The sequence below is a fragment of the Coptis chinensis genome, chromosome 2 (genome assembly GCF_015680905.1).
Source record: "Coptis chinensis isolate HL-2020 chromosome 2, ASM1568090v1, whole genome shotgun sequence".
Lineage (NCBI taxonomy): Eukaryota > Viridiplantae > Streptophyta > Magnoliopsida > Ranunculales > Ranunculaceae > Coptis > Coptis chinensis.
Genome location: NC_141457.1, coordinates 103,885,448 through 103,957,092, shown reverse-complemented (window position 1 = coordinate 103,957,092; position 71,645 = coordinate 103,885,448). Strand labels below are relative to the sequence as shown.

The 71,645-nt window shown below is 34.3% G+C and overlaps 6 protein-coding genes and 2 long non-coding RNA genes across 11 annotated transcripts in view; 6 read left to right on the top strand and 2 right to left on the bottom strand.

Moving 5' to 3' along the window:
* HK1 (histidine kinase 1) overlaps positions 1–4,624 on the top strand; it is an 8,046-nt gene extending 3,422 nt beyond the window's left edge. The window contains exons 6-13 of one of the 2 annotated variants that reach the window (XM_086591462.1): positions 200–326; positions 448–537; positions 1,249–1,443; positions 1,530–1,599; positions 2,006–2,048; positions 2,436–2,576; positions 2,979–4,136; positions 4,204–4,624. In XM_086591462.1, coding sequence (XP_086447588.1) covers positions 200–326; positions 448–537; positions 1,249–1,443; positions 1,530–1,599; positions 2,006–2,048; positions 2,436–2,576; positions 2,979–4,136; positions 4,204–4,326 — 1,947 coding nt within the window. In that variant the 3' untranslated portion in view covers positions 4,327–4,624. The remainder of the gene's footprint in view (positions 1–199; positions 327–447; positions 538–1,248; positions 1,444–1,529; positions 1,600–2,005; positions 2,049–2,435; positions 2,577–2,978; positions 4,137–4,203) is intronic. The other variant, XM_086591461.1, reaches the window with a different exon arrangement.
* Positions 4,625–5,313: 689 nt separating this feature from the next.
* Positions 5,314–8,306, top strand: LOC147519945 (proteasome subunit alpha type-7). The gene is made up of 3 exons (XM_086591460.1): positions 5,314–5,567; positions 5,697–6,111; positions 7,921–8,306. Exons 1-3 carry the CDS (start codon positions 5,395–5,397, stop codon positions 8,080–8,082), a joined length of 750 nt encoding a protein of 249 aa, XP_086447586.1. The 5' UTR covers positions 5,314–5,394; the 3' UTR covers positions 8,083–8,306.
* An 8,415-nt stretch (positions 8,307–16,721) lies between these two features.
* Positions 16,722–18,082, bottom strand: LOC147519944 (myb-related protein 308-like). Its single transcript, XM_086591459.1, has 2 exons — positions 17,476–18,082; positions 16,722–17,383 (listed from the first exon to the last, which is right to left on the bottom strand). Exons 1-2 carry the CDS (start codon positions 17,736–17,738, stop codon positions 16,879–16,881), a joined length of 768 nt encoding a protein of 255 aa, XP_086447585.1. The 5' UTR covers positions 17,739–18,082; the 3' UTR covers positions 16,722–16,878.
* Positions 18,083–37,770: 19,688 nt separating this feature from the next.
* LOC147519943 (uncharacterized) lies at positions 37,771–39,620 on the top strand. The gene is made up of 2 exons (XR_015214334.1): positions 37,771–37,992; positions 38,964–39,620. It is a non-coding gene; the product is annotated as an uncharacterized LOC147519943 (long non-coding RNA).
* An 8,532-nt stretch (positions 39,621–48,152) lies between these two features.
* On the top strand, positions 48,153–50,138 carry LOC147519942 (protein POLLENLESS 3-LIKE 2-like). Its single transcript, XM_086591457.1, is given in 5 exon segments — positions 48,153–48,423; positions 48,531–48,743; positions 48,829–48,984; positions 49,075–49,416; positions 49,418–50,138. Coding segments are annotated over 5 exon segments (1,359 nt in total). The 5' UTR covers positions 48,153–48,252; the 3' UTR covers positions 49,895–50,138.
* Positions 50,139–50,488: 350 nt separating this feature from the next.
* On the bottom strand, positions 50,489–54,327 carry APX3 (ascorbate peroxidase 3). Of its 2 annotated transcripts, XR_015212383.1 has the most exons (11): positions 54,205–54,327; positions 53,960–54,083; positions 53,711–53,835; positions 53,563–53,612; positions 52,826–52,891; positions 52,700–52,748; positions 52,092–52,174; positions 51,929–52,008; positions 51,731–51,833; positions 50,692–51,028; positions 50,489–50,634 (listed from the first exon to the last, which is right to left on the bottom strand). XR_015212383.1 is itself a non-coding variant. In XM_086591458.1 (10 exons), exons 2-10 carry the CDS (start codon positions 54,070–54,072, stop codon positions 50,831–50,833), a joined length of 867 nt encoding a protein of 288 aa, XP_086447584.1. In that variant the 5' UTR covers positions 54,073–54,083; positions 54,205–54,327; the 3' UTR covers positions 50,489–50,830. The 2 variants fall into 2 exon arrangements, 1 of the variants encoding a protein (XP_086447584.1); XM_086591458.1 differs by having other exon boundaries at positions 50,489–51,028.
* A 3,162-nt stretch (positions 54,328–57,489) lies between these two features.
* On the top strand, positions 57,490–59,081 carry LOC147519940 (UBP1-associated protein 2B-like). Its single transcript, XM_086591456.1, has one exon. It carries the CDS (start codon positions 57,507–57,509, stop codon positions 58,875–58,877), a length of 1,371 nt encoding a protein of 456 aa, XP_086447582.1. The 5' UTR covers positions 57,490–57,506; the 3' UTR covers positions 58,878–59,081.
* Positions 59,082–62,718: 3,637 nt separating this feature from the next.
* Positions 62,719–67,925, top strand: LOC147519939 (uncharacterized). Of its 2 annotated transcripts, XR_015214333.1 has the most exons (3): positions 62,719–63,939; positions 64,026–64,157; positions 67,523–67,925. It is a non-coding gene; the product is annotated as an uncharacterized LOC147519939 (long non-coding RNA). The 2 variants fall into 2 exon arrangements; XR_015214332.1 differs by lacking the exon at positions 67,523–67,925 and having other exon boundaries at positions 64,026–64,257.
* Positions 67,926–71,645: the final 3,720 nt, after the last annotated feature.

The following is a 71,645-nucleotide window of genomic DNA, read 5'->3' as shown; positions in this document are numbered from 1 at the left end:
TGATTCTAGTCATCTGGCTAACGAATGACAATATAGCTAATTCCTCACTTCTGTGACATGAATGAAAGGGTATATTTAGGATTATCGAGGTTCATCAGATTACGCCATGTCGCTATCTCCTATCTGCCCTTCTTTTCTACAATGTAGGAGTCATATTTGAGCCAATTCAATATATAGGATATTTTTGCAAATGCTGTAGGTTGAATCGGGAAAACTAGTCCTTGAAAAAGCTGAATTTGACTTGGGACGAGAACTTGAAGGACTGGTGGATATGTTTTCTGTGCAGTGCATCAACCACAATGTTGAGATCGTTTTAGATCTTTCTGGTATGTTGCACATACTGTAATTAGAACTGATAAAATTCTTCCAAAGACTAATTACAAAATATTGATCTCTCGGATTATTGGTCTATTCTCATGATAACCTAGTGTCTCTTTTCTTCTGTAGATGATATGCCAAAATTAGTTCTAGGAGACTCTGCTCGAGTGGTTCAAATATTTGCAAACCTCATCAGCAATTCTTTGAAGTTTACCTCGTGTAAGTTAACTTATACTTTTGCTATCTTCTACTGGATATCTTAGTTGCACCAGATCTACTTAATGAGTTAATGAAAGATTAGTGGTCATGTGCAAATGAAAATGTTGTTAATCCATTCGGTTAACAGTTAGTATGAACTACTGCAATATCCCAACATAATATAATGCTTGAGTTGTAATTCATTGAGCTAGTGTGTGACCACTGGCCACCACTCATAACTAGAGAGACATACTAGACTTGCCGAGGGAATTCCTATACACAGTGTCTTTCAAGTCTATATAAGGAGGATGTAGGTCAGTCTCGTAAGCTCACTCAAGGCTCTTGAATCACCCAGAGTTGATGTGTTGTCATATGGCCACTGAGCTCTTAGGCCTTAGCCACTGGTGAACATGCTAAAGTCAATAACACATAGATGGAAGTCTATCTATAGTTAGCGGAGAAGCTATCCATAGTTATCGTAGAGCTGCATTGGTTAAGGTAGTTACCAAGTGAGAGCAAGAGTCTGCCAAGAATAAAATATAAAAGAGGAACAACATATCACAAGTAAGGACATACTAAGCTCCAGTAGTACTCATATTTTGTTTGATCTTCCAAGTAGAATATGTAGTCTTCATTCATTCAAAATTTGCAGTAGTAAAAGTAAGAGCCATTCTATTTGATAAAATCATGAAAAATAACCTTGCAGGCTTTACTTTCTTGATATCTTTACAGCGGGACATATTATTTTGCGTGGATGGTGTGAGAGATTCAATACTACTACTTATTCTGAGAAGTTGCCTCTTGATCAGAAGGATTCTCAATCTTTGCCACGAACGAAGTCAAAGCAACAGGAAAACAATTCCAAGAGAACATTAAAGAAGGAAAACAAAATAATTATTTGGTTTGAAGTTGAAGATACTGGCTGTGGTATGTATGACTACTTTGTCCTCTGAGCTACTTTCTTGACCCCAAGAATTCTGACAAACAATAAGTAATATTTTCTCTGATTGTAGGAATTGATCCAAGCAAATGGGAGGCCGTATTTGAGAGTTTTGAGCAAGCTGACCCCTCTACCACTCGAACGTAAGTACATATAGGTTGAAATTGCATTAACTCCCACATATAATTACTATAACACCCCCCCACCCCACTCAGTCTGCATGGTGCACAAGCTTATCGATCTAGACCTTCCAATTGCTTAATCTTCTCTTGAATAATTTGTTGCCTCACGCAACCAGTTCAATTTTAGAAGTGCTTTCAATCTATCCAATCGAGCCATCAACTTCTGCATTGTCATTGGAGTTACTGCAACTGGTTCAGATAGTTGGGTCTTCTCATTGACATAACTTTGGGCTTAGGCAACACAAGTGTGGCCATCTGTTGGATTGTCTAGGTCGATGAGCGTGTGGGAACTCCATGAATCTCTTTGTGACTATAGATAAGTTATAAAGGCATAAAATAATGGTCATGAGACTCTTCTAATTTTCAGGCACGGTGGTACTGGTCTGGGATTGTGCATTGTGCGCACCTTGGTAAGCGAAATGTTTGAAGTATTTGATTTGATTTTTTATGTATATCAACAGTAGTACATAAATAAATAGGGTGATTCTACCAGGATGAGGGACAGGATAAGAAACTTTCAATGTGATCTGTGAGGGCAATGAGCACTCTTTAGTTCTCCTAATTTAATTTCAGTGAACAAATGATTTTAAGATGCTTTTCTAGGGAAATGCTTCAGCATCTGCCACTTCACCAGATTAGTATTCTCGACATTAGAAATGTACATTTGTTATAAATGTTACATGGATCTCTTTTCATCCATAAAGTCAGATAATTCACATGAAGTTCCCTCTGCCTTGTATACTCATAAATTATTATCTCTAATAATCCACCTTTCTTATTACAAATCGGCTTTCCAGGTTAACAAAATGGGTGGAGAAATCAAAGTTGTGGAGAAGGATGGTCCGGGGACTCTGATGCAACTATCCTTGGTTTTCAATACACCTGGAGATGGTGCTGGACAGAATGAAGAAAAAGAATTCACCAAACATAGCTTGATGGTAGCACTTTCTGCAGATCTTGTACTTCCTCACTATTGAATTAATATTATGAGTCATATCTATTATAGCTAGACGCTTAGGTGGGAACAATCCTGATGATGTATCCTTCGGGGCCAGGTTCTGTTTGAGACAATAACGGCTCTCTGTTTGGTTACCCTTTTTGTCCAGTGATGATATCCTTTGTCCTCGTTTTTTTTTTGAAAATTAACTTATAAGATTCATATCCTCTGACAAGCGATCTGCACTAGCAATTGAGGTTTTCAAGCTTATTCATCTAATTCAGTTTGCTTTGTTTTTGGAAAAATTCAGATTCTTACTTCTTAATTTTACGTATATTCACAATTTTCACAGAACATACCAACTTTGTATCATCAAGTGAATGTTTCTTAAATGAAAATGCAGGTCTTGCTCGCACTTAATGGAAGGATGAGTAGATCTATCATGTCCCAATGGTTGAGAAAAGGTGGTGTCTGTACTCGGGAAGTGTCCGAGTGGAATGAACTGACTCAAATTCTTCAGGACGTCTTTCCTGAAAGCAAAAGTGGCGTTGAAATAGAGACAAATGGAGTTCTGAGAAATGAAGTACTATACTCACAAAATTTAGTGACTTCAAATTTTGTGATTATAGTTGATATAGGACTGCTTGACCTGAGTACAAGTATATGGAAAGAACAGCTCAAGTTCCTTGACAAGTATCATGGGAAGGCAAAGTTTGCATGGGTACTAAACCATGACACCTGCAATGCTGTTAAGATGGAACTCCGAAAAAATGGGCATCTACTGATGGTTAATAAACCACTATACAAAGCAAAATTGGTTCAGATTTTGGATGCTGTTGTAAAAGAAAGAAATCTTGTACTTCAGAGAAAAGGTGTTAACGCTTCAAGAACTTCCACAGTGGAACGTGACTTGCATGAATCTCTAGAAATTGATCCCTTTCATTATGATGCTGTTAGCTCAGATGATTCCGATGCTTCTGATGGAAGAAGTTTACATTTGAATGGTAGTGCAGTTGTTGGAGAAAGAAGGATGAAAAATAGTGCAACACGCTGCAATGGGCTTAACAACGGCTTAGTTGAGCTCAGTCGTACTGTAGGCTTGACTGGAAAGAGTTTGAATCCGGAAAACCAATATAGAAAAACTGCTGTTAATAATGGAAATTTGTTACATCATTCAGATGGAGGAAAGATATCTGCATTATCAGAATCTAGATGTGGAAGTTCGGTAATTAGTCAACATCAAAGGGTCAACAATGATCTTATGGATCCAAACCATATAGATACAAACAGGCTCGTTTCGCGGCAGAAATCTCTTGAAGGCCTGTGTATACTTCTAGCAGAAGATACACCAGTACTACAGAGGGTTGCAACAATAATGCTTGAAAAAATGGGAGCTATGGTTGTGGTTGTAGGAGATGGACAGCAAGCAGTAGAGGCTCTGAAGTGTCCCTTAGATGCAGAGTGTAGAAAACGGGCATTATACCCAGAAGATGGAGAAGTGATGTCACATATGCAAATCCAAGAATTTCCAGCATTCCATCTGATTCTCATGGATTGCCAGGTAAACATTAGAGAATGTTTTTAATTAGTACAGATAGCCTTTTCTTCATTAATATTTGCCGATGCAGCTTCTTAGCCGTTGCTTCTTCTATGGAAAGCGCAGATGCCAAGGATGGATGGGTATGAAGCAACAAAAGCAATCAGGAAACTTGAGGAGGGAACTGGTTTTCACATCCCTATTGTTGCTTTGACGGCACATGCAATGTCATCAGATGAAGCCAAATGCTTGGAGGTGGGGATGGACGCGTATTTAACAAAGCCAATTGACTGCAAACTAATGATGTCCACCATTCTTTCACTAACAAAGGGGGTGGTTTAACATTTTTACCTGAAGACGTAACAACTGGCATTAGCTAATAAACCTGTTGGCTTAGGTAGCATTTGATTGTAAACAGGTATAATGCAGCAACAGCCAACAGGCAAGAAAAGTAGATTGTCAATTCGTTGCTATATAGAAATATACATAAACTTGAGAAAAGTTAAAGAGTACATTTAGCTTGTTACAGATCTCTCATATTATTTGTTTTCGAAGCCGCAAACGCACATCTATAGGGTCTTAATTGAACCGGTAATCAAGTGAGCGGAGTGAACGTTCTAGGAGAAGGGGTATGTGGCCTAAAATTCTATTTAGTAGGCTTATGTTTGTTTTCATTCTCTCTTTTTATCTTCTTTCCTAAACACTCTTTCTTTTCCTCTCTCTCTCTCCGCCGGAACCATCTCTCTATCTTTTTTTTTCACCCACCCAAAGCCCTAACTCACGCTATCTCTCTCACTCCCACTTTTTCAAAGCAGTAGTCAAGTGAGGGAGCGTTTTTGTCTGTTTGTCTTCTCACCTATTCTCTCTCTCTCAACCAAACCCTAATTTTCTCTCTCTCTTCTCCACCCTCCTCTCAACAGTTATCTAGTCAAGAGAGTGGAACGACGTTTTTGGGAGGGGTGGGGAGTACAAATGTAGTTTGGTAGGTTTCTGTCTGTCTGCCTCCCTCCTTTTTTCACTTTCCAACTCTCTCTCTCTCTTCTCCACTCTCTGCTCACCCCCACTACTTGCAGTTATCTAATAAAATAGTAATTTACACATGTCTACAGTAGTGTATACATACGGGCCTAATCTCTTACTACGGGCCTCCGGCCCATGAAACCCAATATTCATACTTTGAAGGCTGGATCAGTCTTGTCTTGTTTCTCAAGTAGAACCTGCAAAACTTTTTCTCCGCTCTATAAAAAAAAGGAAAAAAAAAGCAAGAAGAAGAAGAAGAAAAATGGCAAGATACGATCGAGCAATCACAGTTTTCTCACCAGACGGTCATCTATTTCAAGTCGAATACGCACTGGAAGCTGTTCGCAAAGGAAACGCCGCTGTTGGCGTTCGTGGGCTCGACACTATCGTTCTTGGTGTCGAAAAAAAATCAGCCGCTAAACTTCAAGATTCCAGGTCTATTTCTCATTTTTATAGATAGATCTATTTATGCAACTTGTTAATTGATCCTAAAGTAAAGTCATTTATGCAATTAGAGGGTTTAGGGTTTTAGGTCTAAATCAAGATTGTTGGTTGTATTTGTAGATCGGTTAGAAAGATTGTGAACTTGGATGATCATATAGCATTGGCATGTGCTGGACTAAAAGCTGATGCACGTGTACTGATAAACAAAGCAAGAATTGAATGTCAAAGTCATAGGCTTACTGTTGAGGATCCCGTAACGGTTGAATATATAACGCGTTACATTGCTGGTCTACAGCAGAAGTATACACAGAGTGGTGGTGTTAGACCATTTGGTCTTTCGACTTTAATTGTGGGTTTTGACCCTTATACTGGTGTTCCAGCACTTTATCAGACTGATCCGTCGGGGACTTTTTCAGCTTGGAAAGCTAATGCAACTGGGAGAAACTCTAATTCTATGCGAGAGTTTTTGGAGAAGAATTATAAGGATACCTCTGGTCAGGAAACTGTTAAGCTTGCAATTCGTGCTTTACTTGAGGTACTTTTTCATTTTTAATTGAAATGACCTCTTAAGTATTATACTTAATCCATGTGCCCAGTTCTGATATATTACTTTTGTTTTATTTCGTTTATGACAATTGTTGAGATAAATATTCCCTTGTAGCGTAGCTAATATTCTGCATGTACGCTATAATTTAGTACATGTTTACCGGTCGCATGTAATTTTGTTCCCATGAAATCATTGTAGCTGGGTTCTGGAATTTCACATGTGTTAGGTGGGTGTTCTTAGTTGTATTGTGGTAATTTTTTGCCTTCTCAACGTCCTTTATTTTCCCATTCTTCTCTTGTTTGAGGTAATTTCTAGGCTCAAGGTTGAGGCAAAGATTTCCATTATGATAGCAGTCCTGGTCTCTGAAACGAAAATTGACTAGAAGTTTGGGTTTTATTTTTTTGTTTCTCTTATGGTCGTATCTTTAGCTTACTCTTGGAGATTTTAAGAGAAACAGTGTAATGATCTATCTTCATGGAGAGATATATCCACTAATTATTGTTTAAGTTTTGTAGAAAGTGAGAAAAAAGTACCTTGACTGCATCAAATTAAAAGTCTGTTGGAAATTAACTTCTGAGAGTAGGGAATGCCATAGTAATTTTAGCTTATCTTAAAATTTTGTTTCGGATGAGTTAACTTGGGGTCCTTTACAGAAGTCTCTCAACTTTTTGATTTTAAGAGTTGAACACATACAAATCAGAAACTTGAACTTCCAAAAAACTTCGGTTCGAGGTTGGATAAGGAGTAGAGAAGTCTGGTTATGTGCTGAAAATTAAAGAAAATATAGTCTCTAGGCTTTCTGGATTGTCAACCCAAGTTATATGTCTGTGTCAATTTGTTGATAATAACTTGGTCGTTCAAACACAATAATTTGGTCCTTAGCTACCCTTAATTCAGCGTTGAAGTTTGATCAATAATTTATTTCTTAAGTTCTTGAAATCGGTATCTTTTGTTTTGTGTGTGTAGATTTGATATATCATGCTTAGGTTAAATTCATTTGATAGTGTGTACTTTACTATGACGTAATAGTAAGGTTTTGAATCTTAAAATGGAGAGAAAGATGTGGCTTCAGAATATTATATTGACCAATGAAACAACAGGTTTATAAAGTTATATCGTCGAGATGAATTCACTAGCATCTGTTTATTGTGTGTTGATAAGTTAAAATGAAATCTAGAATTGTGTGTCTTATCCGTGCCTGGATTTGGCAAAAAGGACTTGTTATATGCATTCTCCGTCGTTTGCCTTCAATCTTAGTTCTTAAACATTTTAATTCAATCCCAATATCTTCATTTCTTGGGCTACTAGGTATATCAGTTTAAGTTCTGTTGAAATTTAGGGGGTGTTTGGATCCTATTTATTTATTGCTAAAAAGTGTTTTTAGTCTTTGAAAAAAAATAAAGGTCTATTTTTTTTTTTTGTTTTGTTCTACTGTGGATGTATTTGTATACTTGCAGATTGAAAAACTTTGTGAAACCACAAGAAGTTTCATTATAGATGTATATATGGTGTACTAAATGTGTATGAGCCTGCCCCTCATATGATGATTGAATTCTTCTTCGTTACAACTAACTAATAAGTAACATCAATAAGTTTGCTAGTCCTTAATTATGAATTCATGATATCTGAGACCAGAACTATGAAACAAAAGGCAATATTTTGCTCAGATATTAAGGACTCGAGAAGTTTGTTTTAACTTTCCAAAGAAAAGAATTTTAAGTACATGTCTTGGACCTTGTTGTATATGCATTAGCTTATGTCAGTTGATAACTGTAAATGATTTCCTTTTGCCCTTAGGTTGTTGAGAGTGGAGGAAAGAACATAGAGGTTGCTGTTATGACAAAAGAACACGGGCTGCGTCAATTAGAGGAAGCTGAGATTGATACTATTGTTGCTGAAATTGAAGCAGAGAAAGCTGCAGCAGAGGCTGCTAAAAAGGCCCCTGCTAGAGAAACCTGATGCCGCTAATCTCATTATCTTCCTGGATATCACTTATTTTAGTGACTTTGGGCTTAAATGTTTGGTCGAGCAGGATATGGTTTAGGCGATGCATTCCTAATACCAGACTTTTAGATGTTTTGAAAGGGGTTCTAATTGTACTTTGCTCAAGTTATAAACTGGTCTGCAGTATTGAACTTTAAAATTTTAATCACTTGAAAATGACCTGTTTTGGAACTTCAAAATCACTCCCATGTCTTTTTTTTTTTTTTTTTTTTTTTTTTTTTTGATATAAAAATAAAAACATAGTAAATAGGAGATATTTCATTGAAAATAAAAATAAAAAAAGAAGAAATCAAATGTAGGATGAGAAAACACCGTTTAAATCAAAAACCAACTAAAAGTGCTTCAAAAAGAATAACATCAAATGTACTTTGGCCCTTAAAAAACAGCCCTTTAAAACACCGTTCTCAAATCAAAATATTTTCCTATCTACACACAAGTGCTCAAAAGGAATGTTACTAGTTTCCTCATGAGCTTTGGCCCAGAAAAATAACAGCTCTTTAATTGACATGATTACTTCTTCCCATGTCTTTTCTAATAATGTATTGTCAAATTGCCACCACATGCTACTCACGTAATCCAGTCAAGTATTGGTTGGTGATATATTTGATTGTCGGTGTGGAAGGTTCGTCGTGCATGAAATTACAAATACTAACAGGTAAGAACGAAGATTTGTTGAAAGCCCAAATGCCATCTGGCGTTAGTTACAATTGTACTAATGTACCGATTGTGAGGGGAAATGAGCAAGCAGGATAAAAGGATTTGGTAGGATAGTTCGCTGGGTTGACTAGTTGACTCATTGAATGCAATTCACATCACAGTTGTAGATCAACTGCACTGGAAGTCTGCAACAGCGAATCTTAGAACCGACAGTTTTCAAACCATGAGACACTACTTTGTCCATAGCTTTTGGAAATACTGGACTGTGTACTGTGTTACTGACTTCAGTGTGTGTCAGTAGGAAAAACTGGTCCAGTGCATTGATTTAGGGCTCGATTTAGGTTCATACAATGAAAATGAAGCAGAACAATTGGCGAGAGTTATCGTTGCCCATAAATCTATAATGTTTGTCTATAACGCAGTAGGCCACTAAGCATGCATGGTTGGAATAGTTCAACTCAACGGTCTCAAATGCATCTTAGTCCAAGTATAATAGTATATAACCATAGAAAGCGTCCAAGAGCCGCTGCTTTGTAAGCCACTGTTTTGTAAGGGAGTTAGGTCCAAGTCCAATGGAGGGCTGCTAAAATCTTGCCACATAGGGTTTTTACTTTGCCGGCCAAAATCTTGAATTTCATTCCAATCGCTTTTTATGTTTTGAAGTATTAAATGGACACGGACAGCACAGTGTCTGGTCCATTGGTTCGTAATTTAAGTTGAATTTTTTTTGGACCAATAATACAATTTCTATCTTCTATCGAAATTTAACACACGACCTTAAAATTGTGTCGTCTGTCTCTTGAAATTTAATTATGGCAATTGCTAAACAATGTCACAAATTTAACTAGATTTATCACATCATCCAAATTTAAGAGTCTTCTAACATCCCCATATAGCACCCCATTGGACTTGCTATTAGGGGACCAACTTGTGGTGCATAAGAAATTCTTTGAAAATTAGCTTAAAAACATTTTATTGCTATTAATCATTATTGAAATAATAATAATAATAAATAGATACTAAAGAGGGGTGGAGAAACAAGTAAAATCGCATAAACATTTTTTCACTTTTTTTTTTGTTATTTACTAAGTACTGACTACAAGAGTAGGCAAATACACTATACTTGAGCAGCTTACAGAAATGGCTTCTTGAAGAGTTAGTAGAGTTTAGAAATCCCTAGTGGCAAAATAGAATATGAAAAAAGGGTCATGAAAATTAACTAATGCATCAATAATACTGATTACGATACGTCTTTTGGTCTCATGATCATTAATTCTAATTACGATATGTTGAATCCTACTGCCAACCCAACATTAAATCATGCATGTATAGATATAGACTACTGACATTTGAAAGATACAAATATGATCATTAAGATTGCAAATAATTATATACGTTTGACTAATTAAGACATTTATTGTGCAGTCACTAATTTTGGACTCCGCCACTAGCAAGTAGCAACGAACCTTAATACGCTTGTTTGACAAAATCTCCTCTCCTCCACAACTTGCGCACAACTTGCAGAATCATGACTGATGACACCATCGCAAATTGGGTTACACAACAATATTCATAAGCTTACAGCTGAGCAGGTAGTTCGACATCATTTGATAATTGATATCAAATGTTGCACCTCATTTACTTGATTGAATCAAGAACAACAACAATAACACGGTGAGTTTAACCAAATAATACGAATATTTAGATTGCTAACTAGCTAATATATTACTTATTTTGATTGATTCTTAAGAAAATGTTTCTTACTCCTTAAATTCTAATTATCTGTGCAATTTTGGAACACAAGAAGTTAATTATTTTGAAATTCTTAACTAGTATTATCCTCCAACTAAATGAACTAATTAGAATTTTTCCCCTACTATATAGTAAATTAGGACCTCTTTTTAAATACACACAAAAAACACACTATAAATCTATTTGGAAAGAGATCTTAATTGGCTCATCTAGTGGGGATAATACTAGTTAATCCTATATTCATTGCACAACGACTTAATCTTCAGGACACCATCTAGCCAAAGTCCCAAACTATAACAGGGGCCCATCCCACATAAACTGGAAGTACACTACTTATACGGCACAACTAATACGAAAGTACCGTAGGTCGTAGGATGGCTACGAAACTTTGACATATCCCACGTCTGCTCGGTAAAAAAAAACATATCCCACGTGAATCACAAAATCAGAAATTGGACACATCTGCAAGTGGAAGCTGGCGTGGAGTATGTGAACCTATAAGAAGGGAGAGAGCGAAGTTTTATAGCAATTGCTCATTGCATTAAATGTGGGAAAGTGAGAAAGAGAAGTTTCAGATACAGACAGGCGTAGTAGCACGGTAGCAGTGTAAAGTTTGACCGACTTTTTTTTTTTTTTTTTTTTTTTTTTTTGAGCTTAAGGGACTAAGGGAGTTGCGTTAACGGTACCTCCAAAAAGATATTGTTATTAGCCACAAAACGACTTATCCACAAGCTTTCTTATCTGCTTATCTTTACCTAACTCTTTCTCTTTCTCACCTGCATCACATTCCCTAACTTGCGCATTGTGCGCACTATGCACCCCGGCTTTTGTACTGAAGTGTCATTTTCTTTTTCTTTTTGGGTAACTATTTGAAAGATGCCCCTTAATTGTTCTATGATCCATTTTATCCCTGGACCTAGCGGACCTTTTCATATCAACGGTCTACAATATCGTCTGTTATATATTCATCTAGGATACTAAGATGATTAGATAGCACTAGTTCCTGTAATAAGCAATTCTGAATGCCACCTTACAGTTTGTATTTTGAAGTTTGAACAAGAAAAATTAATCATATGCTATAAGTTTTCATTGTTTCTTGTGAAACTCATTCAATCAATTTTCACTGTGAATTTGAACAAGGTGGGAGAATTTAAGAGAGTGGGACTGCATTTCATTTTTCTACTAGCACCTAATTCCGATTGGTGAAGGTTATGAAAATATCTATTAGCACCTAATTCATAGAGTTGAACGTCGTAATCCATAATGATAATTAAATTTTTTATTTTTTCGAAATATAAAAAGTTCAAAATACCTTCCTGCAACTATTCCCACTAATGCTCTATCTTTTTCTACATAGAGGACAACTTCAGCTACAAGCCTACTAAAGTAATGTAGCTTCTAGAAACAAACCAAAAAGAAAATAGAAGTAAAATATATAGCTTCTAGAAGACTAGAAACAAGAAGGATTCTGTTAATTTCTCACCAAACACTTGTTTAAAGTATTAAGTCACTTGGAGTGAATTGTAAACATCCACTTCTCCTCCAAATGGAAGAAACCTAAATTCTTAAATATAATCATCTTTACCAAATATCTTCACTTTATACATTAACAACGGAATCATGTGTGTTGACCGGTAAAAAATAATACTAAAGAAAAGAATTTCAGGTGGTGACATCGCATGGAAACAGTAGGTCTCCCAAAAAAGAGGGTTCTTGTGCGGGCCCATCGGCTACGACCGTGGGCCATTCGGCACAACCAAGCACATGAGGTGATGTGGAAATTTCGGTTGGCTGCCAACCACCGGCCAAAATAGGGAGTTGGTAGCGTGTGGGATATTAAACTAAGTGAAAATGGCTGTTAGCTACAAACAAAGCCCACGCCTGGCCCATATTTTACGCTCATTTTCTTCTCTTCTTCCAGTACATCTATATATATATTGTTTTCTATGTCTAATAACTTAATAAGTGTACAATAATAGATTATCCAACTTTTGCTGTCGGGCCATGGTCGCATTAATTTGAACTTGAAGTATATCTGATATTCCTGATGATATTGTTCATTGATTCATTCATTCTGTAATATATCTGTTCATGTCGATTATGTTCTCAACATTTCTGCTCAAACTATTAACCTTATTGGCCAACTTGCTTAATTAATTGCTCACTATATAAGAGCAGGTACAATGAGGAGCTGCTCAAATAAGGTGCTAAAACGTTGCCCGTAGGATTTTTTAGCTTTTTTAGTTTGCTATCTAAATTTGACATGCCAAAACATCAAAAACTATTTCAATGGGCATTTTTTTTTTATAGTATTTTGTTGAATTGGCGAATGGACGGTAGAATTTATACCATATGTCACTGTTCACTTTTACCATCTGGCATTCATATAACTTATAAATTGACATAGTACATGGTGATGTAAATTAAATGTTCATTACAAACAAACTCAAAAAGAGGCTATATATGTTTTGATCATCACTTGCAACTTCACAAGTAAAACAACAAGTAAATAAAAATAATTCCGAAAGTCCTTGGATTGATAGGGCTAGCTAGAAAGAGATGCAGTTTTTATCTCAAAAAAAAAAAAAGACTTAGTGGGACAAGCAAAAGGTCAGGCATGTGGTTGGTGGAAATTGAAGATTAAATTATGGTTTGAGAAAGATGGTGAATCGAAGCAAGATCAATAATTGCCAAAGCCTTACCTTACATTTATAGTTCGTGATTTCAAATGGAATGTCGCAATTCCGAAATAGTTTGTAAGGATAAAAAATACAAATTTCGAATTATTCTTAAAATATTTCACAATTTCAAGAATTTCGAAATCCTAAACTATGCTTTACACTACACATATTTTCTTTTGAAGCCTATAGGAAAAATAAATAAAAGGCCATGGAAGCTTCTTATGTCTCCACCTAACCTATTAGAAAAAAGGCATAAGTAGGTGGGAGTTGAATAGCGACACCTTCTTTTTTAATTTTCATGTCGAGTATTTTTATTTGTGTAAGTATGAACTATGAAGTATTGCATATTTATTGCTTTTGGGGATATTATATCAACCAAATCCATTTACCCTTATGGGCCTATCTAAATTACTACACAGATTAGTGAGGTTTGTATGGGGTTTTCAATTTATTTTGGGGATTGCCTTCTTTTCACTAGTCATTTTCTTCACCACTTTTTTCTCCATGAGATTAAGCAATGATGTAACATGTTTAATTGAAACAGATGATTAAAACACTGGTAATACTAAATATTATCGTAGGGTCATTAGGGTGCTAATTTTGTTATTTTAAATAGCATGACCGATCACATCGACTGATTATTATTATCTGTGTTGTGAAAAGGTGTAACCTTACTAGAATAATAACAAAAAAATTAATATTAGCATCAATGAATTAAATCCTTCATAAGTTGATGCTTGACCGCTTTCAAAGTCAAACTTTAATAATAATAAACTGTCTCCTCACAAATCACAATCTTATCCCAGTCCTGTTGACGTAGGGTTCAAAATTGCAAAATCCCAAACACTCCAGAAGGCATTCAGTTACACTTGAGCAATCTCATAACTCGCATGTCACTTTTGTTTGTATATTTCTCAAAGTATTAGGGTTCATAGAGGGTGCCCTCACGAAATAGCACAGGAGCGTGCATCATCGATCAGTAGTTTTGCATTGAAATACAAATACAACAATGCATAGTTGAATTCACACAATCACACGTCAACTACTCAACTGTGCAATATGCGGCTCCATTGACACATGATCCTCATTGTGCACAAGTATGACTTCCCTTTAGAAAATAGGTAACCTGCTAATGCCTACACTGTGATGTGAACCAGCGGACGTTTGATTGTGGAGTGCAACTGTGTTTCCGATTAATATGAACTAGTGACGTATTATCGTTCTGAAATTGTGCGCGATATATAGAAGCAAAGTCAACAAAAATTACTTGAACTAATAAAATTTGAAAATGTGGCTCAAGAGCGCGCGCTTTCGTATTTGAAATGTGGTAGCACTACCAATTCAACGTGGTACTGTTGTAAATGATGCAAACTTTGTCGCCAAACACACCCTTGATATAATCATCGATATAATGAATCATTGAATCTCCATCCTCTTGATATATATGTCTATAAACGTTAGTGGCTCATCAAAATAAACAAATGAACATAACAGAACAGAAAGCACAACCGTGTCGAGTGGCAGTTGGGTGTTGGTACCTAACCAAAGCTGCATGACCTCACCAATATTGTTGGACAAATACGTAAAAAACATGAGATTGACCTTATGGTTGTGACCCTTATCTCTGCATCACTTTACCACACTCAAACCATCCTGTTTGATTATTACTTACAAGAACGATTATCCATTTTTTGTGTAAGGCTGTAATGTATGGCTCTTAATTAGGTCAAATTGGAACGCAATCACGTGCAGAAAATAATCTTTATTGTTCCTTATGGCCACAAAGAAATGAGATTTTCTGCATTGCTGAATAAATCAAATTATGAATTTTACGCCTTACATTAGCCCAAAAAAACGCACGTACGTCTCTTATCAATTGGTCCATGGCTAACGTGAAAAACAACATGTAAGTAGTTCTTGAATTTTATTACCTAGACCAAAACATGTTCATTGATGAAATATAGTGTTATTAGTGGATAAGCATTCGGGTAAGCACAATTAGCTATTCTCAATCCCAATCAATAATAATTAGGCCTGGGCTACTATGAGAATATTCTCATAGAAGTGAGGGTTCCGGGACACATTTCATTGGATGTGTAATCCAACGGTCCGAATCTCGTTCCTAGGTAGAAAAAACTCTACTCTAATAACCATTTTTGGCATCGGACACACCTTGAATTATGTAGATTTAGTTATTTATTTGTAGACAAGGACACTCCTTTTATTGACACACAGTGTGACCCACCTTCCTTTGACACACTATATAGTTATTTTGGTTGGTAGAAGATAGTACTGTGGATAGCGTTTAGACTTTGGACTTGCTTTATCACTCTACACGTGTCTTTTTTGTTATGTTTTTGGTTTTTGAAGTAAATCAGTTACATTTTAAAGATTTGGCTTTTATTTCATGACGAGATGTGTTACCTACCCCTTCACCCAAGCTTTGCTTCTCCTCCTCTCACAGCTTATCCGTCTCCCCAACGAGAAACTTAATTATTTGAAAATATATAATCTTGATATGAATTATGAAAGTCCCTATATTGCCAATTGTTAGATACAAAAAAATTTCAACATGACAGATTTAATCTTTCACTACAGAAAAGATTGAATCTTTTCCGTAGTGAAAGGCCCTAACGTAATATCGAAAAAAAAAAAAGACAGATTCAATCTTTTGGAAAGGGTTCGAGCTTCCTCCTAAATGGCAATCGCAGGTTTCAAACTACATCGGGTGTTCAACTTCGTGGTTATGAGCCGGTTCCAGCCGCAGTGTCTAAAGAGTAAAAGACCCAAACAAATACTGTGAGCTACAAAATCCAGTTTTTCTCAAAATATAAAAATAAACGAGAGCGAGTTGTCCGTTGTTCGCTAAATGCTAACTATAACGTGCATTCGATATGCAAGTAACATAAACCACAAGAAAAATAATACCCCACAAGTGCTAACAAAAAGGAAAAGTAACATTATTGGTCCCAGAAATGGACAATGCCCAACAATATTTCAAATGAATCTACCGAACCAACACATGCATAGAAGACACATGAATTGCCAGCAGTGGCTCAAAGTAGTAAGGAAGCACACTGCACACATGCATTGATGAACGAAAAAAGGATTCTGAAATATATGTTAGCCAAGAAGGATTACGCTTTCGAGTTTCGACCCATCAAGTGGGACAATATGTGGGAACTGGGAAGAGAATAATTGAGTCTAGCAAATATTTTAGTAGCTAATACATCAAGGCATCAATTATCGAAAAAATAAATCAAGTCATCAACACGCCAGTTGAATCATAAGCAAATAATTTGCAATTTCAAAAGAACAGTGTTTTGGATTATCGACACTGATTAAACCCATAATGGCTCAATTACTGAAAAACCATAAGTTTCCTATTCCCTAATTCAACAAATTTTGTTTGTTATTGTAAGATGATTAGAATTAGAAAAAACTTGCAGAAAAATCCCAAAAGAGGACAACACATACACATATAAACATCCCAGCCACCAAATCTTTTTGCATGAACTAACACTAATATTGTATTATGTGATCATAATTATACAGTTAGAACAACAGAAAAATTAGAGATTTAAACATAATAACAATCTCTTCTTTTTCATCTGCATTCCTTGTTTTTTTTTTCCGTAAGAAATGAAAAACCCAAATTCATTTATATTTTCATATCCCAGTTTCTAAAATCCAATATGCCACTTCTCAAACCCAAGAAGTCATTGCCGCAAACAGTACCACCATCACTTCCACCACCACTACTAGTACTACTACTGCTACTACAAGTGCAATCCTTGCTATTCAACAATCCCAAGCTGCAAGAGAAACATAGACTTCTTCTTTCACTACTCTTCATTGACTCTTGTGGAGGTTGATAATAAGGTGGACTAATTTGAAGCTCAAGATTCAAGTCTGGACATCTTTCTTCTCTTTGGATAATACTAGTCTTCTCTTCCTTGCACTCATACCCAACAACAATTTTCTCTTCTTCTTTAGTAACAGATGCAAATGAAATTGTTTTCACATCCGATACGGGTTCGTTCATTGCTCGGTGTGTCGCTGGATCGACTCCTCTGCTCAATAGCTTCCTCCTTATATGTGTGTTCCAATAATTTTTTATCTCATTATCTGTTCTTCCTGGTAGTCTTCCTGCTATAAGTGACCACCTATAATAATAGCAAGGAGAAGAATCTCAATACCGAAGTTTTTTTCTTTCACTCCAAATGATTAATGAATGAATTAACTACTCAGTACTTACTTGTTTCCAAGTAGGCTATGAAGCTTTATAATAAGTTCATCTTCTTCTTCAGTGAAGTTGCCGCGTTTAAGGTCCGGGCGCAGATAATTGATCCAACGAAGTCTACAACTCTTACCACATCTAAGAAGACCAGCAGCCTTAGGAAGAGACCTCCAACATCCTTCCCCATGAGCTCGAATATGTGCGATAAGGCGATCGTCTTCTTCTTTAGTCCATGCTCCTTTATTAGTGTGAGCTTTCTCACAACATGGAGACCTTCCCATGTTAATAACAAGGAGTAGAAAATAGTAGTAGCACTAGTAGTATATATATTGCCAACTCTATCAAGTGTACTAGCAAAAGCAATTATACTAGTGAAGGTGAAAGAGGCGGTTGTGTTGCCTTAAGGCCGGCCCTAAAGAAGTGGCTGAGAAGGGCATTTATAGGATATTGACTAAGTGATGGAAGGGGTGGGGATGGAGAGGGAGAGAGAAAGGACTATGAGTCTAATTGCTTCTAGATGTGAGTTGGTGAGAAAGGGGTTTGGAGGGACTGGCTGGTAGCTCTTTCTCTTGATGATATAAACATCAACAACATATATAATAAGGCTGAATGACACAAAAACTATAGGTAACCTTCAGGTAGGTGTAAAGTAAGGTATATTAAAGTATGGCCAGACAAAGCGTGATCCCGGCCTTTCTGCATCTTAACTACTTTATTAAATTAATTTAAAGTTACCTTCCTCACTTGACCTTACCCAATACAATGTTTGTAGAGACATATATGTATGACACTTACACTAATACTATATTACCATGTATGTATTATAATTATTGCTGTGTCTTAGGTTATAATGTATGATTTGGAAATACATCTATTTCAGGTTATGCCCATCTGCTTTTAGATCTGTCCATGTGATCATTAGGTTAGGTACTACAATTAAAAAATGATATATTGAAATTTATTTTGTATTCTAAGCTGATTTTTTTTCTGTACTATAAGCTGAATTAGTTCATAAGAAATTATCAGATTTGATGTGCTGGCCGGTGAATAAAATTTGGACTGCTTTGATAGTATCTTCTAGGTTTAATTTAATTGAAATGATTTGTAGGCCATAAGCTTCATAAGCTCAGAAAGCCAGGTTTAAAACTGACAGAAAGTTAACTGTGGCAAGGTCACAGAGAATGCGCAAGGTACGACTACGAAGACAAGGTTGAATGATAAAGATTTGACCGACCATGCTATGCCTACATGTATGCTAAACGGCTAAACCTAGGTAGTGAGAAACTGAGAACTGCTCCGAGAACTTCAGAGTAGTATGTGCTGAACGTATATTTCAAGTAGACAGTACGAAATTGTGTCAAGGTACTGTTCTTAATTTCTTATAGGGGTTTGACGGGAAAAAAAAACAAAAAAAATCTTATAGGGATACTTCCCATTGGGAAAATATGTAGTACCACGTACTTGTTAATCTTTTTTTCCCTTGTAATTAATTCCGCACTTGTTAATCTCGAGTCGCTGTAATACTACGGTGTACTCTGTTGATAGAAGATGTAACCATTTTACTGAAGGTTTGAATTACTAAATTTTTGGTATACACACTACATATAGTGATGTAGACAATCTCAATCCATAAAACATTAGAGGTAATACATTTAGCACTGGCATCTGCTTTTCCAAGTACATAATATATGCAAGGGATGAATAGTTTAAACCCAAGTGACCGATACTTCCAAGGGAAAATACAAATATCTAGCTATACGTTTAGGCGGAAAAGAATTTTTATGGGTTTGTTTTATGTAAAGTTGATTTAAGTGGATGTATATACCTACCTGTGATTCTTTTTGAAGAATCTATATTCTACTACGTATGTCAATCAACTTAGAGTACGTAAGGTTTCTAGAAGAAGAGGTTGGTTTGGGGATAAAGAGGATAGAAAAGGGAAGTGGTTGTGGTTGTGGTTGTGGTTGTATATGGGCTTTGGTTCACCTTCCACTTTTTCTTTTTGTCTCAAACCTTGAGGTACAAGTTTGAGCAATTGAAGGGGTGGGGGTAGAGAAGAGAGGTTGGTTCACCTTTTTGTTGTTATCTCTTTGCAATTTGCACACATTGGTGTTGCTCAAGGCCCACCACACATGGCAAAGCATCTAACTAACACCCCATTCCCCCTCTCCGGCCCATTCCCTCAACAAGTCTCAACCCTCTTTTAGTGGATGGCCGCTCTTTATGATAACAACTAGTTCCATGACCGAGGTCTTTTCAATCAAGTTGCTTTAACATTTTTCTTTGAGTCAAATGAAGATATAGTGTCAGAATCTCCTACACCCAGTTGAATTTAGGATCTTTCATTTCTAGTTTATGTTTTTTGGTGTCAGCTCCATATGTGTAGTGTAATGTACTCCTGTAGTGCAGGCTGTGCAGTGTTCTAAAAAACGCTAGGTGGTAGTCCGGCGGTGGGAAAACGCTTAGTCTTTTTGCCTAGCCGGGTTAGGCGAGTTTTTTTTGCTAGGCAGTTTTTTTTCTAATATATATATATAGTAATACGCATCTATACTACAAAAAAAATGAAGAAAATTATTTACTATAATTTAAAAAAATAAACACAAACAAAAATACTTATTACAAAAATATGTAATAGTTAACGAATATTGACTTCATATAAAAATATACTTTTTTTATAGTGGCATATAATTTACATTAGATTTTAGTCTTTTAAACTCGTTCAAATCTTAAGTCTATACGGGTATTTAAATTTTGATATTTAATTATTCAAAAAAACAAAAAACAAAAATGACTGGACCGCCTAGAGTCTGCTTAGCCTGTCTAATCAGTCAACCGATTTTTAAACGACTTGGGCCTAGGCAAGTCGGTTGGGCACCGCCTAGACCGATTTTTAGAATAGTGAGTGTAGTTATCAATTTATCCTGCTACTTTCATGGAGCAGTTTTATTGAAGTTCATTTTATTTTTAAATAGTGAGTGTAGATGTATAGCCATTACATCTCGCCACTCATCAAGGGGTGCGTGTGTATTTTTTATTGAATCCAAAGCCGACCTTTTTGAAGAAGTGCTCTTTATTTAAAAAAAAATAAAAAAAAAAAAAGAAGAAGAAGGTAATTGTACTGTATAGAATCACAATTCAATCAATGAAGTGTGTATTGTAATATAAGAGAAGGGTTTATAATACATACTCAGAGTTTTGTTAACTAGCAGTCTAGCATGTGGAATTCAATTAAACTAGACCAGAATTTGTAAGCGCCATTATAAGAGGTATTACACGGCATTCCGATTATTCCAAACATATTTCAAAATTAGTAATTTTTTATCCTATATTGAATTTTCGATTCCGTTTTGTTTTTTTGAAAAACTGAAATATGTAATAGTATTATGAGATTCCGTTCGAAATCATGAACACTGATTACAGGTTCTCCCAGTAGTTTCCGAGCTCTGTGTTATTTCATACTCCAACAAAATTATTTACTTTGCACTGTGGTCTGTGGGCCAAAAAACATGGTAATTCAATTAAGTTACAGTATTAACAGTATAGTACAAATTGCATTGAAAGCTAGAACGAACAAAACAGAGATCTACTTAGAAGCTAGTGAACAAACTAAAAAAGTTCTCTCTTTTATACACTGGGTAGTTTGTACTTTGTAGCTCCCTAGCAAATATAGCAAATTAATGTTCACACTTCTCTGATTCTCCCCCTCATTTTCTTTTGTTAATTTAATTTAATTTATTTACTGTATTTCCATCTGCTATATTTCCTTTACGAAAATGTAGTGATTTTCTTTTGCCCTTTTTTGCAGGAGTACTCTTTTTGTAGTCCTATTTCACGTGCTTTACCTGCTTCTTTTATCTTTTCTTATCCATTTTTTGAGGTCTTTTTGAATGAAGTTATGAAGGACTTGCCTAGCTACTTTTGTCCTCTACCATTCATTCATAAATTGTTCCAATCTTATCCACGTCTCTTGCTTCGGAAGTTCTGAGCATGGAGAACATTAGGTGTTCCTACAAACACTGCAGATTATGTTATTCTAACTAGATTTTGGACTCGGGCATACGCCCGGGATCTATTAAATATTTTGTGTGCTGAAAAGGCTTTATAAAATGTCTCACACAAATTTTCGAATCAGAATATATTTTTATTGAAAATAAATCGAAATATGTTAATGGCGGCCGATTACAAGAGTAAGTAGTTAAACTAAGAGATCAAATTGAGATAACATCTTCATTATATGGTTTAGGATATTAATCCATAATTTTCAAATAAAATTATCTTAAACTCGATCTAAGCTTGTATAATAGTTTTTTTAGATTTATGGTGATTTAGCGACAAATTTTGAATCAAAATATATTTTTATTGAAAATAAAACCGAAATACGTTAATGAAGCGTGCGATGGTGCATAAGTCTTTAAACTAAGGGATCAAATTGAGATAGCCGAGGAGCGATTATGGTGTATAAGTCTTGGAAACTAAGGGTTCAAATTGAGATAGCCTATTCACTTTTGTGGTTTAGGATATTAATCCGTAATTTTCAAATAAAATTATCTTAAACTCGATCTAGCTTGTATAATAGTTTTATTAGATTTATGGTGATTTAATCCAGAATAAATCATCACTTTTTTCAAATACGTCTAATAATATGTACAAATCACTAAAATAGATTGATTGTTTCCATATCCTCAATGAATACACTACTCCCACTGAAAAGATTTATCACATGAGCGTGTCCTACTTAACGAGTGCCGTTATATTAAATTATTAAAAAATATTAGAACTATGCATAGCTATGAGATATGAAAATTATATTAATTACTCAATTAAATTTCTTGCACCACTCTCTATAAAAAGGAAGCATCAAACTTTGATAAAACTCATCGACTTCTTTTCATTGTTAGTTTTAACAATAGAAGTTTGATTGAAGTTTTTTGAGAATGTCAATTTTGTGAAGATAATATTGAAGCTACTTGAATAGCAAGACATTCCCAATCACAATAAAGAAGTATAATAAACATTACTTAAAATGCAAAACTATATTTGTCGAGACATTTATTCCTTTACATATAATACAAATATATTTTAGGGTTATTAGTTGAATGCATTTGCATCAAGTTTATGATTTTTCATGAATTATTCTTTGAGGTTAGTTTAATGTGATGACGTTGCATCCGGTTTCCAAATTCTCATTAATTATTCTTTGAGGTTAGTTCAATGCAGGTTGCATCAAGTTTCGATTTCCCATCAATTATTATTTAAGGTTAGTTGATTGCAATTGCATCCATTTTATAATATCCGTTACTTATTCATTAAGGTTAATTCAAGACAGGTTGCATCCGGTTTTTATGTTTAGTTAATTAGTATTTGAGATTAGTTTATTGAATTTGCATCCAGGTTCTAATCTCGTTAATTACTCTTTGAGGTTAGTTCAATACATCCGCATCCAATTTCGATTTCGTTAATTGTTTTTCTAGGTTAGTTCGATAGTTTACAATTTCTATACGGTTTGCATACATGTAAGAGTCCGTTTTTTAAATTCACTTTCATTTTGGGTTCCTAATTACTCGTAATTACTCATGTGAGAAGGCTAAAAAGCCGACATTTATACTTTGAGGTCGGTCGCGATCGCGAGTTACATTCGACTTTTCGATTTTTAGTTAACTATTTTTTGAAGATATTTCAATGCATTTGCATCCAATTTCGATTTCCGTTAGTTAATATCTTATTTTAGTTTAATGCGGTTGCATCTAGTTTTTGGTTTTTGTTAATTATTCTTTGAGGTTAGTTCAATGCGGTTGCATCCATTTCGAATTTATGTTAATTGTTCTTTGAGGTTAGTTCAATGCATTTGCATCAAGTTTTCGATTTCAGATTAATTATTTTTTGAGGTTAGTTCAATGCAGTTACATCACATTATAATTTCCGATAATTATTCATTTAGGTTAGTTGGTGTAGTTTCATCCATTTTTCAATGTTTAGTTAATTAGTCTTTGAGATTAGTTCATTGCATTTGGATCTAGTTTTCGATTTCCGTTAATAAGTCTTTAATGTTAGTTCAATACATCCGCATCTAGTCTCGATTATTTATGCTTTGAGGTTAGTTGATGCAATTATATCCGGTTTCGATTTCCGTTAATTATTTTTGAGATTATTTCAATGCATTTGCATTTAGTTTCGATTTCCCACCAATTATTCTATGAGGTTAGTTTAATGCAGTTGCATTCGGTTTTTTTATTTTATGTTAATTATTTTTTGAGTTTAGTTCAATGCATTTGCATCCAGTTTCCGATTTCTCGGCCCATTAATTATTATATGAGGTTTGTTTGATGTATTTGCATACCGTTTCCGATTTCCCATTAAATATTTTTCAAGGATTTGTATACAATTTCTAATTTCCCTTTAGTTATTATCTGACGTTAGTTTAATGCAATTGCACCCAGTTTTCAATTTATAGTTAATTACTTTTTTAGTTTAGTTTATTGCATTTGCATAAAGTTTCTAATTTTCCGTTAATTACTCTTTGAGCTCAGTTATGCATTTGAATCCAATTTCCGATTTCCTTTTAATTATCCAGTGTGGTGTATAATACCAACTTCTACTAATCCATCTGTAGTGTCCTTGCAAACATGACATAAAAAGTAAATTATGTTTGATTTACTATGTGGGATCATTGAAGATTATCCAGTTCCCGATTCCCCATTAATTATTCTTTAAATTATGCATGACTTACTATGTAGAATCTTCAAAGATTATCTACGAACGGGTGTTGTTATATTAATTATTTTGAAAAATATTTGTAAATATGCAAAAAATTTATATATTAATATTATATTGATCACTCAACCAAATTTCTTATAACGTGAAAACCTTATTCTCCATTAAAAAAAAAATAACTCATGTACCTTTAATAAAACCCTTCAACTTCATTTTGTTGTTTAATAATAGAAGTTTGATTGAAGTTTTGTGAGATTGCCTAATAAGGTGAAGTTCATATATATTGTAGCTACTTGAATAGCAAAGAGTTCCCAATCATACGGAAAGAGATAAGATAAACATCATTTTAAATGCAAAACTATACTTACCGAGACATTCCCACAACATATAACCCAACTATGTTTTGAGGTTAGTTTAATGTATTTGCATATGGTTTCTGATTTTCCGTTATTTATATTTTGAGGTTAGTTCCCGTTATTTATTTTTTGAGATCAGTTCAATGCAGTTGCATCCAGTTTCTGATTTCTCGTTAATTATTCCTTTTGATTAGTTCAATACATTTGCATCTAATTTCCAATTCCCTGTTAATTGTTCGTTGAGGTCAGTTCAATACATTTGCATCCAGTTTCTGATTTCCCATTAATTATTCTGTGAGATTAGTTTAATGCATTTGCATCAGCCGATTTTTCGTTTATTATTTGATAAAGTTACATTTGCATCTAGTTTCCAATTTCTCATTAATTATTGTTTGAGATTAGTTCAATGAATTTGCATCCAGTTTCCTATTTACCATTAATTATTTCTTTTGGTTAGTTCAATGCATTTGCATCAAGTTTAATTTTTGGGATTAGTTCAGTGCAGTTCCATCCGGTTTCCGATTTCCCATTAATTATTTTTTAATATTAGTTCCACGCATTTGCATCATGTTTCCAATTAATAATTAATTTTTCTTTGATGTTAATTCAATGCAGTTGCATCCAGTTTCTGATTTTCTATTAATTTAATCTTTGAGGGTTAGCTCAATGCATTTGCATCCAGTTTCCGATTTGCCGACAATTATTTTTTTATGTTAGTTTGATGTATTTGCATCCAAGTTTTGATTTTCCGTTAATTATTCTTTGAGGTTAGTTTAATACAGTTGTATCCATCCATATATATTCCAATTTTCTATTAATTACTTTTTAAGATTAGTTTAATGTTTGCATTTGCATCCAGATATAAGAATTGGAACACTAAAAGTGTTTGATTCGTAATAGAAAATTACTTTTTACAAATCACCTATTTTTTAGCAATTTTTAAAAATATTTGTCATTATTGCTTTGCCGTTATTTTTTTTTTCATTTTCGATTATATATTTTGTGATGTTATTTTTTGTATAATTGTTTTTAACTATGTTTTGAGGCGTGTTAAGAAATATATTGAAATAAATTGGTGCTTTATCATAGACACTAAAATTGTATGATTTGTAATAAGGAATTCTACAAATTACCTATTTTTTTTTATTTGATAAAATATATAAGAATTGGAACACTAAAAGTGTTTGATTCATAATAGGAAATTACCTTTTACAAATCACTTATTTTTTAGCAATTTTTTTTATTTGATAAAATATGTAAGAATTGAAAATACACTCAAACTCTCCAAATATAATAATTAGAAATACACTCAAACTCTCCTAAGAGGTTCTATGCATGTTAGATTGTAGGCTATTAGAAAAGACTATCTTTTATATTAAAGTGCCACATAGGAGAGAGAAAAAACTAACTCTCTCATATTAGAGTGTCACATAGGAAAGAGAAAATCCTCAATTAGAGGTCTCTACTTTAGTATATAGACTAGATTTTGGACCCGGGCATACGCCCGGGATCTATTAAATATTTTGTGTGCTGAAAAGGTTTTCACAAAATGTTTTACACAAATTTTTGAATAAGAATATATTTTTATTGAAAATAAACTGAAATAAGTTAATGAGCAGTGATTATGGTGCATAAATACTTGGAAACTAAGGGATCAAATTGAGATAGCCTCTTCAGTTTGTGGTTTATGATATAAATCCATAATTTTCAAATATAATTATCTTAAACTCGATCTAGCTTGTATAATATTTTTTTTTAGATTTATGGTGATTTAGCGGCAAATTTTTGAATCAGAATATATTTTTATTGAAAATAAACCAAAATACATTAATGAGCAGTGATAATGGTGCATAAGTACTTGGAAACTAAGAGATCAAATTGAGATAACCTTTTCACTTTGTGGTTTAGGATATTAATCAGTAATTTTCAAATAGAATTATCTTAAACTCGATCTAGCTTGTATAATAGTTTTTTTTAGATTTATGGTGATTTAGCGACAAATTTTCGAATCACAATATATTTTTATTAAAAATAAACCGAAATACGTTAATGGGTAGTGATTATGGTGCATAAGTATTTGGAAACTAAGGGATCAAATTGAAATAGCCTCTTCACTTTGTGGTTTAGGATATTAATCCGTAATTTTCAAATAGAATTATCTTAAACTCGATCTAGCTTGTATAATAGTTTTATTATATTTATTGTGATTTAGCAGTAAATCATCACCGCTCAGCTTACGTACTAATGTGTACAAATCACTAAAACAGATTGATTGTTTCTATATCCTCAAATAATACACTACTCCCACTTGAACAGGTTTGTCATATGAACGTGTTTTACGAACGGGTGCCGTTATATTAAATTATTCTAAAAAATATTAGCAACTATGCATAGCTATGAGATATAAAAATTATATTAATTACTCATTTAAATTTCTTGCACCACTATGCATAGCTCTATAAAAAGGAAGCATCAAACCTTGATAAAACTTACCGACTTCTTTTTATTATTAGGTATAACAATAGAAGTTTGATTGAAGTTTTGTGAGAATGCCCAATGTGGCGAAGATAATATTGAAGCTACTTGAATAGCAAAACATTCCCAATCACAATAAAAGAATTATGATAAACACTACTTAAAATATAAAACTATATTTGTCGAGACATTTATTCCCTACATATAATACAAATATGTTTTAGGGTTATTAGTTCAATGTATTTGCATCAAGTTTCGATTTTTCATTAATTATTCTTTGAGGTTAGTTTAATGTAAGACGTTGCATCTAGTTTCCAAATTCTCATTAATTATTCTTTGAGGTTAGTTCAATGCAGTTGCATCAAGTTTCCGATTTCTCGTTAATTATTATTTGAGGTTAGTTCAGTGCAATTGCATCCACTTTATGATTTCCGTTAGTTATTCATTAAGGTTAATTCAGTAAAGTTGCATCCAATTTTTGATGTTTCGTTAATTAGTATTTGAGATTAGTTCATTGCATTTGCATCCAGGTTCCAATCTCCCATTAATTACTCTTTGAGATTAGTTCAATACATTTGCATCCAGTTTCTGATTTCCCATTAATTGTTTTTCTAGGTTAGTTCGATAGTTTACAATTTCTATACAGTTTGCATACATATAAGAGTCTGTTTTTATAAACTCACTTTCGTTTTTGGTTCCTAATTACTCATGTGAGAAGGCTAAAAAAAGACATTTATGCTTTGAGGGCCAATGATGCGATTTACATCCGACTCTAATTTCCAGTTAATTATTTTTAGGCTATTTCAATGCATTTGCATCCAATTTCGATTTTCGTTAATTAATCTCTCGATTTTAGTTTAATCTGATTGCATCCAATTTTTAGTTTTACATTAATTATTCTTTGAGGTTAGTTCAATGCAGTTGCATCCAATTTTCGATTTTGTGTTAATTTTTCTTTAAAGTTAGTTCAATGCATTTGCATCAAGTTTCCGATTTCCCGTTAATTATTTTTTAAGGTTAGTTCAATGCAGTTACATCAAATTTATAATATAATTTCCCATTAATTATTCATTTAGATTAGTTCAATGCAGTTTTATCCATTTTTCAATGTTTAATTAATTAGTCTTTGATATTAGTTCATTGCATTTGGATTAGGTTTTCGATTTCTTGTTAATAACTCTTTAAAGTTAGTTCAATGCATCTGCATTTAGTTTCTGATTATTTATGCTTTGAGGTTAGTTCGATGCAATTATATCCAGTTTCTGATTTTCCGTTAATTATTCTTTGAGATTATTTCAATGTATTTGCATTTAGTTTCCGATTTTCCACCAATTATTCTATGAGGTTAGTTCAATGTATTTGCATCCAGTTTCCGATTTTCCATTAATTATTATATGAGGTTTGTTTGATGTATTTGCATACCGTTTCCGATTTTCTGTTAATTATTTTTCAGGGATTTTCATCCAATTTCTAATTTCTCATTAGTTATTATCTGACGTTAGTTAATGCAATTGCACCCAGTTTTTGATTTTTAGGTAATTACTTTTTAAGTTTAGTTTATTGCATTTGCATAAAATTTTCGATTTTCTGTTAATTACTCTTTGAGCTCTATTATGTATTTAAATCCAGTTTCTGATTTCATTTTAATTATCCAATGTGGTGTGTAATACCAACTTCTACTGATTCATCTGTAGTGTCCTTGCAAACATGACATATAAAGTAAATTATGCTTGATTTTTTTATGTGGGATCATCGAAGATTATCCAGGTTCGATTTTCCATTAATTATTATTTAAATTATGCATGTCTCACTATGTGGAATATTCAAAGATTATCTATGAGCGGGTGTTGTTATATTAATTATTCTGAAAAATATTTGTAAATATGTATAACTATTATATATTAATATTATATTAATCACTCAACCAAATTTCTTATAACATGAAAAACCTCACTCTCCATTACAAAAAATAACTCGCATTTGATAAAATCCTTCAACTTCATTTTGTTGTTTAATAATAGAAGTTTGATTGAAGTTTATTGAGATTGCTTTAATAAGGTGAAGTTCATATAAATTGAAGCTACTTGAATAGCGAGGAGTTCCCAATCATCTGGAAAAAGATAAGATAAACACCATTTTAAATGCAAAACTATACTTATCGAAATATTACCACAATATAACCCAACTATGTTTTTGAGGTTAGTTCAATGTATTTGCATGTAGTTTCGATTTTTCATTATTTATATTTTGAGGTTAGTTCAATGTAGTTGCATCCAATTTCCATTCAATTTATTTATTTTTGAGATCGAGTTCAATGTAGTTGCATCCAGGTTTCGATTTACCGTTAATTATTCTTTTCGATTAGTTCAATACATTTTGCATCTAATTTTCAATTTCGTTAATTGTTCTTTGAGGTCGGGCCTAATGCATTTACATCCAGGTTTAATTTCCCATTAATTATTTTGTGAGATTAGTTTAATGTATTTTAAAGAACTATCATAGCTATGAGATATAAAAATTATATTAATTACTCAATTAAATTTTTGCACCACTCTCTATAAAAAGGAAGATCAAACCTCGATAAAACTCATCGACTTCTTTTCATTTGTTAGTTTTAACAATAGAAGTTTGATTGAAGTTTTTTGAGAATGTCCATTTGGTGAAGATAATATCAGTTTCTTGAATAAAAGCATTCCCAATCACAATAAAAGAAGTATGATAAACACTACTTAAAATGCAAAACTATATTTGTCATATTAGAGTGCCACATAGGAGAGAGAAAATCCTCTATTAGAGGTCTCTGCTTTAGTATATAGATAGTAGATAGTAGATTTCACAAGTGATTTTTGTTCTCAAACTAGCATTAATCTAGGATTCTGAATTTTGGTCAGTTCGTCTAGTCACCCAAATGCTTTTGTCCATTTTCCTACATTCTTGGTGTATTGTTGATTTGTTTCTAACCATCCAAAAGAGCTAAAAACCAACCATGAGATTAAATTAACCGTACTGCACTTCATTCGTAGTTTCATACGTGAAAGTTGAAACTCGTGAAACTAATTGGACAATTGACATGCCACAGAAGTTGGACTCCATTCAGCGATACATTCAGGCCACGTGGATGATGTGTTGGATCATACAGGACTAGGAATCTATTTAGGATAAGGCCTGGGCTACCGAGGATATCCGCATAGGATGAAGGTTTCGAGACCGTTGGATGTGTGATCCAACGGTCCGAAAATCAAAAACAAAAAAGAAGAGAGAGAATGTGAGTTTTGTTGGATCCAAAAATCAAAAACAAAAAGAAAGAGAGAAAATGTGAATTTGTTTTTTATTTTTGAACCTTTGGATGTGTAATCCAACGGTCTCGAATCTCATATCTACGAAGATATCATTGGGGTAAACGACCTCATCAACCAATCATCTTCTGTTAGTTTGGAAGTTTTTCTATGGAATTGGAATTGAAAATATAATTCAAAGACTTACAATTTCAAGTAATTAAAATTTCAAAATATATGTAAATCTCAGATTTCTACCCCTATAGAAACTTACAATTTTTGATTTTGAGGTTTCCATTCCAATTCAGAAAAAGTTACCAAACAGAATAATTTTTAATTTTTGGAAATATATTCTGAATTCCACCCTAAAATTCTGGTTGCCAAATACACCCGATTATAAGTTATAAATTCATAACCCGATTAAATTCAGTGTGTAGGGATCAAGTATTTTAGGACTCCCATGCAATTAAAATTCTCATATTGTTTTGCTAATTAAATCCAGGCCCTTCCACTACTCCAGCAGATCCTCAGCTCCTAGATTTCAGTCAGTGTTACCTTAAAAAAAGAGAGAAAATAACGCCAACCAATTCATTTACTTTGCTCGAAGGCTTTGGATATAAAATACGAAGTTCAGAAACTAGAATAGGTGAATATAAGTTATTTTGACAAGGTCTCATGACTGTAAAACAGATAAGTTAATCAAGAAACTCAAATCATTCCAAGCAATTAATGTTACATTTGTTTCCAACTAAGCAATTGATTAATTTAATCTACAATTTCAACCCTCATTTAAACTCAAGTCATCATCAACAATGACTACTCTGTGAAACTCGACACTTTCATCTCTCTGGAATGGATTATCTAGCCTATTCTCAGCATGTTATAGGATCATATATATGACAAACGTTTTAGTTCAACCAGTTGGATACTTTGATTCGTCCTAGGAATTGAAGAAGATGATTCCTTCAGTTCGTTACATTGAAGAACCAAATAACTTTACTTAGTTTCCTTTTTTTTCGGTAACAAAGAGCTGGAATCTCGTATGATTTTTGGGTGTAGGGAAAGGGATTCGATTTAATTAGCAAATTAATACAAAAAAATTTATTTGTATGGGAGTCCTAAAATACTTGAAAGGCGATTGGTTGGATGGATAGCTGGACAACTTCTTTTCGGGACAACAAAACTGGACTCATCGGATGATCTGCATTGGTTGTTCTTGAATAGTGTTTTTTTTCAAAAAAAAATCTTGGCTCCACAAGGTTTTAGCGTTTTACTAAGTAGATTTTCATTATTGATCATCAATTAGATTTTAAAAATTAAATTAATACTAACAGTGAATATACATTAAAGGGGATCGCAAGTCCAAATGAAGGTAGGCAAATGCGCGCCGAGCATAAATTAGATAAATGCCTGCCAAACACCTCGGCCTCATACCGTCACACACACCGGCCAACAACAAATTCATTATATTGCTTTGGCTACCGATTAATTTGTTCCAAAATCCAACAATTATACAGAGAAAGAATTACGTATATTAAGGGGCCATGCATGCTTCAACGTACAAGAGGCAGATATACTGTTGCACACCAATAACTCTGTTATTCTGTCCAGCTTTGCTCTTGTTCTATTTTAACTTTTTAATACTGATTACATTGAACCATGGGACGACAAACACACTTATCCCGATCACGATCTATCAGTACAGTCTTCCTAAGTCCTTGCCTCTTTGTGGATTTCTCGACCAACTTCTATTTTTTATTTTTATTTTCGTTAACCAAGCCAACCTCTCTTTTGGAATCATTGTATTCTACGTTTTTTTTCATTTTCATTTTCATCTTCTATTTTAATTTTAATTTTTTGGATTTAGGATGATAACAAACTCATCAGGCCCACGTACTGTCGGGACCAAGTAGCAAAATGTAGTGCTGAAAGTAAAAAATTTAGCCTACATGAAGGGAGAAAATTTCTCCTAGTGGCTACTGGCTAGTGCTAACAAACACACAATCGACTCCAAATGCATGTTCTCTGTACAAACATCTCAGACGTACTTGTAAATGCACCAAAACATAAGCACCAAATGATCAAATTGATAAAGAGTCGAAGTGTACGTGTATCAATCAGTTAGGTTGATCTAACTCGATGATTTGTGGGGTGGTCTATTTCGAAAGGTCATTGTAACGAACTCAAAACCCAATAAGACCAAGAATTAGTTATATATCGTTTCTGTCAAAACGGAGATATAATCCTACACTACTACTGAACTGAACTTCTAGAATTGCAAAAAGGTTAATTGAGCTGCCGTCAACGCAACAACTCTGTATGTAGGACTCATGGGTTGCATATATATGCTTGTGTTTAGGTATTGAACAGGACATATATATGGGGGGGTTACCCTATGAGCTTAACTTCTAGCATCTATGTGATGGTTATGAATGATAGCCTATATATGTCAATTTATGTTTAAAGTAGTTCGTTGAGAAGTCACAATTGGAAAATAAGCTTTCAAAGGGGCTTTTCCAAATAATTTGAATCTGTCTTTGTAAAAAGATGGGGTTTTTAAGTCTTGGTCCGAATAATAGTTGGTTTATTAGGGTTGGTCAAGAAAAGCTTAAATATTAGATTTTGATCTTAATTCTGGTAGTTGACTATCAGTTAGTCAACTCAGTTGACTATGGTCAATCTGTTTGAATTTTGCATATGACAATAATACCCTTGCGTGCCAAAACTCATGCTAGACTTTGATACACATATTAATGTCATTTTCTAGGATATAGTTCTTACTGTATTTGACAAATTAGAGTTTAGTCCTAGTTGTCAACCATTACAGTTTTGAAATAAGGTGGAGAAGTGGGAAAATTATACCCGTGGCGCCACAAAAGTGGCTGACAAAAGCTTCACCCATATTTCCAAGTTTTGTTGTTTGTATGATTCTCGACGAGTGAGATTTGCAAATGATGAATTTGAACTCTTATATAGAGCACCACCAATTGTTTTGGCATGCGAGGGTATTATTGTCATATGCAAAATATAATCAGATTGACCACAATCAACGTCAACTGTGTTAACTGACATTCAATTACCATAAATAGAATCAAAACCTAATATTCAAATTCTGGACCAAACCCTAATAAACCAACTATTATTAGGACCAAAACCTAAAAACTCCTAAAAAGAGAGACCTTGCTAACTACTTCATAAGTTCTTATTGCCCATCTTTAGTTTCATAAATATATCTTCTCCAAGTTCATTTAGTCACAACTGGAAGCAGTTGAAAAGTACAATGAGCATTGAGCCAGGCCACCAAACCATTTGTTATTTGGACGGTAGACAAATCAAGCATTTGACCAACAAGCTAAAAGATCTATTCGATCAATGTTTCTTTGCATTTAGGTCAATGTTTCTTTAAGAGGGTTTATGGTAAAGACCTTTTAATTCTGCTGATAAAGCGTAACCGATCCCCTCAGTCTAATATCTCTCTCTCTATCAAGATTAACGTAACTACATAAGGTGTCACAAGGAGCTTACGTGAAACTTCTTGAAGTGGTTGGTAATAACAACTTAATTAATTAAGTCTATCCTAAACTTAATTCTAATAACCTAAGATTCTTTTCGATCAGCCGCACGGAAAATTGATCATAAAACAATTTTGGTCTATTCATAGTCATTAGACAACATAAATGAGTCAAATGCTCATATTACAAGTAGGTGTAGGTTTCATTGTGTACGTTGAATTAAGGATGAATTGATCAACATGAAGTAATACGTGCATGCAGTTATTTATTTCTGTCACCCAATTCATTTAACCAACTCACATTCTTGAAGGATGGGGTGAAGATAGTAGAGGACGTTCGGAAAGAGCTTGTCTTCCATACACGTAGGTACACCTCTTTCCTTAATACAGTCTACAATACAATTATAATCAGATGATTGCGAATATTTTTTTTCCCGATAATGGCTAGGTGTTTAATTGCGAATATTAAAGAAGTTGTTTGTTTTCTTTTTGGTAAGTTGTTTCGAGTCCAAAAGTCGCCATGCCGAGTAATGCAGATATTTCTTGTTTGAAAACTTATCTGTGGACGCTAGGTGTACAAGGTGGGGCAAATTCATAGCTGCATAAGAGAGTTTGGCAAAAGCAGCTGTCACGCACTTTCCTTTGAACATATGTATTATGCATGTATGTAGGCTTACATTGAACCAGCATGAAGGCTTACAATTTCCGAAGACTTGTAAACTCCGAAGGTAAACTAGTCCGCAGGGGCCAATATGCTATTTTGAGTATATTGTACCGAACTATCTCTACGTTGTCCGACTTGTTTTCGTTCTTTGGTCCACTTATCATAACAATATCCTGTCTTTAGCCCAAAGGCCCACTTGGTCCTAGGCCCATGCCACCACATAATTACACAAAAAATAAATCCCAACTAAAATTTGGTGGGATACAAACTTGTCTCCCATGAAGAGAAGAGTACACAACAAATTGAGCTAAGTCAAAATATTTGATTCATCATATGGTAGACATGAATAAATGGAACACAAGTAGCCATACAATATCCTTAGCCCTATAAGCAGTGACAGAGTTAGGAATTTGGGTGAGGGTGAGCCACAATACGATAACTAACATACACACTTTTGCTGTAATTTCGTTTTGGAAAATATTTGGAATCCAATAGCGAAAAACGTGTAAAATCTTATAATTATATAAAACATATACAAAAGGCCATATGAATATATGCTTATAAGAATTAAAAGAGGGAAAAAAAATTACACACGCCTAGTTAACTTTAGAGAATTAGTTTAAATCATATATACATATGTGTGCGCACATCAAAAAAATTCAATCGACAAAACTACAAAAGCAAGGAATTCTTTAGAGACTAATAAAAATAGGAGCCAAAAATGCATTGGAAAAAAAAATTGTCACCACTCAACACAACAACAATATTTATTGTATATTATTTAGTGTTATATATATATATATAACACTAAATAATATACAATATAATATACAATAAATATTGTTGTTGTGTTGAATATATAACACATATATATATTGTTTCAATTGTTTAGACTTTAGTGTATTTCTTTTGTCTTCACTTTGGCGTTTATTTCAATTGTTTTCATTCTATTACAAAAACCCAATTAATATATTAAGTAGTTTCATAACTAAATTCATTACAACAAACAATGAAGATTAATAAAAAAAAAAAACATTCAACCCACTAAAATCATCATGGATTCACTTATCAATAGAATTCAATACGCAAAGATAAATATATGTATCAAGGAAATGGGGAATTAATGTTTAGAAAACACACCAATGAAAATATAAAATATTGGAATTTAGAGTGTTGCTTCTCTTTTTTCTAACAGTCGTTTTTTTTTTCTCTGTCCAAAATATCTGTAACAGTTGTGTTATTTTGAATAAAACAAGTTGTTATGTTGGGGTGGTTTTGTGGTGGTTTGATACCTTGACCTTTGTTGTGGGATAGTTGTTCAAGTAAAGAACTTTAGTCCCACATTGGAGAGGAAACACTAATAATGCGTAGTGTTTATAAGCTCTAGTATCATACTAAGGGTGTGCCCTTAAGGTACAAATGCTTTTGTGTCATGAGGGGGAACACAGTCAATACCACATTGCACACGCCCACTCGTGCGTTGCCGCCCCTCCCCGAACTGGGGTGGGCTATGGCTGTGGTTGTGGCTTGGGCTCTTTGATCCCTTATCTTTTTAATAAACCATTTTCTTAACAATTTCGTTTTGGAATTGGAAACAAAAACGGCGTGGGCTAGTGAACTCCAATTCAAAACGGGAAATTGAATTAGTTCCCTAATTTAGCAGATCTACTTGCGCTCCACGTTTCTCCACATACAGTTTTTACCTCTATATAAACGCCTCTTTCAACAACTTAATGTAGATATGAAAAAAATCTTATTTTCTATACTACTACGTTTTTGGGTAGTCATAATCATAGTACAAAATATCACGATTTATTGTGATATATCTCAATATACAAAATAATATGAAAATATCCACGATATGGATCTGATTAGGGGTGGGCAATGAACTCTAAGCCGCCCTAAACATTTAAAGCCCTTAAGAGCGGGCCCGGCCCTAAAATCGAATAGGGCGAAGGGCCGGGTTCCAAGTCTTCGACCACGACGACCCTAGCCCTCTTTAAGGGCTTTAGGGTCGGGCTTTAGGGGTAGGGCCTATATATATATTTTTTTTTTACTACATCCGGTTTAAAACTCATTTATATTACAAAAATGCATAATAATCTACAAACTCAAAGTCCAACCAATCTAAGTAATAATCCGTATAAGTCCAAAAAATTAAAATGCACATCCACAATCTAATGAAATCAAGTACATCGAGAGTTGAATTTTGTTCTTCCTTGTACTCAAACCTCACTAAAATTACATTTAACATTGAAATACATAGACAAATAATTATATTATCATTTTAAAGGAAGAATAATATATATAAAGAAGAAACATAATAGTTTTGGTTAAAGGTCATGGAAGTTGTTAAACTATTTGTAATATCATAAATTATTTCTATAATAGATTCAAACAAATATAATATTACCTTTCTTATAATTTAAAAGTGATTCAAGCTTTGTATATGGAAATGAAAATATTGGCTTTTGAAAAAGTGATGGAGAAAGGTTTGAGATTACAAATGTCACTTTTCCGACAAAAGGTTGTTTTTGGTTTCTATGTTACAAATGTCCGCTCGTATTTTGCTTTTAATGGTGTGAAAGGAAATCTTTAGTTTTAGACTTGGCTTGGATGTGAATAAAAATATAATTTATCATAAATTGAGAATAATAAGTTATGGACTTTGACTTGATGATCAAAAGAATAAAGTCTTATTTTTATTAGGCTAGTGCTCATTGTTCTTCACATGCTAAGTTGACAAGTTTGTTATATAAAACAAGTTATTGGAAGTACCCTCGAGTGTAAGTGATAAATTATAAAGGACAATGTTATTTTAATTGAAAATATTTAACAAAGAGTTGGACAATTATGGTATGTGTATTTATAGTGAAAGTATGAAACAAGGGGCGGTTAATATCGGGCCTATGTTTTAGAATAGCCCTACCCTAGAAGGCATTAGGGTAGGGCCGTCCCCTCTAAACTCTGTGGAGGGCTTTAGTTGTGAGGGCTTTATAGGGCTTAGGGTCGGGTCGGTCAGGGCCGGGTTAGGGTCGTTAGGGCCAAATTCCCACCCCTAGATCTGATACATTAATTCAAGTGTAAAAATTACAAATATCTATGATATATCCTAAAATATCGTGATATTATCGCAATTTAATCATAGTACAAAATATCACGATTTATTGTGATATATCTCAATATACAAACAATATGAAAATATCCACGATATGGATATGATACATTCAAGTGCAAAAACTACAAATATCTACGATATATCCTAAAATATCGTTATATTATCGCGATAAGTTTGTATTTAAAAAAATAATCGTGATATAGCCTCTCTTATAACAACTCCCAATTTCTCCTTCTTAATTTTCACAACTCCCAGTATTTGATTTCACAACACACACCAGTTCACCATCTTCCTCCCCCAACAATGATAGATTTGTTTATCTTCTCTTTTATTAACAAGTTGTTAAGGTGTGCTCTCATGGTAGAAGGAATTGAAGAAGACAAATTGTAGTTGGTCTTTGATTGATGAAAATTCATATTTAAAAGGTAAGATTGGTAATGAAGAAGGGAGAAAATTAAATTATTTATTCCTTTTATTTTATTTTTATAATTTTGAATCAATTAATTAACCTAAATCCTCTCTCAATCAAATAAAATCTTTCTATTTATTTTGAAGAAAATAATAATTTCCTCATCTTCTTATTAATTGGTTTCCTTTTATGAATTAATCACCCACTTCTAGAGCAAATCTTTATATTTCCTACTAATTCATTCTAATTTTGTACCAATCAAGTTTAATTTTTTTTTTTTATATATTATATGCAAATTAGTCCATTTTTTTTTTATCCTTTCTTTATTTTTCATTTGATATTACATTTAAAACTCATTTTATATGTCTACATTTCACTAAATATTGGTGATATTTTCGTTGATATCGATTTTTGGAGATATATCGTGGATAGTAACAGATGTACCAATGTAAAATGTCTCCACACAAGAGGATATATCGACAATATATATAGAGATTTCACATGTCAACCAATCAAATAAAATCTTTCTATTTATTTAGAAGAAAAGAATAATGTCCTCATCTTCTTATTAATTGGTTTCCTTTTATGAATTAATCACCAACTTCTAGAGCAAATCTTTATATTTCCTACTAATTAATTCTAATTGTGTACCAATCAAGTTTAAAATTTTCTATATATTGTTATATGCAAATTAGTCCATTTTTTTTTATCCTTCTTTATTTTTCATTTGATATTACATTTAAAACTCATTTTATATGTCGACATTTTACTAAATATCGGTGATATTTTCGTTGATATTGATTTTTGGAGATATATCATGGATAGTAACAGATGTACCAATGTAAAATGTCCCCACACAAGAGGATATATGGACGATATAGATCGAGATTTCACATGTCAATATAGCCCCATATCCTCTTGATATTTTGTACTATGGTCATAATATTAGTCTCGTTATTCGTCATTTTCTTTTTTGTTTAAATGCAGTTAATATAGAATATTGATTGTTGTATCCTGGAGGTTGGCATGGTCTGCCTACACAAGAAATAACAAATGTGAAACAACCTTAAAGAGAGCATACCGATCCGCAGCTCAGCCTTCTTGTATTCACAGTTTGTTCTTATTGCATCAATTAATTTTCAACACAATATAAGAAGCGCGCTACAGTAGTGGAGCCGCCGCAAGTCTCTAATGACTTGCAATTTTACCTAAGGATAATCCTATCATTTTATGTGTTAGTTCAGTGCTACAATAGGTAATTTCAGGTTGACGGTATTTATTTGAATTGGTTATGTAATAGTGTTTGACTTGTCTTGTTATAATTGATTTTTGATGTGGACTTGTGTAGTGAATTTGACACAAATAAATTGTTAAGTGTTTTACACAATTAGTTGATGTGTAGTTATTCTCTAGTGTCAAATTCAACTACACAAGTCCATAGCAAATGTAATGACATGGAATTTTACCTAAGGGTAATCATATCATTTTACGTGTTAGTTCAGTACTACTATAGGTAATTTCGGGTTGATGGTATTTATTTGGTTATGTAATAGTGTTCGACTTGTCTTGTTATAATTGATTTTTTATGTGGACTTGTGTAGTTGAATTTGACACGAATAAATTGTTAAGTGTTTTACACAATTAGTTGATGTGTAGTTATTATCTAGTGTGAATTTATTGTTTATACCATTAATTGGAATCCGGTTCACAAAAGTTTAATGTTTATATTTGGCGGGGTTTGGTATGGACTATGGATTTGGATAGTTGTTTGAATTGGACTTGATTGTGTGGGTTGAGTAAAAATATCAATATGCAAGTCTATTATATTTGGGTTGTGCTTGCTCTAGAATGTTAGGTCTGTTTTTTTTAGTGGGCCTATTCTATTAATATTGACTTGTTATATTATTGGGCCTCTTTAAAATTCCGTGTATGTTTTATTATTACGGGCCTAATCTATTTTATTATTTGGTCTTGCTTTTCTATTAAATTGGGTCTAGAATGGAAATGGCCCATTTATCGTGGATACAAAAGTTGAGCCTTTGTCTTGTGCATGCTTAAGAGTATCTTTAGGAGTGATATCAACCTAACATCAAATTTGGTATTTTTTTCAATTTCAAGAAAGTCACATGTTGATGAAAACACCAAAAAAACACCAAATTGGCCAATATTTGGTTTCAGGTTTTGTGTTGTATCAAATCACTCACGCGGTTTTGCCAAAATTGCGCGGTTTTGCCAACACCGCGTGGGCTTGGGCTTATATGGCGCAGTTTTGTGAAAACCGCGCTAGAGATTGGGAAAGAAAAAAAAAAAGAAAAAAGTTTATGTGCGATACATGGCGCGGTTTTCTCAAAACCGCATGGGCTTGGGCCTGTCAGTTGGGCTTTAGTGGCGCGGTTTTGAAAAAACCGCGTGGGCTATATGGCGCGGTTTATCCAAAACCGCGTAGTTTGATGTTGAAAATTTGATGTTGCTCCTAAAGTTGTTTGGTATTTTTTTGGTTTGGTGTTTTTTTGGTAGCTCTCCTAAAGATGCTCTAAGTAATGTTTGTGAGAATGAGACGCCACCTGCTTAGACCAGCCGTACGTGGTTAAATGGGGATTTTGATTGACTTTTATTCCTTTTTATAAAAAAGAAAGGTATCGGCTATGGGCACTTCCATTTTGTGTTGGGCAGGAAAAAAAAATAAAATAAAAAATATTACAAATTTGCCATTAATCCCACCTTCTCAAATTGTTTGGGGGTGATATTATTTACTCTAGCATGATTTTTTATATGATCCTCTAGTTTAGAATTTGTGTTGGAGTGAGGGTTGAGAATATTGCCGATATGGGCATGACTATGAATAGATATTGTAGTAGGATAAAATCTCGATAAGTTAGGCAGTTTCTATCATAAATTCAACATAAAAGATATTATAGTTGTTTTAGAATCAAGAATATGAGTTATATCCGTTTTCGGTTTTGGAATTTTTTTTTGTTTCCCGCAATTACCTTAAAGCTTTTTGGCAACTTCCCAATTCGTTTTAGCAACTTAAAACCTATAAAAACTTCATTCATTATACACTCACAACCCACATTACACCTCACTTCCATCTCTCACCTTTCACTCCCACGTTTCCCATTTTTCTTCACCATTTTAGCAACTTAGCAGCTCGGAGCACACACCAGCCCGGTGGGGCTACTTTGCTTCAGGCAATCGCCATCCGAATTTCATCGAGCGGGCTGACCCGCCTACCAAGCCTTTTATATAGCTGAGCGACTTTGCGCCCACAACACTGGAATTCCAGTTTTCATCCTGAGCGCCACCCGCGCCCAAGTACTTGGAACTCAAAAATCACCAAGGCGCACCCCGCGCCCTACCCAGGCATAGGTTGAGCGCACCCCGCTCCCAGAACCCCGTGGCCAAGAAAAATTCTAATTTTTTGTGGGTTGTTCCAGGATCGTTGCAGCTATTCTAGAGAGTAGTTTTGTGATGACTTCTCCTATAGTAATATCGGAGCAGTCTTTCGAACACTTGTTGGGGAGCGAGACTTATGGACATTGGTTTCGCGAAAGGATCATGTAGTTCGGATGGAGGCATCTTCTGGTAAGTGAAGACGACTTGTATTCACCTAAGCTTACTGAATTTTTACAATAATGTTAAGTTCTATCAGAAACGGGATGGAGAACAAGAATTCTCCGTCACGGTTGATGACACACCACTAGAATTCAATAAGTATGTGGTAGCATTAGTTTCGGGAATACCAATACCTGATCCTATTCACACGTGGGGATATATGACCGATAATGCATATCTCTATGACTATACATATTTCCATGAGTATTATGGGGGAGGGGTATTTCGTATAATGGACCAAGGGCATTACAACATAGCTCTTGGTAGCCTGTCCCTAAATATAGGCACCACTATGTTATTCATTCTGATGAATATTTTAGGAGATTGGCAGTTTACCTCTGCAAATAGTACCACTGGTGACGTTTTCCTTGCTTTAGCTGAGGGACGTCGCCGATATGACATTCCCCGAGTATTAGTGGCTAGTCTTAAGAGAGCCCAAAGCATGCGACATAAGTATCTTCTTATGCCTGTTTTGGTTTGCCGCATCATGCTCAGTTGTCTACCTGAATTCTGTACCCAGTTCATGGATTGGAAAAGGGTTGAAGTCATAAGACCCACCAATTGGGTGGTTCGCTCATTTTGAATAATGACTTGGCCGGAATGGCAGGTGCAACCTCATTTGGTTGCTCCTTACACTCCATTAGACATAGTAACACTAGTCAGGTTAGCACAAGTTGACGACACATGGCGGCGGGCTTGGCAAGTTATCATTGCATGGCAGGATGCGAAGGAACCTCCTCTCTTTGGAGAGAAAAATGAGAATGATGACTAAACGGGAGTTAAGGTTAATATTTATTTTAGTTAGTGTCTGCTTATGTCCCAAACACTTTATTTCTCATTAATCCCATTACAAGTGGAACTCTTATAGAGTTGCGTCAGTTTTATTTTCTATATTAGTATGTTTAAACCTTGTTTTGCAGATGTTTCAAAATTTCACGCGTTTCCATGATATTTCTCTACCCTATTTATTTAAATACTTTGAGAACAAAACATGCTTCTTATTTGGGGAGGGGGGCATAGAAACACGTGTAATTAAGGCATCTGTTAGGATATAGATATGTATAATATGCACTTGTTTTCTAGTTAAAAATTTAAAAAAAAATAATAAATAAATATATTAATAAAAAATTTATGCTATACACTTAAGAATATTTGTATTGTTTCCTTCTCTAGGCCCTTGATAATCTACAAATCTCACGTAGCTTTTGCATTATAATAGTTTTTAGAAACTTAGGCTATTATGTAGGTAATAATCTTTGCATCTATCTATAAATATGTTACATGAGTATCTATGATTATTGGCAGTAAGTTTCTGAAATCTAGGCTAGAGTACTTATTCTACAAATCCTGTGAGAATATGGCCTAAAGCCTTATATGAGTGAACATTTGAGAAATGACACAAGGGAAAAGTAAAATCCGGATAGAGAAATCACACGTCCACTTGCTTGATTACTATACCATATCCTAAGCGAGAATTTAGGCCCTCTTTAGATCGATATAGTCAGAAATTCAAACTTATGAATTATTTTCCGCTAGTCGCCTCTCTGAACCTTTCTTTAGCCTTTCATAAACCACAAATCTTTTACCCTGTTACAAAACAAAACTAAAAATAAAAAAAAAAAAAAAAAAAAAAAATCAACCTACCCAATTCTTTGAATAAGTCTAAGAATAGAGATGAAGAATAGAAAAGAGAATGACCTTTGAAATCAAGAATTTGTTAGTGCTTCGGATGAGAAAAGTAAGTTTTCATCCAAATAAAAAAATAAAAAATAAAAAGAAAATAAAGAGTTAGAACTTCAAAAATAGAATCAAGGAGTCAAAAGCCAAAGAAAAAAAAATGGCTAAGGATGGAAACAAAGTGTAGAAGCAAAATAAAAAAAACAAATGTTTCTCTAGTTGCATAATATGAAGCCTCTAGTATCTCAGACTTGTCCTTTTTGAATATCCATTTCCTTCATTCTTAAATCATCTCCTAATCCCCGCAACACCTAATAAAAACCTCTAGCTCAATTAGGAATAAGTTAATGTGATAGTAAGTGGCAGATGTGTTTGATCGACTCCGGCTTCCTTGTATGTCATTGATAAAAGTAAAATGATTAGTCTACCTACGAAATGAGTGATGAATTCACAACGTAAGTAAACTAACAACTATTATGATGATTATTTATCAAAGATATTTTCTACTCTCGATCAATAGACGATATAGTGGAGTAGAGTGATTCGTTCCACTCTTAGTCCTTCCGTATGCTTGTTTTCTAGTCTCAATACTCTAGTTAAAGTCAATGAGAGCTTTTATTTAAAAGGGGACTAGACTACGATGCAACTACCCCCCGAAATGCACTAGTCGGTTATCGAATACTAAAGGGAATGTTACGTTGATTCGATGTTAAGGAGTTAGAGGGGATTGATTCCACCTTAAAACTTAATCCACTAGCGGCGAAGAAGTTAAGTAAAATTGAACTGCTAAGGAACAATCGGTTCTTCCTAATCCCTAACTACACATGGCATTTCTACCAATTTATAATTAGCATGTGAACGATTAAACCCATTCTCATGGTGAACTAAACGCGTTTCTAGAGTGGAAAGGAAACTACGACAATCTCCGATAATTGGAATCAAGCTTTCATCAAGGTTTCTCAACCCCCTCTAATGGAGGTTTAGCCTTGAATCATTCATAATCATTTCCATTTAAATTTAAACTAAACATAATATAAAGCATTGAAATTTACTTAATGAAACAATAATGGAATCTAATTAATAACTAAGAATTGAATGATAACAAGAATTGAAATTAGATCTAATAAATTGTAAATGACAAAACCGAAATTGAATAATAATAACTATTTATTTGTCTAATGAAATGAAGAACAAAGATTCAAAGGTTTTATCTAAACAAGGATTTGAAACTAATTAAATAAAACAATTAAATCTAGATCTAGAAGCTATTCTAATGGCTACTTTCTATTCTAAGCTATCTACCTAACCTAACTGTCATTAACACTGAGTTAAGCTTTTGTTCTTATACATTCAGATCCAAAAATCGTGCATGGGCTTGGAGCCATGTTTTGGGCGTGAGAATCGGGGCCCAAAAAGTCTTTCAAATCCAAAAAGGCCTTTTCAGCTGTTGGTTTCCACAGACTTTTCGTCCACTTCTGCTCCTCTGATTGGGTCAAGGCTTAGACCATTGCAAAGCTCTTTCCGAGCCGGTCGTTTTGACATAACGTAGGCTTCATTCCGAGGTCTGAGTCCAAAGATATGGCATTCAGTTCTAATTGACTTTTGCTCCTTTATCTCGCTAAAGTGGCACATTTCTCAATAATGGACTTTGAAGCCCGAAATGCATAAAACACGTAATATATTAACTCTTACTTATTATTCACATAATTGGTCTTGGTATGATTATTAAAGGGGTTAAAACTACAGTTTTGGGCTCTTATCGGTCATTGAGTTTGTAAGGTAAAGTGTGCCCACTTTGTTTGGAGTAGTGGAGCGGAAAAATTAGAGTGGTTTTTGTCTTGACATTTATGTGAGGACCTACTTAAGGGCGATATTCCGAGTTTTCAGAAATGGACCTGCTAGTACATCTCATAGTATTACTCATTGTATATATGTTTATTCGTAGATGATTGATTATTATGCATATATTAGCTTAGGTTTCGACTTGATTATTCTGTATTCATTGCTAGTAGGATGTATAGATAATTGAGACATAGATAGGGAAACAATAGTTTTATTTCTGAGTCGTTGTAGTATAGATGAAGTTAGTGAGTACCTTCACTGGAAAACTCTTACGAGGCTATAACTCGGCCGCTAGGGAATTCCTAGTGGTTTAAGGCCTTGTTGCATATGGTCAATGCAATCGCACTCGGCAAAACTAGATTAGTTAGAACTCTATTTTTGGTCACTTATGCTAATTTCTCGTATTTGCAAGAGGACAAGCAAAATGCTGTTTGGGGGTGGTTTGATAAGAAGGCTGTAGTTTTAACCCCTTAACAATAATACTTTTAGACCGGAGTAATAAATAAGAGTTAATGTTCATTACGTGCTTTTATGTATTTCAGGCATTGAAGTCAATTATGTGCAGAAATGTGCCACTTTGGCGATATAAAAGAGCAAGGGTTGGTTGTTAAGAAGTTATGTGATTAAAGGCCAAGATTCAAGGAGAAAAAACCTTTGTAAAGCCCGGTCAGAAGCTGAAAAGTTAGAGTCAACGCGGGCAGAAACAACACACAAAAGTTAGCATAACTTCTGAAGAGCGTATCTTTGGACTTAGGCCTCAGAATTGGGTGTACCTTATGTCAAAACGACCGGCTCAAAAAGATCTTTCCAATGGTCCAAACCTTGACTCAATCAGAGGAGCAAAAGTGAACAAAAAGCCTATTGAAATCAAAACCAGCTAAAAAGGTCCCTGTGGACTGAAGAAATTGGGCTTTGGGCTCGATTTTCCGGCCCAAAATATGGACTCTCAGCCCATGCACGAAAATGTGGATCTGGTCTCCTCCATTTCCACACACAAGACTTAGCTCTTAAGTATCAATTAGGTTAGGATAGAAGGTAGCCATTAAAGCTTAGTTCTAGATCTAGTTTTTTAATTAATTAATTAGTTATTATTCTTGTTTTAATTTTAGTATTGAATGATTGTTATTTAGTTGTTATATCAATAAAATATTTAGTTCTTGATAATCTAATTTCATTTTCCATTAATTATTAGCTTCAATTCTTAGATTTACTTATTTGTCATTATTAGTTTAAATCAATTATTGCATGAGTAGTTTCCATTTGAGTTTAAATAAGCAAAGTTCCAATCTTTTTATGATGTCTAGTTTTAATTCATATGGAAATAATAGTTTGATGAATTAAGACTAAACCTCCATTAGAGGGGTTTGATGAAACATTGATGAAAATTTGATTGTGTAGTGTAGAATCGTTGTAAGAGTCTATTCCACTCTAGAAGGTCGTTGATTCGCCATGAGAATGGGTTGGACTTCCTCACATGCTAGTTATGAATTGGTAGAAATGTCATGTATAATTAGGGATTATAACGATCAATTCTTACCGTGAGAATGTAAGAATTGGATTACAAAAATCTATGCTAGTTTATTAAGTTGGATTCAAGGTGGATTCAATTCCCCCCTAATTCTTATTCTAGATTAAAACTTTAGTATTCCGTAGCATTTCGTAGTTGAATCATTATAATCCCATTATCTTGTTAGTATAAATTGCATCGTAGAATAATTCGTAAAACTCTCATTGACTTTGGTAGGATTGATAGTCGTAGAAAACTTGAATGCTAAAGAACTAGGAGTAGAACGAATCTTCTATTCCAACTCTACTTCAATAGTATCAAGAGTAGAAATCTTTGATAAATAGTATACGATAAAATTTTAGTTTTACTTGCGTTTGATATTCATTATTTATTCGGAGTAGAATTATTTAATTTTATCGGTTTATCACCACCCCCTCACTCATCATTTTGATTCCATATGGAAAAAAATAGAAGGGGTGGCTAGAAGAAAAAAAGGGGAATCTCACCATATCTATCATCCTTTGGTTCGAATTTTTACCGTACTTTATCTTATCGAGCTATTGAATAGTTTGAATATTATAGTTGCTTAAATCTATACATGTGGGGTTGATAATTAGTAATATATAAAATTAAAAAAATATGAACATAGTAAAGAAGTTTCATGCTGAACTTGCTTAAGAGGACCATCAGGAGCTAGGTAATTGAATTTGGCTAACTAATGGTGCAAGCCTTATCACTTGATTGATATGCTTTATTAATTTCTGCATAACTTTCATGTACTTGTGCTTGGGGTTTTGGGTAACTGTTTTATTCAATAGATCGATAAGATAAAGTAACTATGTTGTTAGGTTGGATTTACTTTTATAGATGACTTATATATCTATTTTTCAATTAATTACAAAAAACTCATATGTTTTGTTCTAATCTATCTCCTATTGAAAACTAGTTTAATTAATTTTGTTTTATACAACTTAGCTAATTAAAATATAATACATAAATGTAATGTAAAATAGCAAGAAAACGTATGACAGTTATAGGTAAGCCAAGTGAGGGCTAGTGAGGGCTTAATAAGAGTCGGGATCATGCTTCAAAACCTAAGCCCTAACCCGCCCTTTATAGGCATGAGGGCCGGCCCGACCCTTAAATCTGTGAGTACCAATTTTTAAGGGTTTGGACATGCAATTTTGAGGAGCGGGTTGAGGGCTTTAGGGCCAAATTATCACCCATAACCCAAGCCCCAAAGTTAAGATAGTTAAGATAGTTCCGTTACACTTGCGCTTGGTAAGGCCCACAAGATTTGTAATATGAGCGGTAAGAGGGCCAGAAATAGCCCAGTATTTTAGATATCTCAGAAATCTGTTTCCAGGCCCATCCTGCTTTCCGATTTTGGGTGGTCTAAAATCAATTCCAGCCCAACTCACACGTGTGGCAACGGCTAGTTTTTTTTGTTAACGTTAAGAATACAACGGTCAATTTATTCAAACCTTTCTTATATTAGCATTTCCACCCTCATCACCCACACAGATTCTTCTTCCTTCCATTTCTCTCTCTCTACAATTTTCTTTAGAGGGCTTCTGTTTCTTCTTCTTCTTCTTCATTATCAAATCTGTTTTTCAAGTGAACAAAACTTAAATAATGATGCAAGATCTATGGAAGAATGCTCCACCTGGTTTCAGACCATCTAAATCTGCACCTTGTTCACCAATTAAGCCTCTTGGTATTGCTAGAACTCGCTCAGAATCATTTCATGTCACTCACAAAGTTCCTGCTGGTGATACCCCTTATGTCAAAGCGAAGAATGTTCAAGTAAGTTTCGAATTTGTTGACGAATTAATGTTTGGATGTGATAGTTTTTTTTTTCTATCAACTTTATCTAATGGGGGTTTTGTTTTTGTGAATTTTAATTGAAATAGTTAGTGGATAAGGATCCTGAAAGAGCGATTCCGCTGTTTTGGGCTGCGATTAATGCCGGGGATCGAGTTGATAGTGCTTTGAAGGATATGGCGATTGTTATGAAGCAACAAAATAGGGCTGAAGAAGCAATTGAAGCAATCAAATCTTTGCGAAGTCGGTGTTCAGATCAAGCGCAAGAATCTTTGGATAACATACTTCTAGATCTTTACAAGGTTATTTAAGTTTAAAAATTCCGTTCTAATTTTGCATTTACTAGTTTTGAGATTGAAGGAATAACTTTGTTCTTTGTTTTTGCAGAGGTGTGGGAGATTAGATGATCAGATTGCACTCTTGAAGCACAAATTGTACTTAATTCAACAAGGGATGGCCTTCAATGGGAAGCGCACCAAAACGGCACGATCACAAGGCAAGAAATTCCAGGTTTCTGTTGAGCAGGAAGCAACTCGCTTACTGGTAATGAGAATTTTCTTTGATATGAGACCAATATTATTTGGAAGATTATTGTTAGTGTTCAGAACTAAGGGAAACGATAAAAATTTGCAGGGGAATTTGGGATGGGCACTAATGCAGCAAAACAACTACATTGAAGCTGAGGATGCTTACAGGAGAGCGCTTTTGATCGCTCCAGACAATAACAAGATGTGCAATTTGGGTATCTGCCTGATGAAACAAGGAAGAATCGGTGAGGCAAAAGAAACCCTTCGACGGGTGAGACCTCCTGCTGTGGCAGATGGCCCAAGAGGTGTAGATTCCCATCTCAAAGCCTTTGAAAGAGCTCAACAGATGCTTAAAGATCTCGAGTCTGAAGTAATGAATAAAGGAGTCGATCGGGTTGAACAGAGAAGACTCTTCGACGCGTTCTTGGGTTCTTCTTCTATTTGGCAGACCTCAGCCTTGCAAGGAATCTACAGTACCTTCTAGCACTAACATGGTGCAACCACAAGACGATTTTGCCGATGAGAACATAAGCTCAAACATCATAAGCAATAAGATGGGTCTTCCACTGCAGAAAAGTATCAAACCTGCAGTTTGTCCTTTTGGGAACTCGTTGAATATTGATGCACCACCGTTCTTTTCATCTGGAAACCAACTGTATGATAATCTAGGAGGCCTAAAGAGGACGAGGTCTATCAATGCAGATAAATTATTAAGGGAGGAATTACCTAACATTACCGCTCCTTTGGAGGAATGTGATAATAAAAATGCAGAGGCATTGCCGGATACAAGGGCCTTCGAAGAGGCTATAATTGCGGCTGTTCTTGGTCCAACTGAACCAAAGGCGAAGACTCTAGACACGAAAAAGGTTAACAAGAGGCTACGAGTTTTTGAAGATATCACACACTCCCTAAGCCCACGAACCTGATTGAAATCAGTCGCAGTTAATTTTATTTTAGTTGTTTTTTTCTTCTTTCAATTTTCAGTTTAAAGGTCGGAGATGAACTTGTTCTCCTCAGCTCCAACTTCCATTATGTTGTGAAGAAAGGAATCTGTTGTGGCAGCAATAGTTTTGGGATAAGGTTAACCAGTATGTAGTAACCATTTCGCCTCGGAAAGATGGCACATACTAAATAGCATCATTACTTCCAGAATAACAATATGACTTTTCAGAGTACTTGTGTTCTTGCAAAATTGAACATCATCAAGAATTCTAAAACACATCCATCTCCTTACATGACTACAAAACTGAGCACACAAAAAGAGTAGTTTTCATGCAAGATTTATAGGGGATAAAACTAATACAGACCCTGCCAAAACACTTGAAAATAAACGCCGCACCTAATATGATAGCGGGCCGTACTTTTTCGTGTAAGTACGCGCGTTTTTAAAAGCACAAAATGATTCGACATACTTATGCAGCAAACCAGTAATGGCCGAATTTGGTATAATTGTAAAGACCAGCAAACCAGTAATGGCCGAATTTGGTATAATTGCAGCAAACCAGCAAAGCACAAATGAATTTCCATGTTGAACCTGAAATATTATACTTGTAAAGACCGGGTAAGCTTTCATTAGTAGCTCTCACATAAAAGTATTGGCTTCACATTTTGGTTTAAAATAGAGAAGAAACCAGATATCTAAACAATGTAGGGACAATCTCAATTACTAAATAAATCATTAATAGGACTTCAAGAAAGTAAAGGTCAACTGCATCCTGCAAGCTAATGGGTCATTTTGTACTTATAAGGCTCGAGTAATAAGCAGTATCACATGATTTATTTTTTCAACAAGGACAGTAACAACAGATTCTTTTGTGTAGATTATGTATGACACGGCCAATAAATGCAGCAGCAAGTCCATATTACTTCATTCTTCTTCGAACTTCATAGAAGTAACTCAGGGCAACCACTGCTGCAGTAACTGCAACCCCCACTGCACTTTGTGCTAATATAGTACTTGTCTTTACGTCTCCCTTGGAAGCTGAAGAACTTGGTGTAAATCCCAGTTCAGAAAGTTTCTTGTGTGATGCTGCATAATCTCTGAAAAAAGCATCTTCGTCCTGCCATAGCATATACAAGTAAGAATATATACACGCTATGCACAAATAGGAGTATGTACATACCAACATACACACCAGACATGAAATATCATTCCCAAATATTTAGATAACAAAGTTTTTGGGGTGGAAATCATGCAGGATTAAGTGTTCATTCCCTAGCACCACTACATTGATTGTGTAGGGACTGCTTATGACCGAAAACAGTAATTACCGTGAATTTTACCCATTCAATATATGATTTTTCCTTTTTGTGATGGTTTACATTTTCATTTGCGGTCATTACCACGGATTCGAAGGCTAAAGATTTCCTGCAGAAGGCTAAAGGTTCAATAGCATATAACACATATCCAGTGCTCCAAAGACGACATAAGTACTCTTATCTAAGCAATTTTGAGAGTTGGTTTTAGCTACACTCAGCAGTATGTGTGTAGAGTTGTTTCATTTTCCAATTAGAAGACAAAATAAAAAGAACACAAAAAAGGGAGGAAGTAAAGATTTTAGGCTGATTTCAGCTTACCAAGCAAAGCTTTCAAGGGAACAACGTACTTGGTAAAGTTCACTTTGACTAGTGTAACAGATACTTTAGTAACGGTGTTCAGCTATTTATGATGTCAGAAGCCAAGAAAGGGTGCATTATAAAGGAATATCATGATTGAATATCATTCTCAGTAGTTTCTTATGAAAGCAATGCAGAAATCATACCTTTGCATACAGTTTAACGTATTTACGGAACTCTGGATCTTCCAATAGAGCTTTGTCTGTGGGAAGTTTCAATAGACCCTCTGTTTCCTCTTTCAGAAGCTCCCTGATAGTACACGGATAATATAAGACACAATTCTGGAGCTTACTGATTGTTTTTTTAACTACATTAAATATAATGCAGTTCTCATTGAATCTTACACAAAATATGAGTTGTCAAATTTCAGAGGCTCTTCAGTCCACGCACCCTCAAAGCCTGATCTCTCAGGATGTGCCCTTCCCTGAAATGCCAAAGAAAAAAGATATTTTACAAAGCTGTCGCTTAAGAAAACTGATGTATGTAAATCAAATGATCGAGAGATACCAGTGTATGGGCCCCAGATAGTGCTACAATATCTTTGTCAGAAAGACCCATCCTATAGAAGATGTCTCTCAAATGCTGTACACCTAAAACCAAAATTTTTGTCATCATTAACTGCACATACACGCATATACTTTCACTGACAAAATTGAACAGCTCGCAACACGGGGAGGTAAGTTTAGAGGTCACACTGAAGTGTTCTTATAAAAATCTGTTGATAAGGAAAGGTAAGATCTCATGAAATAATTGAGATATTTGTGTATTCTCATTTCCCGTGCCTTTTATCCACAGCTCAGACATGACATTAGAAACAATAAAAAAGGACTGCATCCCAATTTCGAATCGAATGAAAGGACAACTTTACTAATTACAAATTTTCTTGTACATGACAATATGAGGATGACACCTGGATGGTAAAAGAACCTAGAATTCACCAGCTTAACACGTCTTCACCAAAAATAACACTTTTAACCAATTTCGTTTGTCATATAATAATAATAACAAAAAAAAAAAATCAATTTTACGGCAACTTTTTGATCGATAAGAAGATATATAATGTGAAAACCTAGCAAAAACACATAAAAGGCAAAATCATTGAGTATTTCTGTTACCTTTTTTAGCATCAGGAAGACGTCCTTCGTTGGGAGAAACTTTTGAGTCCTGAAGAATGATTAACGAGTCATTTTTCACCCAACAAATATTCCAATGACCCCTTGTGACTAGATCACATGACATACCTTTCTACCAGGAACAAAATCAATGGTGGGCCCTCCGGTAATCTCTACTGCAACAACTCCAGCAAGCTGATATCAATATAGAATTTGAAGTTCATTATCAAACATAACATAACTAGTGAATAGTTCTATATAAAATATGGTGACTATTATGGCTCCATTAGATATTAGCTTCCAGTGTGATTGATAAATGTAGACAGTAAATCAATATTTCCAATAAGAAGATAACATAAACTCTCTTTATTGCGAAACAACTATTTTCTATAAGTCAAATATATATGGGATATATGTATATATAAGCTCTTTCAGAATTATGCATACACGATATGCAGTTCTGCACAACAAAATGAATATTAATATCACTAACTAACAACTTGCGTCTTACAAGTCTCCACCAAGTTCGGCTAAGAAGTGTGTGTTAGTAACACTCATCTCATAAACGAAAAAAGAAGTTCCAAGTTTTAATAAACTGTGTTATGTTTTGTACATGAAGAAAATGTCCGCTAAGTGTTTTTTTTTAATGCACCAATAGCACGGTTTTTAGAATCTCATGCTTCAACAACAGTTAAGAATATCAACAAAGTGTTTTTTTTTTTTTTAATAATCCACTTATATTCTACAGCCTTTGCAATAATAGTTGTTTCACGATTTGGACCATGGTAGATTGGTAATAAGTCAAGACTAAAATTCCTTGAATAAATAATCTTTCAATCAGAAAAAGTGCATTCCCATTGTTTTACCTGGTAAAGGTCGGCATACGTAATTTTGGGGTGCCTTTTCTTCACCGGCTCTGATATGGAAAAACAAAAATCCACAACAGTAATCCCAAAAGACTGACTAACTTAAAGCCCGCACCAAACACAAAGATACTGGTAAACAGCAACTCACCACAAAGATCAATTGCTATTTTTAAGCCATTATTTGCACTGTGCTTCAATTCCTCGTCGTTCCTAATTGAGCCATTAGGACCACCAGTCTTGGTGTTAACATCATAAGTGCCTGCATCATGCCACCTGTAAAATAACAAAAAAATGGTGTCTTTAATTGACTGTTTTAGAGTTTGCAGCATGGGCTAATGGCTAAAAGTAACATTATTCTCATATTAATCGGCCAGAAATACGAAAAGGAAATAATTACGCTAAGCGGAGCATGATGGGTGCACAGTTTCTGCTGGAAATAAGAGCACGAAGATCACGACGAGCCTTTTCGATTTCCTTGAGATACTCAGCATCAACTACAGGAACTGCCATGGGAGCTGAAACTGCAAATATATATATATATATTATTAATAGAGACTGAATGAAGAAGAAAATAAATATTGATGTGGTTATAAATATATCAATAATAATAATAATAGATTGAATGCAGAAGAAAAGGATTACTTTGGAGTGAAGAGAGAAGAGAAGGATTGCTTTGTTTATTTTAGATGAGGAAATAAAATGAGGCCAAATAAATTTTTATTATTGGGTTTCGGTCCTTCTGGATTGGATTGGAAACTGCCAACAGGCATCCACGTGGCATGCTTAAATTGCCTAGCCATCAACGAGCATTCCGACCCATGCCATTGTGGCTGATATTTCGATGCTGCCAATTTGGGGTAGGGGTGGCAATGTGTCCTATATATTTGGGTCTCAAACCCAACCCAATTACTAATTGTGTGGAGTATGTCAAATTCAAACCCAACCCACCGGGTTAATTTATATATAATGGGCATTTAACCAAAACGGTGGGGGTGACAAGCTTTCCAAACACCTAATATTACAGCTCATGCCATTTGTTTGTTTTAATTTTGTTTTTTTAAAATAGTAGTTTCACTATAAATTAATGAAAAATAAAATAAAATCAGAGATTGTTAAAGAAAAAAATATTTATCGCTATTATTTTTTTTTTTTTCCGATTTTTCACCAAATTTAAGGTCATGCCATTTTTTTTGTTTCTCAAAAGCATCCATAATTCAGTATTATTAATTCTCAAAAAGCATCCATAATTCAATTACATATCAGTAAAAATTAAATGAAAAAACATATCTTTATCAAATTAATCAATATGATAGCTAATTTTTTTATTTTTAATCATTTATTTTATGGGTTTTTTTACTTAACATCCAAAAAAGTAGACCCCCCCCCCTGCCTTTTTGAGATAACCCCCCATTTTGAGAATCATTACAAATTGCCCCCCACTCCGTCTGTTTTATGAGTACCGTCAGTTGCTATTTTGCATATTGCCCATTGTATCCCTATTATAGAGCATAAATATTTTGGGTTTACCCCAACATTAAAACATAAAACAAATTTTATGTAAAACCCCTAAATTGAACAAATGGAAACAATCTTAGAACATATTTTACAATATTGGAAGTTGATGAATCCACCTGTTGTCAACATGGATCCAGTTCGTGACACCATTGTTCCATTACTCTTTTCTATTTACCCCTAACAATATCGGGTTGCCAAACATTCATAGCTACTGAAGCACTTATAACCATTTCCAAATTACCCAATTCACTTTAAACCCATCTTCAATTTAATTAATTGATCCTTAATTTATTTCAATTTTGCAGTATGCACATTAATTTGGCTTTCTATTCTATAAACAGTGCGTTGATGGGCCGCAATTTTTATTTTTTTTTTCTTTTTCTTTTTCAAATTTTGATTTGTAGAGACATTTTAGAAGAAGAGGCCGGTGGGTTTGAAGGATAAAAAAAGAAGAAGAAGAAATGGAGCAAGCTTGTTGGTAATGGTAATGATATGTCAATTTTCTTGGTTGTTTTGAAGTTGGGGAAGGATTTTCGGATTAAATGGGGTTGGGTGTTTTGGGGTTGGTGTTAGAAGGAGATTGGAAAAGAGAGATTGTAATTTTTGGTTAGAGGATGGACATTTGGATTTTGTTATTGTGCTTTAATGGTGTTTTTGGGTTTAGTCAAATCCGATGAACTAGATCCATTTTTTTTGGATTCATCAACTTATGATTTTTTTTATAATTTTATGATTTTTTTGAAAGGTTGGTTAATGGTTAGATTAAAAATATAAGGTTTTACAAATTTTGAAAATATCTATTTACTTAATGATTCTCAAAATAGGGGGTTAATACGTTTGGGGTGTTAAGTAAAAACCCCTTTATTTTGGTAGTTGGGATAATGAGATCTTAAAAAAATAATGTTCTATTAAAACATGTTATATTGCCCTGATGAAACCTATTCCACGAGAACAAAATGTACCAACAACGGGTTACGCGAGTTGTTTATATGGGAAAATAAAATTTTCATTCAAACCATAAAAGCCATCATGAAAAGGCTTGGGTCAAATTTGTATTGAGGGTAGCCACAAACATGAAAACTCAAACATCAACCCTCATTTTTAGGGCCAAATGAGGGCCTAGCCAAGCTCGGTATAATTATACTTTACTAGTTTACTTTTATTTTATTTTTTATTTTTTATTTTATTTTTGGTTTTTTATTTATTTTTATCATATTTTGATTATGTATATCAATTTTAACTAAGTATATAAAACTAATTCTTATGCTTAAATATATATCTATATTTTTGGATTTGTTTTTATGTATGACTTATATTCATATCACTTAATCAATTACAAAAAACGCATATGTTATGTTATGTTATAATTAGGGGTGACTTCATATCGGATCGGATTAACCTCCTTCCGAATTTTTTTCGGAACCTAATATGCTAGTCAAATCCGATCCAATTTTTTTTCGGATTCAAAATATATTTATAATTTCAAAATGTTTTGTTAAATTTTCAAATATCTATGGTAAATTTTCAAATATCTTCAATTTTCAATTTTTTTGGAAATAAATGCCAATCAACGCGTTAAATTGTAAGGAGAAAACCATGTCCACATGTATTTACCAACAACAATACACACTTGTTTATTAATCATTCAAACAAAGAATCCAAGAAAAATGAGAAAAGAACTCAACATTTTACCGCAATTGAGGTGCGGGTATTTAAAATAAATAAATTCAAACTTTTGGAAATTGAAGCGTGAAGTGATATGCATGAATAATGGATTCGATATTTTAGAGTTATATCTAAACCGATCCATTTATTTTTGAACTTTTTGAAAATCGGAAAAATAGGCCCATGAAAACATTTTTTTCATATCATTCATCAATTTTGGGATGGATTTGAAAAATGGTCCAATTCAAAGAAAAAGAGACAGGGTTATGTAGTTTTTGTTTATCATATAAAAAAGAAAATTTAGTGATTTTTTTTATACAACTTAGATAATTAGAGATAATACATAAATGAATAAATTAAAATAATAATAAAATTTTGGAGGGATATCGAATCAGATTAGTTTTTAGAGTTATATCATATTTCCGATCAATTTCCTCAAAATTTTTGAAAATCAAAAAAGGAAAATAGGCCCATGAAAACTACACTCAGAGCTAGACCAATTTTGGGTCACCCTCACTCAAAAATGTCAATAGAAAAAAAGAGACACCTCTAGTTATAATCTATCATATATTGAAAACTAATTTAGTGATTTTTTTTTAATACAACTTAGATAGTTAGAGTATAATATATAAATATAAAATAAAATAACAATAAAACTAATGAGGGCGGGTGAGGGCTTAATAAGGGCCGAGCTCATACTTTAGAATCGAGGCCCTAGTCCTCCCCTCAAATGTACCCCCTAAATTATCAGCCCTCACTCACATATGTTAACAGTGTCAGAACCCCCTAAATTCCGAAATAGTAATAAATCTCCGGTGTTGACAATGGGGAAAAAAAGAAAAGGCGGTCCCAAGGTAGAAGAACCCATCATCCATAAACCAATTCCCGAACCAGAAGAAGAAGAAGAAGAAATCGAAACTTCGGAAGATGACGAAGGTCTAGAAGAAGTCGAAACATCCTCCTCCTCCGAAGAAGAAGAAGTAAAAAAAAAGAAAAAAAAGAAAAAAGAAACCGAATCCTTACTCGAACCATTCGGAAAAGACCAACTGATTGAAATCCTCAAACAAGCGGCTCTCAATAACAGTTCCATCTTCAGACGCCTCACTCAAGCAGCAGAAACCGATACAATTCACCGCAAAATCTTCGTTCACGGCCTCAGTTGGGACGCCACAACTGAGACCCTACTCGAAACGTTCAAACAGTATGGTCAAATTGAGGATTGCAATGTCGTTATGGATAAATTAACGGGTAATTCTAAAGGTTTTGGTTTTGTGCTATTTAAAAAGCGTATTGGAGCTAGTAAAGCGCTTAAGGACCCACAGAAAAAGATTGGGAATCGAATGACTGCTTGTCAGTTGGCCTCGTTTGGTTCCGTACCTAATCATCCCGTTCCCGATCCTACTGGGAGGAAAATTTATGTTGCCAATGCACTTCAGCATGTCAATCCCGAAAGGCTTAAGGACTTTTTTTCAAAGTTTGGGGAAATCGAGGAAGGGCCGTTAGGGGTTGATAGGAATACTGGGAAACTTAGAGGTTTTGCGTTGTTTGTTTATAAGACTACTGAAGGGTGTAAGAAGGCTTTAGAAGAGCCAGAGAAGTTGTTTGAAGGGTGTCACTTGCAATGTAAGAGAGCGTTGGATGGGGTAGGCAGGCAAAAGAATCAGAATACCGGGGAGAATGCCATGCTTGCATCAGTAGGTTTGTCTACGGGTAATGTTCCCGTTCCTGTGAATTATGAAATGGGGTTTAATCCGGGAATGGTTGGGCAGAATCTTGGATTGAATTTTCCTCCAGCTGCGGGGACTTCACTAATGGGTCAGAATCATCATGGGATTATGAACACTGCTGCTTTGGGTACAACCTTGACTCAGACTGGGTATTCACCCTCAGTTGGGAGGGGAATGTCTCCTACGACAAATCAGAGCGAGGCGGGAACTACTTTGGGGTTGAGGGCAGCTTATGGAATGCCGTCAAATATTAATACTATAAGCCCAAGTGTGATTGGAAGTTATGGTTCTCAAGCAGCTCTACAGGGTCTAGGTGTTTACCAGAATGCTCAATTAGGCCAGTCGTTAGCTAGGTCTCAATCTGGTATTGCGTCTTTGGGAATCATGCCACCTAACCTTGGACGCTAGGTATGATAGATATCTAATCCCAGTTCCTTATGTCCTGGTGGTTTGTACTATGCTGTATGGTGCTACTCTTATATTTTCCTTGTAATTGTACCTGGGTTTAGTTCTGTGTTTCAAACACACATGTTAGTTGTGGTTGCGAAGTTCCTATTATTTTGGTTCACTTGCATTGATTATGGTGTTTAAATATGATTAAGTTGTTGTCTACTTGACTGAGTAAGGTAACTTTTGATTTCTGTCATAAATGCGGTGGTAGTTCGAAACCCATAATTTGCCTTTGCGTAATACTCTCCTATGTGGGTAAATTATTTCTATGCTGTGTACTTCTCTTCTTTTGCTTTTAATTGTCTTTGGGTGCTTCGAATCAAAATGGAATATAACCTAAGCCGTGTATTATTAAGTTCACAATTTCATGTGCTATTATGCATTAACAATTTGGCTATATAAGTGTTAGGCGTTTATGTGAGACACAAGTAGAAATTAGATACACAAACTCGGCATACATAGGCAAAACTCTCTAGCACATATGTAAGTAAGTAGGTAGTTGACCATTAGGTATTTGAGAATGTGATGGTCTCTGGAAGAAGGGAGAAGAAATTAAAAAAGACCTTTTTTATTTGAATAGAACCTGATTCATGTCCTACCAGAAAAGGGAAGAAAAGTGGTTAGACTCCCCTGATGTGATGAATTATATCATCTTTCTGTGCACCTTTTTAAAGACTTTGCTAAGGTTAACGAAATTCTTTTTGTAAGACTTAGCCTATTCAACTGAGCTAAAAGCTTGAATTCGGGTTTTGTCTGGCAGAGTGAGTTTCAAAAAAATTATAGCATGTGTATCTTATGTTTCGATGAGCAGGAACTGACTACTCTGGTAGGAATTAGCTTAGGTTAAACCAAATCCTTCTGTAAGAAAAATCCAAGGTCAAGAGAAATCCCTTTTTAACTTTGTAAGGTCTTGGCAAATGTGAACTGGTCTCCTCTTGTAGCCTGGCAAAGCACCAGTGGCTCAAGGTGTCATGTCATGTAACTAGGGTTTTACACCACAATTATCTCACCTGGATAACTAGATTCATTGACAAACTAACCAATTAACTGTTTATGCTCTACGTGCATTTGCATTCAAAATCCTTACCACATACCTTGAGATGAAGGTTGTTGCAGAGATTGAAATGGTTTCCTGCCGTTCATAAGTTGAATGCACATGGGCCTACTACCACAATATACTCCCTTCATTGCAGTCATTGCTTGTGATCTCTCATTACTCATGCTGAATTTCACGAATCCATATCTCTTTGAACGGCCAGTCAATAAAGACCTCTAGCTCAACTAGGAGTAGAGTAGTGTGATAATAAGTAGTAGTTGTGATCAATCGACTTTGGCTCTTCTGACTGTCATTGATTATGTGAGGAAACGTGTGCCCACTAAACGTTGGAGTTAGCGAAACTTAAGTGGAAAAGTTATGAGAGAATTTGTGTTTGGACACATTTATGAGAACCTACTTAAGACGCTCTCCAAAGGATCTAGAAACGACCCTGCTTGTACAAATCATTGTAAAAATTCACTGCATGCATGATTATATGTAGATGTTCTGATTATTGTGTATTTATTAACTTAGGTTTCAAAGGAATTAATCATCGTTCTGAGATGTATAGATATATAAGATTAATTAAGAGAACAAGCATTTGGTAGACTATTTTGGTATAGAATTTAGGTAAGAGTAATCCAGTAATTTATTCGTAAGTTTAACTGTTATATATTTTGCTTGTGTGAACTCGATGATTATGTTGATCTTTGCGTGTATTATTACAGATACATGGTCTCTGTGAAAATTTTAATATCATAGAATGAAGGCAATACATATATACATATATGTAATAATAGCGGGTCACACGAAATTTCATTTCTTGCCATTTGATTTTCTTTTCATTATATATATTTTATTAGGTGGCTATATTTTTTTTATGTTGCAATTAGAGCAACTTAATTATGTTAAGCATGATGTGGACTTTGAGTATGAGTTGGGCTATTATGGGCCCTTTGGTTACCAATATTAGATACATGTTGAAGCTAGAAATAGAGAAAAAAAAAGGAGGTCGGCCATTGCTTATATTTTTTTTTTAAGAGAGAGAAAACCAGAGAGGGAAAAGAGAGAGAGACCAGAGTAACATGAGAGAAAAATAGTAAGAGAGAATGAGGGATTAGAGATTAGAAGGAAGGAAAAGAGAGAAGATGGAAGGCGACCAAATTGTTTTCGACTTCGAAAGTTTGAAGATTAGGAGCGTGGGATTTGAATTCACTTGTAGGAATTGGTTTGCTTTTCGATTCAAGGTGCGTAATCGTTTACTTTCCTTATTAAATTTTGGTGTACGGTAAATGTTTGGTGAATCATATGACATGGAGAGTTGTTAAAATTGTAGTTAAATAGACTTCTTTTAGAGAATCCTATTCGATTTGTATGCAATCTCTTATTGAAATTGGTGATTAAGTTGGAAGTTCAATAATTTATATTGGGAGATGGTTTATAATGTAAAAGTCTATCAATTTCGTGTGGGTCATTTAATTGGAGCTTTTGATTGAATTGGACATTGTTATTTCCTTATTTCTTGTTGTAAATATACAATGGATTAAGGTGAGAAGACTTCAAAACAGTTTCTCGTATTATAAATTTGAATTTTCTTGTTTGGGGTCTCATGTATGAATTTTAATATAAGAGGCTTCACCTTGGTAAATGTTTGGTATTAATTTTATTTGTTGGTTAATTTTAATAAAATGACGCCTCACGCTGTATAGAGGAACTAACAGTCCTGATGTAATTTATACAATGTTTTTAGTAGATTATAGACGCGTTAGATAAACTAATGCCTTCCAAGGGAAGGAACTAAATTGTCTCGAGGCGTAAGGGTTACTTAATTATTCTGGCATTCGTCGAGATGGTTAAATAGTTAGGTTAAACAATGAGATATATATATTGTTATGATTTTCAGGTTATAACAGAATTTAAGTTTATGAAATGTCAAAAATACAAAAGAGACTCTACCGAAATTTTTGTAGGATTTTTCTGTCTTTGTATAGTTTGGGTTTTGCTTGGTTGGTCCATAACTCCATATCATGTCTCGAGTTTCATAATGATTGTAGATGTCACATATCTTTAGTATTCAATCCTTATGAAATTTGGGGCGTGACACAACACTTTTGGCATATTTCAACTTACCTACACAATTGAAGACATTAGTCGAAAACCTATTTGTCGACACTAGGGTTGTTAATGGGCTGTGACAATCCCGAAGCCTGATTAAATCCGAATTGATAAGACAAAGACCTTGACATTATATTTAGTCCCATAAGATTATTGGGCTAGGTCTGGACATACTCTTGTCCCGTCCGATAATAGTTCGACCCGAAATCTATAGTAGATTTGTGTGTTTTATAGTTAATATTAGTAATATATTTATTAATAGTGTACATAGAAATTTGGAAGCAATGTTGGTTTGTGTTGTTTTTGCAACATAAGAGGTGAGGGTTTGATTCTTACTAAAACAAAACAGTTTGATGTATTACTAATTAATGGACAATGGACTTAGGCTTGGCCCGAATCCAAACTTGTCCAATAGGACCTAAACCATATTTGGAGTCGGAAAAATATATATATATAGTCCAGCTCTCTGACGAACCGATTCTCGTCATAAATAAAAACTCACGTGTGTGAAACAAACAAAATCCCATTTGCACAAAAAAAACACACTATTTTCTCACCCTTCGTGACTTTCTCTCTGCCCCTCTTTTCTCTCTCCTAGTTCTCTCTCCCCATTGTCGCCACTCTCTATCCTTGTCCCTTTAAATCTATATTCATCTCCATCTTCTTTAACCAGGAAACTAGGACTGCTCTGACTGTTGTTGCTGTCGATTGAAGCTTGAGAGCTTCAGAGGTGTAACAACTAAATAAGATATAAAATGAAAAATTCAAAACTTGAAACAAACAAAGCTTGTTGAACAGGGTTTACTCTGTCTTGTACTGTGTATATGGATAATTTTGGTGGGTACAGTAGCGCACCAAGTGCCACTCAGAGGATATTGGTGGAGAATAAGGGGAAGCACTATTTAGCTTTTAAAAGATACTTAGTTCTATTTGTAGTGTTGCACTTGGAGAGAAGTTCATTCAATCAACACTATTTCATAAGCAGTATCATTGAATCAATCTTTAGTTGGGGTTAAACTTTAGACACCTAACTTGATGAACCTTTTTCTTAACAACGAATTACATATTGATCTTTCCAATATCTAGATTATATTATAACTTTTTGGTTTTGGATTATTGGATGTTCAAAGATTCCCATGGAGGATTCTGAACTAAAGCTCCTCCTTCATATGGCCCAAGTCTTATGTTTCTAGCTAGCGTATCCGCCCTGTTCCTTCTGATCTGGATTTACCTATTTCCCTTTGAGAAAAAAGTAGAAAGAAGCGGAAAGGAGCGCTCACGTTTTTTGGCTCTAGCTGCTCGCCTACATGCAAAAACCACGATCCTGGAACACCCCGACCAGCAAGTCTCTCCCGCACCTATGCTGCCTTCCTATTAGGCTTCTGTGTTCCCTTGCCCCACAATGAGTAGAGATCATTCAAGAGCAGTGGTCCAAGTCTTTTATACATAGTTCCTTGTGCTAATAAGAAATTATATATGATGCTATACATAATCTAAGAGAACCGATCTTTTAAAAGGTGGAGGTGTCGCTTGAGGCAATCTAATATTCACTACTAATTCTCCATCTATTATTAACCTTCACTCAATCTTCTTAGTTCTTGCAATCCTTTTCTAGTTATGTCAGTTGTTTGTTTAAAATATCTTCCTTTTGCGTTATGGTTGTTGGTTTACTGGTTATTATGTGGAATGCCATTAATCTATGTAGACTGCGATCTTTCTTCTCTGTTAAACTTAATATGGTCTTTACATTTTAAATTTTTTGCCTCAGCTCTGCATGCAATGCAGCTAGAAGTTGTCCGTGAATTGTTGGTAGGTACGGAAACTGGTGATCGCTTGGAGGCTCTGATATACTTTTCTATCTATCTTAAGGTTGCGCAATTATTGCTTGCTTCAAGTGTTGTTATTGAATTAGTTTTTACAGGCCTTAAGCTTACGGCAATATGTTTCTTGTGCAGTGGATAAATATAGGGCAAATTCCATGCTTTGAAGATGGGGGTCATCAACGACCAAACAGACATGCTGAGATTTCTAGACTCATATTTCGCTAACTGGAGAGTATGTCATACAGGAAGGATACACCTCCCCTGGTAACTTTGTTTGACGGAGTACTTTTATGCACATTTTCTTTATTGAACCTAACAGTCAAACTGCACTTCTATTGCTAAAGAGTTATTTTTCTTTATTGAACTATATTGAGGAGATACTTGTTATTCACAAAATTCATCCATGCCTTCCATCATTCAAGTCAGAATTTACTGCGTCTGTTCCCCTTACTCGAGAGACAAAATAATAGGAAAAGAGAGAGCATACGTAGAAGAAGAGAGAAAAAGTAGGATTGTAAAAGGTAATTCTTTTTAGGGTGAACTAGTGTTACCCCCTACTAGATGAGCCAATTAGGATTTCCCCCCCACTAGATGGGAAATTAGGGTCTTCCTCCTAAATACACACAAAAAAATTTCGGTCAACCCACTTTGACTTTTTTTTTTGTGTGTATTTAGAAGGGGAGACCCTAATTTCCCATCTAGGGGATTCTAATTGGCTCATCTAGTGGGGGGTAATACTAGTTAACCCTTCTTTTTATTACCCTTTTTGGCGTGGGTTTTTTTTAGGTACGTCCGGTTTTTTTCTTTCTTTGTCACGTGAGACTATTATTTTTTGTTAAGTCCGTTTACGGACGTCCGCTTAAGAGCCAACCTGTATATATATATATATATATATATATATATATATATATATATATATATATATTTGATTCTTACTAAAACAAAACAGTTTGATGTATTACTAATTAATGGACAATGGACCTAGGCTTGGCCCGAATCCAAACTTGTCCAATAGGACCTAAACCATTGATAAAACCCTTCAACTTCATTTTGTTATTTAATAATAGAAGTTTGATTAAAGTTATGTGAGATTGTCTAATAAGAAGAAGTTCATATTGAAGCTACTTAAATAGCAAGGTGTTTTCAATCATAAGAAAAAAGATAAGATAAACACCGTTTTAAATACAAAACTATACTTATCGAGACATTCCCACGATATATAACACAACTATATTTTGAGATTAGTTCAATGCATTTGCATTAAGTTTCGATTTTTACATTATTTTTATTTTTGAGGTTAGTTCAATCTGATTTGCATCTAGTTTCCGATTTCTTGTTTATTATTCTTTGTAGTTAGTTCAATGCATTTGCATTCAATTTCCAATTTCTTGTTAATTGTTCTTCAAGATCAGTTCAATGCATTTGCATCCAGTTTCCGATTTTCCATTAATCATTTTTTGAGATTAGTTTAATACATTTGCATCCAGTTTTCGATTTCTCATTTATTATTCGATGGGGTTGTATTTGCATCTAGTTTCTGATTTCCCTTTAATTATTGTTTGAGGTTAGTTCAATGAATTTCATCCAGTTTTCAATTTTCCGTTAATTATTTCTTGAGGTTAGTTCAATGCTTTGCATCCAATTTATTTTTTAGAATTAGTTCAGTGTAGTTGCATCCAGTTTTCGATTTCCTGTTAATTATTTTTTAAGATTAGTTTCACGCATTTGCATCCTGTTTCCAATTTATAGTTAATTTTTTTTAGGCTAGTTCAATACAACTACATCTAGTTTCTGATTTTCTTTTAATTTCATCTTTGAGGGTTAGTTCAATGCATTTGCATCCAGTTTCCGATTTCCCGACAATTATTTTTTTATGTTAGTTTGATGTATTTGCATCCAAGTTTTGATTTTCCATTAATTATTCTTTGAGGTTAGTTTAATACAGTTGTATCTATATTCGATTGTTCATTCATTACTTTTTAAGATTAGTTTAATGCTTGCATGTGTATCCAATTTTCGATTTTCCGTTAAATATTATTTGAGATTAGTTCGATGCATTTGCATCTAGTTTTATGTTTCCCGTTAATTGTTCTTTGATGTTAGTTTCATACAGTATTATATATATTTTATAATATTTGTCATTATTGGTTTGCCGTTATTTTTTTTTTCATTTTCTATTATATATTTTGTGATGTTATTTTTTGTATAATTTAATTTTTTATATGTAATTTATTTTGGTTTGGTATATAATTTATTTAATCCCAACATCCACTTTAACTAAATAAATAGTTATATAATTTATTTAAGTCAACGTCCTAAAATTGGAAATTATAAAATTCAGGAATTTAATTGGAATATGTCATAATTATTGTGGTCGGAATTGTAGTTTTTGAAATCCTTAACTATGACTAAATGTCTAAATCCCACAGTGGATGACACATCAAATTGATCCAACTTTATTTGTTAGGCCCATATATGTAGTACATATAATACAATTTTATTTGTTTTGGGTGTACACATGTACTGTTACTTATTTTATGATTAGTTTACTTTTTTTTTCTTAGTCACATGTGTGGTTAACAAATGCATAAAGTAAATGTTCAAGCAACTCAATTTATTTTTTCCTTTGTTTTTTCATAGTTTAATTGTCATTTTCTAGAAAGAAACTTTGTTATGTTGAATTTCACCTGAGATTAGTGTGGAAACTATTCTTTGTCGCGTAAGGGTTTTAGGAAAATCATTTTTGGTTGAAACTATTGTTTTTAGCAATTTAGTTTTTTGTATATTTTTTTTTCCGTAATTAGCTATATTGTTTAGGAAAAGTTGGAGACTTTGTGAAACTCTAGATGGGATTGGTTCTTTATTTATATCATACTTTTTCGTAATTAGTAAATAGTAATAGAGTTTGGAAAAAACTGGAGTCTTTTGAGTGTTCCAAAAAATAGATTGGTGAGGGGTATAACTATAATATATATCTAAGGATTTGGAATTGTTTTTTTTGTAATTAGTATTAGAGTTTACAAAAAATTGGAGACTCTATGAAGTCTTGAAAAATAGAGCTAAGAGGGTATAGCTATAATATATATCTAAGGATATATATATATATTCTAGGTTGGGCCTAGACCTAGGTGTCTCCTATTTAGGTCCGCCCGTTGACAGCCCTAAGTGACACAAATAATCGATTGCTAAAATTGTGCCAGGTGAAACATCACTTCACAAGTTGCAATGTTGGAATCATTAACAAGAGAGTGCCAAATTCCAGAAAACCGAAACTTTTTTCCCAAGTTTTGGTATATCTGTTGATGTTTTTAGAGTTGTGCTAGTGTACTGTGGACGTGTTACTTCACAAGTTTAACTTACTGGAGTTGTGATGTTTTTCCTTTCAGTTTCAGTTGCAGAAGTTGTGATGTTCTCACCCACTATTGTAACAGTGCTCTGCACGTCCATTCTACTAATATCTACCTATCAAAAAAAAACAAAAAAGAACAAGTTTAACTTACTGGAACTAGTGGATTTTGAACTCTTTTTAGTTTTTTTTTAATTTGGTATAAAAAAATTGAAAAAAGAGTAACTTCCGTATCCAGTTATACCAAAATTTATATGATTTGCAACTCCATTGAAAAATGCAGATTTATCCGGAAGTGTAAGACAAAACAATCAGGGAAATTTACCTAGCGACAGGTAGCGCAAGTATTTAAGTAGAGTTCATCCATGATCCATCCAAGAATGAAGATTTCCAACTCTTAAAGTTTTTTGGTTCACCACGTCTCCAAATCCTTGTTCCAGAACTCGTCCATTGTTGTTGCATAGAGAAGAGTGTCAGTGAGTTTGGACTGTTGGTCTGAAACAGAACCAGGTGGAAGTGTGGAACTGGTTGCCACGTACTACGCTTTCATCCATTTCAAAATTTTCTGATCAATTCGGAAAAAAGAAAGATGAGACTTTGTCAAATTTTAGAAACACGTAAATCATATCGCCTGAAGAAGTAAAATTGCTCGCATTTGCATATCAAACATCATTTTGCACGTAAAATATCTGCATTACCACATTTTGTATAATCATGATCGAGTCATGACCAATATCAAATCGTTCTATACCTCGTGTATCACTTGATCCAACACGTTCGATTCAGTAGAGCTTCAGATGAGTTTCTGAAATTATTGTGCTATCTTTGCTGGGAATACAAGGGATATGATATTATCGAAAAAAAAAAAACTAACCTAAGCAGGCTAGCAAAATACAAATTTCACTAGGGATTTTTGTTGTTTAGTCACTTAAAATTTATATTAGTGTGATGTCTGCATATGATTCCGGTTGCCTGGTTTCCCGACAAGTGTGTTTCATTGGTTGAGGATTAGGGTTTAGGATTAACGATCACAAGTTAAAAACTTTCCAGATTTTACTATTCAACTTTTCTGTTACGTCTGAAACAGACGTTAAACCGTTATTAAATCGACTGTCGTATTGTGGCCTTGTGGGCAAACAGCAACTATGTCTAGATTTGACATTATAAGACCTGTACGGTAAAGAGTAAATTGATGTGGTGGCCATGTTCAATACCAAACGTCCTATTGCATTGATAATGCGATTGTGTTTCGAACGTGACATTTGTATCTTGTGCAAGGCATGCCAATATGTTGTGTGTGTGTGTGTGTGTTTTTTTTTTTGGCTAACCATAAGAGGAATCACCCTACAATCCAGTAAGTGTTTCGGCAGGAGGCTGACATCCTGTCCGGGAACAGCCCATCTAGCCTGAGCTTCTGTGTTATGCCTCCTGCTGATCCAATGGAACTTACAAAAACCAAAAAACCTACATACATCATCTACCATTAGCTTAATAGATTTGAACCTCCAACAAAGTGAGTTTGACTCCAGAGTGTTTAGTACATTATGAATAGCTAATTTATTATCATCCTCAATAAAAAAAGAGCTGTCTCATGTACTCCTTGCTAACTTCACTGCTACTTCAATAGCTACTGACAAGCACCCAAAAGTGTATTATGAAACCCCATTGAGACCTATAAATTTGGTTCATTATGTGTTTAATAATCATGAAATAAATATGTTTTCACACTTTTGCAGGTATTTGCAGTAAACATGGAAATATTGGTTAAACCTGCAATAAAGCACGAGGAACGGCGTATATATAAATTCTTTTAAATCAACGTAGAAGCATCAAACTTCCAAAGCTCCTACCTCTCGAACCGGGGACTCGAACGCGACAAGAGAGCCGCTCGCATAATCGTAGGCGATGAACTCTACGCGATAGGCGGGAAGTTGTAAAACCGCCCAAAATACCGGATCGCCATCGGATCGCGCATGGACCCACTATGGGGGGCCACAAGATTGGATGAGTCATCAATCATGGAGCATGTCAAGACAAAGATAACAAATTATTGGTGCAAAGTTGACACCTTGCATGTAATAAATTAGATTAGGTGTTAATAGTGAAAAAAAAATGCAAGGTGTCACTTTGTTTTAATGTGGTAGATAAAAATGAATCAATGTGGTTTGATAATTCACGTGGGAGGAAATGAGATTTCTCTCAAATGGAGAAGAAATTAGACAAATGTGGGGACACTCCAATTACTCCCTTGACTTATTTTCCTCACATGACATTATTTTAGTTCCTTAGTGAAAAGGAGTTTTAAAAAGTTTTTGATTTTATTGAAAAGCTTGTAATAGTTTTAATGGAGGAACACTTGTTCTTCTAAGAAATAATAGAAGTGAGTTTGGTTGTGGATTTTCTTCTCTCTCTATCTCTCTATCTCTCTTTCTCTTTTGAGTTTTTATTAGTTCATAAGTTCTTGTCCCAAGGATCATGAGCTAACTTCCCTTTTGGGGAGTTAATCCAACTCATGTGAGGGAAAAACATTGGTTGTGAGTTTGGTAGGTTTTTAGGATGAACAACTAACACTACATCCTATCCCAAAATGATAGTTGGTGTAGTGTCTAGTTAGGAATCAAACAATGAGCTTAGAGATAAGTCATTGTTTGGTTTCACTTGCTAGCATGTATGAGCTCTTAAGTGAGCCATGCATGCTAGGGATCAATTCTATTTTTCCATTAGGGACTTGTCTATGAGTCTAGGAAGAATCAAAACCTTTTTCAAATAAACAACTAATGATAGTTTCACATGAGGAGGATTAACTCTCCACCTTTCTTTTTAGTAATTTGTATTTTGTTTAAGTGCATGATTTCAAACTTAAATGTTTTGCTTTAATGTTTGTTAGGAAGAAACCTAGTATTATAACCTTACTCCTTAGTTCCCTTATTGTAACATCCAATTTGTAGTTGTTCTATACTTTAGGTAGTTCGAATCCTTATTCTAACTCTACTCAACGAAGATCGTGAGTAAGGTACTTTGAGTGCTTTTACATCAAACTTAGAGAGTTCAAATCTCTAAGTAGTGTTCTCTAAGCATATATCCAAGCATATATCAAATGGCGCCGCTGCTGTTCTAAAGCCATAGAACTTGTGCTAAAGATCGGAAGTTGCATAAAGGGGGAACCCCCATTCTCTTTCTTCCTTTACATTTCATTTGTTTTTACGTTTTTTTTGTTTTTTTTCGTATTTTTTGCCTCGTAAACAACCTGTTCGCTAAAAAAAATTTCGTTCCACTGCCAGGTTCCAAAAGTTAGGACTGGGAAACATCATTGCAGCAAATTATAAGACTTCGCGGAAAATTCAAGTCATTGCGAAAAAAAACCAGCGTCTGGGGGGAGTCGCGCGTCGTGAGTGGGACCAGCGGCCCCGGGTGAATTTCTTCGTTATTGCTCATTTTTCAGCCACCAAAGATCTCCCTCGATCCACCTTGATCCATTTCCGGGCCTAAATATTTGGTCCAAGATGGAAAAATTCGATAATCCTTTGGGATTAATCGCGGCCGACGGATCGAAAACGTCTGTTTCATATCTTTTTAAAACGGGGAAGCCAACAGTTCCAATTTTCAGTATTATTGTAATTTATTTATATTATTATTATTATTTTTTATGCATGTATGCCATGTATATAGTATTAGGAAAAATTTATGGATTATTATTTAAGCTTTAGCCCTCGAATTATGCATGAATCAAATTCAGATACCGTAAATATTTATATACGATTACACGGACATGAATTGCATATGAATGTATATTTACATATTAATGGTATTGTATTGCATGGGTATATGTCTTTCACGATAAATGTTGCTTGTTAAATGTTTGATATTTTCACGATATGCATTAACGGTATTGTCTAATATGTCGATTTTGTCAAGAAAAAAGGAGAACATTCCAACGAGGGTTAAAATCTTAGTTGGGTAAGTTGTTTCTAAACCCTACGGGGGTAAAAGCGCTCTCTATAGGACATTCGCAATCTCAATGAGTATTGTCGAAATCGATTTATTATGCAATACAAGAGTCGTATTTTAGTTTGGGTATAATACTTTGCATGTTTAGTTTTGTCATCTATTCTCACAGATGTATAATCAGATTCAGATGCTAATGTATTTAGATACGTATGAGTGATTCAAATTCGCTCTGTTACTATTGATATACATTTACGTAATATCGATTTACAAATTAGCGTACATATACGTATTACTGATGTATATTTGCCTGTACGTATGGAAATATTTATCGATGACACAAGCTTGCTTATTCGTATAGCTATACGTATGAGTAGAGTACTTTCACATGCTAATCGCACCTAGTATTGTATGAGTAGATCGTATTTGTATGTTTGTATTTTAAACCTTGCATAAATCTT

Excerpts from the sequence above, each read along its gene's own strand:
- LOC147519944 (XM_086591459.1), bottom strand. The coding sequence starts at position 17,738 with ATGGGAAGGTCTCCATGTTGTGAGAAAGCTCACACTAATAAAGGAGCA. Across the intron at positions 17,384-17,475 it reads CATAGCCTACTTGGAAACAA|GTGGTCACTTATAGCAGGAA; the intron begins GTAAGTACTGAG and ends CTATTATTATAG.
- LOC147519945 (XM_086591460.1), top strand. The coding sequence starts at position 5,395 with ATGGCAAGATACGATCGAGCAATCACAGTTTTCTCACCAGACGGTCAT. Across the intron at positions 5,568-5,696 it reads GCTAAACTTCAAGATTCCAG|ATCGGTTAGAAAGATTGTGA; the intron begins GTCTATTTCTCA and ends TTGTATTTGTAG. Across the intron at positions 6,112-7,920 it reads CAATTCGTGCTTTACTTGAG|GTTGTTGAGAGTGGAGGAAA; the intron begins GTACTTTTTCAT and ends TTTTGCCCTTAG.
- LOC147519940 (XM_086591456.1), top strand. The coding sequence starts at position 57,507 with ATGTTAACAGTGTCAGAACCCCCTAAATTCCGAAATAGTAATAAATCT.
- APX3 (XM_086591458.1), bottom strand. The coding sequence starts at position 54,072 with ATGGCAGTTCCTGTAGTTGATGCTGAGTATCTCAAGGAAATCGAAAAG. Across the intron at positions 52,749-52,825 it reads ATTTTGTTCCTGGTAGAAAG|GACTCAAAAGTTTCTCCCAA; the intron begins GTATGTCATGTG and ends ATCATTCTTCAG. Across the intron at positions 51,834-51,928 it reads TTTGACAACTCATATTTTGT|GGAGCTTCTGAAAGAGGAAA; the intron begins GTAAGATTCAAT and ends GTGTACTATCAG.